A 71,914-nucleotide genomic window follows, 5' to 3' on the forward strand; every position below is an offset into this window, starting at 1 on the left:
CCCTGTGCATGGGTATCACTTCCCCCAACACCCCCAACATGTTTCCCAACTCATTCCTGAGACACAAGGACATGTATTTTCCCTTTCTCTGCATGGGTGATCAGTACCTCTGAGGATGTTTGCCCTGGAGGGTGAAAACCAGCACGCAGCACACAAGCCTCTGCTATACACAGAAATTTTCCCCTCTGGGAATTTTCTCCCAGCAGAGAACCAGATTTAATAATCTGCTGGTGTAGCCCTGGACAGTGTGGCCCAGCTTGTTGAAGCATTGTAATCAAAAGATTGTGGGCTCTATTCCCAGTCATGGCACATACCTAGGTGTGGGTTTGATTCTTGGTGGGGTGCAGGTGCGTGTGACACCCAGTCCGGCCACATACGATGGCCATCCCAATGCCGATCCCCATTCTGGTTCCATACAGAGGCAACCAATCAATTCTTCTCTCTTGCATCCACGTTTCTCTCTCTCCCTTCCTCTGTTTCTAAAAGAACAATGGAAAAAAGGTGTCCTCAGGTGAGGATTTTTAAAGAAGATTTTACTTATATATCTTTCGAGGGGAAGGGAAGGAGAGAGGGAGAGAAATATCAATGTATGGTTGCCTCTCACACGTCCCCTGCTGGGAACTGGCCTGCAACCCAGGCATGTGCCCTGACTGGGAATCAAACTGTGATCCTTTGGTTCGCAGGCCCGTGCTCAATCCACTGAGCTACACCAGCCAGGGCTCAGGTGAGGATTTTTTAAAAATCCACTGGTGTATATGTCTTAAGCGCAACAGAACAGCATAGAAAGACAGAATTAAGAGGGGGAAAAGGGAATGTGTACTTTATCATACAAAAAACACTTCACAGTGAACTCATTTACTGAGGACCCTGTATGAGGCACTTTAAAATCATCATGACATTTTATCTTGACAACAACCTTATGAAGGAGCTATTTTTCCTCTTTTACTGATAGGGGAAATGGTAGGCTCTGATGGCTTGTGCTTGGAAATGCTGGGCTGGGATATAAACCCAGGCCTGCCTGACTCCAAAGTCTATACTCTTTCCATTACCAATGTACTGCTTCCTGAATAGGGTGGGGACGATAGACTAGAGCCCACAAGGACAGCTGAAAAGAGGCAACTTCTAGATCATGGTACCATGTCCCAAACTTTAGGAGAGGAACCAGACTGTCCAGGAGACAGGACAGCTAAATGCCAAAGTACAGGGTATGCACATGTCAGGGTATGCCTCCTCCCCACACACACCATCCAGAAACAATGCAGGAGCAGGTTATGGGAGGGACTGAGGGAGAAGCTCAAGTATAGGTGACCCTGGCCTTCCTTGGGTTAAAGTCCCAGGTCATGCATGGATCATCATCCATGGTGACTCAGACTCTAGTGCTCAGTCCAATTCTGCTCCTTTAAGATGTCTACTCGGTTCCCTTTTCTATCTGTAGAGGAGGAGGCAGAGAATGATTTGATATCGAGTGGTGGAGATGGAGGCCATTCCTTACCCCCTGGGCCTACCTTTCATCACTTTGCCACCTTCACTAGGCAGCTCCCTATGGCACAATGAGGTAGGAAGCTTTCTGGGGATGAGAGGTGCTTTCTGGCCTTCACAAGCAATCTGCACCAGGTCCCAGACCAGGAGTCTTTTGACCAAGGTCTTGCCCAGCCTACAGGGCTGGCTTCAGAGAGGATCTGAAGAGCCATGCTGGAGGTGCCTCATCTGCCCATTGCCAGCTGGAAAATCTACCTCTGTCTCTATAGGTAGGTCTCTTTTTAAAAAAGATTTTATTTCTTAATTTTTTAGAGAGAGGGAGAAGGAAGGAGAAACATCAATGTGTGGTTGCCTCTTGTGCTCCCACTACTGCAGACCTGGCTGGCAACCCAGACATGTGCCCTGACTGAGAATCGAACTGGTGACCCTTTGGTTCACAGGCTAGTGCTTGATCCTTGAGCCATACCACCCAGGTCAGCAGGTATCTTCTTGACCCATGAGAAAGTAGTGAATAAAGAAACTGCTTCCCTTCTTAGGAGAAACTCATTACACTGAAAAGAGAATCTCCATGGGGGAAGAGGCTGTAGTGATCTCCCACCTCTGGCCCACTGAATCTCCCCTCTCCCCTTAGGGCCCTGGCTCTTAATCTGACATTGCCACTAGCACCCCCTTGGTAAAACAGAACACAGAGTCTCCCAGACTGGAGCAAAGAAGACTTTGGGAAGGAGGCATGCAAAAGGTAAGCTCTCAGCCCCAGGACCCCCTTAGAGGGCCCTGTGGCAGAGCTCTGCTGCTTACCTATTGCTACCTCTACCACACACTCAGCTTCAGACATGTGCCACTATCTTTTTAAAACCCTGGCCCAAGAGGGCCACAGAGCTCATCTTTGCTTTTCCCTGGGTCTAGGGGAGACAGCAGGAAGCATTTGCACAAAGAACTTACTGAAACACTCAGGAAAGCACAAGGCAATGGCAGAAATCCAAACAGCCCAGTCCCATAGCACACGTTTCTGAGCCAGCCACTAGTAGCTGTCCTCTGGGATGCACAGGCTTTGTCTAGACTTCATCCAGGCTCTAGAGTGGCAAGGGCTTTGCCCCTTCCTTCTCTGCCCCTGGCTTGTGTCCATGGGGCAGGCACCTCTTGACCTCAAACCTCAGTGAGCCGGTATTTGAGGACTGGGTTTCCTCCACAGCCAATACTAAAAGAAAATTAAAAAAACAAACAAACTTGAGTTCCAGACTTCCTAGAGTCATCCCCCCTGGCCCTGGTTTCCTCTCTGACAAACACATTTCCTTCCCAGGTGATCCTCAGGACTCTGTTGGGGTTGATGCCATTTATTATCCCACAGGATGTCAGGTTGAGAGCCAACTAACAACTTTGAGAGACATGGCTTTGACCTGTACAGTCCTCACATTCGGACAACACTTCAGCCTTACAAGACCCTGAATATCCAAATAGCAAGAATAACCCATAGAGCCCTGACTGATGTGGATCAGTGGGTTGGGTGTCATTCTGCAAATGGAAGGGTTGCCCATTCAATTCCTGGTCAGGGCACATGCCTGGTTCCAGGCCAGGTGTGTGAGAGGCAACCAATTGATGTTTGTCTCTCACATCGATGTTTCTCTCCCTCTCTTTATCCCTCCCTCCCCCTCTCTAAAAATAAGTGAATAAAATCCTTTAAAAGAGTAATCCATAGATAGTATAACAAATGGCACCCCAATTTCCTGTTCTGTAAAATGTGGGGACTTGCACTCAGCCCAAAACAATACCCTTTATTTTAAAAACTGTTTACATACAGCTGGGGCAGTGTACTTTCAACCTTCCTATGGGAAGCATTTAGAAATAGCTTTAAATGTACATGGGAAAGCCCTGGCTAGTGTGGCTCAGTGGATTGAGCACTGGCCTGCAAACCAAAGGGACACTAGTTCAATTCCCAGTCAGGGCACATGCCTGGTTTGCAGGCCAGATCCCCAGTAGGGGGCACATGAGAGGCACCCACACACTGATGTTTCTCTCCCTCTCTTTCTCCCTCCCTTCCCCTCTAAAAATAAATAAATAAAATCTTTTAAAAAATGTACATGAAAAAGATAAAAATCGGAAGCCAGATTGACAGTAAATGTTTGAACCAAGAGATTTAGAAATTGAGGAGCTTCCACCCTACAGCCATCTTCAATGTCAGAAAAATAATGAGCCTCCCAAATATGGACTAGCAGACAGCTCTTTTGGGGATGGAAGGAAATGAATGAGGTGATCTCAGTGAGGCTAGAATACTAGAGTAATTTCTCCCATGTCTTTCCTATTTTCCATCCCAGAGGATGTCTGAATCCTCTTTGCTCAAGCCACCCTCTCATTATGCATCAAACCTGAGATTTGCAGAGCCTTCGGCTGCAAAAACTTTAGATACCATCTATTCCTCTTGTGACTATTTAGCCATGAATCATTCAACTTCTGCTTAGATACCTGTTTGAAGATATCATCACTGCAGGGAATCCACTGCCTCTGGAAGCAACTATGAGAGAAAGCCCCTCTGTTTCTACATGTTGTGGCTCATAGTTTTTTATTAAAATAGTCATGCTAACAGATCTGTTAGAGTAAAGCCACACTTCTGTGATGGGGTGAGGATGGTTCCATTGAAGTTTCTATTCACCCACTCACTCACTCATTCATCCATTTATTCGACAAATACTGAGCATTTATGTGTTAAGTGCTATTCTTACTGCTTAAGGAACAGGGCAAAAAGAGAAACAGACATGAATCCTGCTCTGATGGACTTTGGAGTATAGTGGTTGACACAGTAATAAACCAAAGAATTACACAAATAAGGGTGAAATGCAACTGAGATAATTGCCATGAAGAAGAGAAGAAGTTCTTTGAGAGATATAACAAAGGGAACTGACGTAGCCTGGGGGGACTGGTCTAGAAAATCTTCCCTGAGAAAGTGATACTGGAACTGACATTTGAGTATTAAGTAGGATTAGCCATACAAAGCATATGGAGGTAGGATGTGGAGAAAATGTTACAGAAGAAGGGAACACATGTGCAAAGGCCTTGTGGCCACAAAGGAATGGTGGATTTGGAACTAGAAGAGTCTGAGTGGATGGAGCATACTGCATGGAGGAAGAAAGTAGTGTGAGCTAAAGCTGGAGATGTAAGTTTGGACAAGACCTTACAGAACCTTGTAGGCCTCATTAACAATTCTTTCTGTTATGGGCTATAGGAAATTATTGGAGGGTTTTTATACAAGATAATAACACAATAATATTTAACTTTTGAAAATGTCACTCTGGATGTTGCATAGGAGAGGGGTTGGAGAGAAGCCAGTGCAGATATGTAGAGACCAGTTTGTTGTAATAGACAAAATGAAAGATGATTGTAATGTGGACAAGAGTGGTGTCTGGCTGTATCATTGAAAAAATGTGAATGGACTAATAAGTTTTAAGAAGTAAAATACATAGAACTTGGTGGTGATTGCACATGAGGAAGAGATGTTGCCAGAATGAATCCTAGGTGATCCAATGTAATCCAGTGAATTGCATAACTGGATAGGTAAGGATGTCATGTACTGAAAAGGTGGAAACTGGTAGAGTTTGGTATTTAGTGTACTGAATTTGAGTCTTTTTTCAGTCACATCAGTAGAGATATATGTGGGGGGACCCAAAAAAACCCTGGAATTATTTTCTGGAGGGCGGGCCTCACATACTACTGGCTTCCTCTGCTGGGTGAGTATTCTAGGAACCCATCTGTATCAGTTCACCAGCTGGCCTTGTTCTGAAAGGGTGTGTTTGGCTTCAGTGAATTTTTTTTGAAGAACCTTTCAACAAATTTGCCCATTTCATGATAGGTGATTTGTGAGCTCAACTGCCCACACCATGCTGAGTATTCAGCAGTTTTTGACCAAAAATGGCATGACTGTGTTTGCCACCCTCCCTATTCACCCAATCTTACCAACAGCAACTTTTTTGTTGTTGTTTTCCAATATGGAAAAAGTCCTCAAAGGAAAATATTTTGCCGATGTGGAAGAGGTGAAACAAAAAATGGCAGAAGCCCTAAAAGGCATCAAAATTGACGAGTTCAAAAACTGTTTAAAAAAGTGGGAAAAAACATTTTGTAAGGTGTATCACATCAAATGGAAAGTGCTTTGAAGGTGACTGAAGTTTAAACATGTAAGAATAAATACACAATTTCTTATTAATAGATTCAGGGATTTTTTGGGTCCCCCCTTGTAAAAATGAGATCCATACCATGTGCATGGATGAGATTTCCTAGTGAAAGAGTATAGAGTGAGAATATAAGGAAGCTTTGAGGAACTCCAACATTTACAAGGTAGTTAGAGAAAAATGAGCCCCCAAACAAACCAAGGAATTCTCAGGGAAGTAGGAGAAAAACAACAACAAAAAGGAGGTCAACTGAAGAAAATGTCCCAATACAGAAGAAGTTGTCAATTACAGCAAATATCACTGAGAAGTCAAGTGGATTATGACTTGAAAAAATATTTTGGATTTAATGGCATGAAGGTCATCAGTGACCAGAGTAGAAGCACTTTTAGGGTAGTGACAAGGCAGAAGCCTGATTGAAGTTGGCTGAGGAGTGAGTATAGATATATTCACTGTCTTGAGCATTTTATTGGGAAGGGTAGAAGAATGAATGGAGGGGGTTGTGGAAGTGAGGGGGACATTATTTTAAGATGGAAAATACTCTTTTACCTGCTACTGAAAAGGGCCCAGTTGAGAGGAAGAGGTTGATTACATAGGAGAGAAAAGGGACTGTGAGAAGTGTGAGAAGGTGGGTAGGGATAAACTACAAAACATCAGTGCAGGGAATGGTCCTCTGAGAAGAAAAGACACATCCTGCTCTGTGACAGAAGTCCTACAGAGGGATGAGGTAATGTGGGAAGCCAAGGCCTTGCCTGATTCAGTGAAGTCAACGATGAGGTTATCTGTTATGAGACAGAGTGAGAGTATAGATGTGGAGGCTTGAGATTTAAGAAAAGAGCAAAGAAGATTTGAAATAGTCATCCTGGAAAGTGAAAAGTCTTAAAACAATTTAATACCTAGTGGGATTGTGAAACAGCATTGAGGGTTCAATTGCAATTGGTGATTTATAATGGAGTAGGTCCAGTTTGGGACAATGTAGGTATTGGGTTGACCAAGAAGTCTGTTTAGTTTTTGCCATAATATAAAAGAGACATTTTTCATTTTCACCAATAACTTTATTGATTTGACTATTTTGAGTATGTCGGCTATCTCCCATGCAGTATAACATCGATTGTTCTCAATAAATGTCTCAATTTGATCTCTATCAACTTCAACTGGTCTGCCCGACCATGGAGCATCATACAGCAAGAAACCTCCAGCACAAAACTTTGCAAACCACTTTTGACACAGCACCTTCTCCATACACTGCACAAATCTGTTTTTGTGTCTCAGTTGTGCTTTTACCTTTTTTGGAAAAATAAAGTATAATACACCAAAAATATTGTGTATTTTCTTCCATCTTCAGTATTAAAATGGCTACACAAATATTCACCAATTTTGGTAAGTTTTCTAAAATGCATGCTGATGTGATAGCTGTCACAGCATAATCTAACAAAATTGTTTTGAATGAAGTTAAAGACAACAAAGCACTACTAGAGCCAACTTACAGAAACAATCGCATGGACTTTTCAGCCAACCCAATAGTTAGTTGGCTGAGGTGAAGTGGAAGAGATGAGAATGTTTAGGAACCACAAGATCCAGGTGATGGCTGAATCATAAACATGGACACTGAAATCCCCTAGAATGATGGCAGGCCTTGCAGTAGGCAGGTGAGGGGGGTGCACCAGCGAGACAGAAACTGAAATCTTCATTGAAAAAGAGAGTGTGTTCATTTCCTAGAACTGCTGAAACAAATCACTGCAAACTGGGCTGCTTAAAGCAATAGAAGTGTATTCTCTAACAGTTATGGAGTTCAGAAGTCCTAAATCAAGGTGTTGGAAAGGGTGGTTCATTCCAGGGGTTCTGAGGGAGGTCTATTTCATATATTTCCACAAGCTTCTAGTGGTTGCCTACAATCCTTGACATTCCTTGGATTGGCTTGTGGACCCATTTCTCCAGTCTCCGCTGCTGTCATCACATGGCCATCTTCCCTCTGTGTGTGTCTCTGTGTCCAAATTTCTCTCTTTTTGTAAGGACCCCAGTCAGGAGTCCACCCTAATCCAACATTATCTCATCTTCACTTGATTACATCTATGAAGACTCTACTTTCAAATAAGGTCACCTTCAAAGGTACTGGGTGCTGGGACTTAATCATACATTTTTGGGAGATACAATTCAACCCACTACAGAGGATATGACTAGGATATCTGTACTTGACAACAATGTGAAGGGGTGAGTGCTGTATCAAAATGATGTGAGCCTCAAAAGAGCTGTAGTTTCTGCAAGAGGGAGAAAAACAAATGGTCTGAAAGTAACGAGGAGGAAAGAAAACACCTATCCCACCTCCTGAATCTACAGTACTAGAAAAGAGTAATATCCTCACATAAGAAGGCATCAGAAGCTTTTTATTTTGATGAAATCCCACTTGTATATTCTTTATGTCCCTTGCTTTAGGGGACATATCAGTAAAAATGTTGCTATGTGAAATATCTGAGATTTTCCTGCCTATGTTCTCCTCTAGGACTTTAATGGTGTCGTGACTTATATTTAATTTTTTTATCCACCTTGAATTTACTTTTGTGTATGGTGTAAGTTTGTGCTTGAGTTTCATTTTTTTGCACGTAGCTGTCCCGTTCTCCCAACACCATTTGTTGAAGAGACTATTTTTACTCCATTTTATGTTACTGCTCCCTTTGTTAAATAGTAATTGACCATAGAAACTTGGATTTATTTCTGGGCTCTCTGTTCTGTTCCATTGGTCTATGTGCCTGTTTTTGTGCCAGTACCAGGCTGTTTTGATTACAGTGGCCTTGTAATACAGTTTGACATCAGGTATTGTGATCCCTCCTACTTTGCTCTTTCTCAAAATTGCAGCAGCTATTCAGGGGCATTTATGGTTCCATATAAATTTTTTAAGTGTTTGTTCTATGTCTGTGAAGTATGCCATTGGTACTTTGGTAGATATTGCATTGAATCTGTAAATTGCTTTGGGTAGTATGGACATTTTGATGATGTTAATTCTTCCAATCCATGAACACGGTATATGTTTCCATTTGTCTGTGTCTTCCTTGATTTCTTTCTTCAGTGTTGTGTAGTTTTCTGCATACAGGTGTTTTACCTCCTTGCTTAGGTTTATTCCTAGGTATTCTATTTTTCTTTTTGCTATATTGAATGGGATTTTTTTCTTGATTTCTGCTTCTGCTGTTTCATTGTTGGTATACAAAAATGTCATTGATTTCTGGATATTGACTTTGTATCCGGCTGTTTTTCCAAATTCATTTATTAGGTTGAGGAGTTTTTTTGCCAAGTCTATAGGATTTTCCATGTACACTATCATGTCATCTGCAAACAGTGACAGTTTTGTTTCCTCCTTTCTAATTTGAATGCCTTTTATTTCCTTTTCTTGTCTAATTGGTGTGGCTAAAACTTCCAATACTATGTTGAATAGAAGTGGTGAAAGTGGACAACCTTGTCTTGATCCTGATCTTAGTGGAAAAGATTTTAGTTTTTGCTCATTGACTATGATGTTGGCTGTAGGTCTCTCATATATGGCCTTTATTATATATATTATATGAATGCTCCCTCTATTTCCACTTTGCTGAGTGATTTTATCATAAATGGGCGCTGTACCTTACCAAATGCTTTTTCCACATCTATGCTAAGCAAAATAAGCCAGGTGGTGAAAGAAAAATACCATATGATCTCACCTTTAACAGGAAGCTAAACAACAAAACAAACAAGCAAGCAAAATATAACCAAAGACACTGAAATAGAGAACAGGCTGACAGAGTCCAGAGGGGAGTGGGGAGGGAATTTCAGGGGAAAAGGGGAAGGGTTTGCAGGAACAAGTATAAAGGACACATGGACAAAAAGTAGGGGAGGTGGAAATGAGAGGGAGGTGGGGGGGGCTGGGGGGTGGGCTGGGATGGGAGTAAAAGACAGAAAACTGTACATGAACAACAACTAAAATAAAATTAAGGGGAAAAACGCAGCAGAGGGCGCCCTGATCAGTGTGGCTCAGTTGGCTGGATGCTGTCCCACAAAGAGAAAGATCTGACATTTGATTCCAGGTCAGGGCACATGCCTGAGTTGCAGGTTCAGTCCCAGTTGGGATGTGTATGAGAGGCAACTATTCGGTGCGTACACATACATGCATGAGAAGCAACCAGTCAATTTTTCTCTCCCTCTCTTTCTCTCTCCCCTCCCCTCTCTCTAAAAATAAATAAACAAAATATTCTTTTTAAAAAACTGGAGGGATTGATTGGGTCAAGAAAAAAGCAGAGCAGTATGAGAATCAATGTGAAGGTAGATGTGAGGCTTCCAGCTGTGGGGTGGAATAATGACTTTGGGAAGTGTGGGGCAGGGTGAATTCGATCCTAGTATCTTTGAGAAGTTAGTCTCTGAGCCTTGTGGTCCGAAAACTGCTCTGTCAGCCTGGGTTTGTGGCAGCTGCCAGAAATGAAGACTGCATACCACAAGCTCTAGAGTAATGGTGTCCCCAGAGGGCTCACCGCTATATCTTTGTAACCTAGAGTGGGATGGAGTCTAGGGCAAGGTCACTGTGTCAGTTACCCAGGAATGAGGCTGAATTCCTCATACTAGAAATTGGAAGTAATAGGGAAAGCCCAAGACAGACTGTACTATGAACATTAACTTCTCTTGATTTTGACTAACACATGTATTAAAATATCTAACATGAATCCCCTAGGTTGTAGGTCTTAAAATGAGGTCCTCTATCTCTTTGCCCTATCTGTGCCAACTCACCCACCACAGCCAAACAATTGCCTGCTATAAATCCAGGCAATTATCCAGAATTGGATAATTCTGTGCGGGATCTTCCCTGGGTCTACTCACATCTAGACCAAATCAGCCCAGGTCTTTCAACTGTTCCTGATATGATGTGGCTGCTTGTGTACCAATCTAGTGACTCATGTCTGGACACTGTGCACTCAGTCATTGTATCCCTGTTTACATGGGGTGTCCAGGATGGAGCACAGTGCTCTCTGGGTGGGATGCTACAAGTGTAGAGAAGAGCAGAACCATCTTTTCTGTTGTTCTGGTTCTATACTCCTACTAATACAGCCTAAAATCTAATTACCCCTTTTGGAAGCATCATTACTCTGTTGCCTTGTACTGACTTTCCAATCAAATCAAGGTCTTTTTCACATGTGCTATTGTTAAACCAGGCAGGTCTCTCTATCCTGTGCTACAAGAACAAATCAGCTAGTTGCTAGGAGAAAGTCAGTCCAGCAGTCACAGCACAGTATCTTAGGGGTTTAGTAATAAAGGAAAGGTGGTCTAGGCAAGCAGTTCATGGTTGGAGTTCATGGAAGATGCTACCAGTTGCTTGCTCAATAAGGATTTCCCTCTTCTTCCTTCCTTACAGAATCCCAGTTTTTAAAAAATTTTTATTTATTTATCTTTAGAGGGGAGCGGAAGGAGAGAGGGAGAGAAATATCAATGTGTGGTTGCCTCTCCTGTGTCCCCTACTGGGAACTGGCCTGCAATCCAGGCATGTGCCCTGACTGGGAATCGAACCGCGATCCTCTGGTTCACTGAGCTACACCACCTGGGGCTAGAATCCCACTTTTGTTCAAAGCAAAAATGTGCCCAGCTAAAAGCACTAGATTTCCCAGCTTTCTTTGCACCTAGGAATATCCACATGACACAATTCTCATCAGAGGGGTGTAAGTGAATGACAATGGGGAAAGTGTTCCATTATGAATAAAAGACCAAAGCCTCTCTAGAAGGTCTTTTGTCCTTAGCCTTCTTGCCCTGTCTGTAGCTGTTTCCCCTTCTTATCTATAATACAGATGTGAGGTCTGAAGTAGCAGCAGCTGTTTACAACCATGAGACAAAAAGCAAATAGATAAAAGTCTGCCCTAAGCATGGTGGAGATGAAAAACCAGGGTCTCATAGCATTGTTGAATAGCCTTATCAGGTCTGGACAATCCCAGGAAATTTTTGGTACAAAAGACAAATAAACCTTTATTTAAGTAAACTATTTTAGAGTTGTCTATTATTTGTGGCCAAAAGTATACATAACTGAAGTAGGGTTACAACATAGGAAAACTGGGGCTCCAATTGGAGGGTAAACATGACTATAGGGATTTAGGCATTAAGAGATAAAAGTTGGGGGAGCAAAGCCAACACCTGGCTGGGTATAGTAGCTGCCATGCCATCTCCAAAGATTTCTCCAGCCAGTTTCCCTCCTGGCTACAGTGGAGGGAATATCTTTGTGAGCCTCTTCAAGAGCCTTTTGTGGCAAAAAAGAAATGCATGTTCTCATGTCCTCACAGTGGGCCTGGATGCTGTGGGGAAGAAGATCACCATCCTGTAAAAACTGAAGTTGGGTGAGATCTTGACCACCATCTGCACCATAGGTTTCAACATGGAGATTCAGGAGTATAAGAACATCAGCCTCAGTGTGTGGCACGTGGGTGGCCAAGACAAGATCCAGCCTCTGTGGTGCCTCTACTTCCAGAACACACAAGGTCTCATCTTTATGGTTGACGGCAATGACCCAGAGTGCATGAACAAGGCCTGAGGGGAGCTTATGTGGTTGCTGGCAGAGGCCAAGCTCAGGGATGCTGTCCTCTGACTCCTCCTGTTCCCAAACAAGCAAGACCTCCCCAATTCCAAGAATGCGGCAGAGATCACAGACAAGCCAGTTCTGCACTACTGTGCCACAGGAATGGGTACATTCAGGTCACCTGTCCCACCAGTGGGCACAGGCTCTATAAAAAACTGGACTGGCTGTCCAACTAGCTCTGGAACCTGAAGTGAGCCATGCTCCTCTCTTCCCCCTCATTCCCTCCTTCACCATCGCTTTCCTCTCATGTGGCAGCCATGCCCCTGTGGTGTGGGTGCCAGAAGCTATCCTCATGGCTGTTCCCAGTGTGCTTCACCATGCTGTACATGTGCAGACACAGCATGCAACTGGGTTTTTATTTAATGTAAATACAGGGTCCAGCAGAAGTAACACCTGCTTGAGTGTGGTTGGTAGGGTAATAATATGGGTGTAAAAATTTAAAGTTTTAATTTTCAACATTTCATCTAAGATGTTCAATGGTATGCTTGAGTGTGATATTGTTATGTTTCAGAATTCCATGCTTATGATTTTGTACTATAAAGGGGGGTTTATTTGTGCTGGGCCCTGTAGTTCTTGTTTCCAATGAGGCAATTTCTGGTACTCCTATGCAATATTACTTAGGGGGGGTTATTGTAAAATGAGAATCAACTCATAATTTAGCACTGAGAAATTCCCTCAGATCTTTAGTACAGAGAGTTCTCTGGATGTTAGGAACCCAGGGCCTCTAGAAGTTGTTGTTAGATTAGCCCAACACTCTTCCCTCTGGGCTTTAGATCTGTGTTTAGATCCATTGTGATGGTTGGTTTTTGACCCAAACTCAGTACATTTTTTAAAAGAATACATTTATTTATTTTCAGAGAGGGGGAAGAGAGGGAGAAAGAGAGAGAGAAACATTGATAGGTTGTCTCTCATTTGCACCCTGACCAGGGACCTAAACCATAACTCAGGCATGTGCCCTGACTGGGAATCAAACCAGTGACTTTTTGTTTTGCAGAACAATGGCCAACCAACTGAGCCACACCAGTCATGGCCAAACTCAGTGCATTTTTAAAACAGTTACAAACACAAGATAAGGAGACATACGAACACAGAAGGGAGAAATATGCCTGGTGTAGGTTCTGCCATAACAACTTGAGTCCAGTATACTTGTGGTCTGTCTCCCATCTGAAGTATGCAGTGGGAAGACCCAACCACAGTTAATTCTGCAGGGTCATTCAGTCCCTGATTGGCTCTCTCACTGGGTCATCTGCATCCCATAGCATTTGTTCTTGTACCTGTGCTTACACCACTGCCCAGGGGACAGGCTGTGGCCACCACTCAGGGATCCATAGGAGGGACCTCAGCTTTCCTTTGGGCACTCTGATGGAACCACTCTGGCCAGAGTGGAAGCTCTCCCATGATTCCCATGCACACTCACTGGCTCCAGGTTGTCTGGGTGTCACCAGTAGGAATGTGAACAGGTGGCTGTTCATCTTACAGCTCCCATGTAAGTGTGCTTTCACCCCCTCAGCCTGAAAGGGCCAGATTTTATGTCAAAACAACCACCTCTACTTTTTTCTTTTGTATTTTGACAAACACTGAAGAAGCTGGAGCAATTAAACTTTACTGTGGAACCTCTTATTGCTTTCGATACACAATGTTTTATATACTTGTTTTCAGTTTTCATTTTGACAAATGAGCACTGTAATTATAACTATTAGAATTTTTTTAAAAAGAAATACAAATAGGCAGTTGAGATCAGTGGGATCCATCATTAGGCCATCAGGCCTCAGGCACTGGGTGGAACTCAGGGTCAGGACTGTCTCCTTAGAAGGTAAACCAAAAGACCATGGCTGGGCCTAAGCCTTGACAGGGGACTGGTGGTCAGGCAGGGCCTCTGACTGTGGGACTGAGACATAGGACATGACACAGACGGTTAGAGATCAGAACTGAGCAATATGGTAGAGGCTAAGTGGAAACTTGAGGTCAGACAGACTGGTGGCAAAAGAACTACTTGATGCTGAGTTCCAACATGTAGGGAGGGCCTATTTCAAACCTTCCTATCTTAGGACAGGTGTAGTAGCCTGCAGGTGAAGGAGAATTACCACAACTATGCAGGGAGGAGGGAACCAGAAGGTGGGATCCAGGCAGAATCCAAGCAGCTTCAGATGAAGCTGTGCATTAGGCATCCTGACACTATTCTCACAAGTTCTTAGATTCACCCTTAACTTCTTGCTTCCATCTTTTGCCCATGACCCTTTAAATCTGAGCTTAACAGAAGTTAACAACTGTGTAACCACATTGATCTCTTTAAACACCTCCCACTTTTTCTTCTCCCTAATTGTCAGAATTTCACCACTGGAAAACCTTCCCCTCATCCCTCTACTCCAAGGGGTCTGTGCCCTCCCCAGTTTGAGAGCACCCTATCACTCTTCCTGGACACTCTGGGGGCCCTCAGAGGTAACCTACCTTTATCCTGTCTTTGGCCTCTGTGGACCTGCAAGTAGGTGGAGAGAAAGGGCTGGGAAGAAGGCTGGCAGGGACACACCAGTTCTGGGAAGCAACAACACCCTTCCCACAGGAGTATTTTGCTCCAGGAGCTTGATTAGATGGCAATGTCTTCCCTCCCCCGATACCAATTCCTTGTGTCATCTACAGTAAGAGAACGAGAGCTTCTTCTGAACACTGCTATGCTACCGTTTCTCTTTTGTGTTCAGTGGGTACTATGTGGGTAAGTTACTGTTATATTGTGCTCCTGGGATAAATGGACCTTTGTGAGAAACTTTCCACCCTGTGCACACTGGGGGAGAGAGAGGGGTCTTGCCTGAGTGACTTCTCACAGAAAGCTTCAGAGGTGCTTAGCCTGGATAGCCCTAGGCATGGCAGGCTGCTCTTTCATTGGCACTTGGGAGTGTCAATCACGGCAGCCATGCCAATGAGCTCTGAACTAGGTGTCCGTAAGCAATTAGCCTTCTTTGTTAAACAGAACAGTGAACCCTCAAAGGACTAAACAAAGAATGGCTCTGGAAAGAAAACAGTTGCTAGGTGGACAGGAGCAATCATGCCAGTGCCACTAAGTCAAACCCTTTGGTTTCATCCTCTTTCTTCAGGCCCCGTCCCTAGTTTATTCCTTCCATTTAGGCTTGTCCTAGATCCTTTGTTTTACCTCTGTTATGTCCCTCCCTCCTCCCTACCAGAATGCTGCATTCTTTATTCAGGCCTTAACACCTTTCACCTGGACTACTAACCCGTCTCCCAACCAGTTTCCCTGCCTCAAGTCTCCTCCCAACCACCACTCCAATCCAGCCTCCATCCTGTAGCCAAATGAGTCTTCTAAAAATATAAATCTGCTGAAAATCTTTCAACCTCTTCTGTGGCTCTTAGTACCCTTGGGATAAAGTCCAAACTACTTAGTATGGCACCCAAGGCCTTTCGTGATTTGGTTCCTGCCAAATCCTCAGCCTCATTTCTGGAAGTGCTCCCATTTTACACCTAGTCACAATGAACTACTTTGCGGGTTTCTGAACATGCCATTTTTGGCTTTGCTTCTGGGCCTTAACACATGACATTCCGTCTGCCTGGGACATCCTTCACACACCACCTTCTCTCCTGTCTGTCCAATTCTTACTCATCCCTTAGGATTTCAGCTAAATTCCTTCAGCATGAGACATGTATTTTACTCATTTCTTTATCTTGGACGCCTAGTACAGGGTCTATAACATAACGGATCCTCAATACACATTTGCTGAATGAATAAATGAACAAATGGCCCCCAGCTCAAATGGCTCTGTGAAAAATCATCTCTGAGGGAAGCTGACAGAGTCATCAGTGCCCCCATCTATAAGAAGGAGCCCTCTCCTCCCTCCCATTTATATTATTCTTATTCCATCAGGATGCAATGCCTTCTTTAAAGTGCCTGCCTCCCTAATTCACCTGTGAGCACGTTGAGCGAGGCAGGGCTATGTCTGATCCATCTGAGCCTCCTACCTAGTCCCCAGGATAGTGCTTGAAGCATAATGAATGAACAGGACTCCCAAATGCCTGACATTTTTGTTCCTTGTCTCATATCCATCTACTCCCTTTCCCACAAATTCTCACCACCTATACAGCCAAACTGTCACACTCATGGCTTCACCACTATGCAAGGCTCCTTCTCATCCCTGAAATTTTTCACTTGCATTCCTCTCACCTGCATTGCCCTTCCAAGCCACCCACCCAAATTCTGATACTTCTTTAGGAAGCAGTTTAAACTCTCCTTCCAGAAACTCTCCCCTGCTACCATCCCAGCACACCCTGGCCAACCTCTTAGTAGTGCCAATGATTCCCATCTATCTTATTTAGCCCCTGGCATCCCCTCATGTTACTCAGGGGAAAACCAAGACTCAGAGAGAGAAAGGACTCTCTCAAGGACACAAGACATGTTCAGTGGTAGAACTATTATTACCTGAACCCAAGTCTCCAGTCCATAAATCCTCCTGCTAGCCAACGTATACACCCTGTTTCCTCATGTACACTATAATTTCCTATAAGGAAGGAAGGACTGTGTCTTCCATGCATTCACTTTCCAGGGCTTTACTGGAGAGTGTTAAGAGAGCTCAGGACCCTGACTGCTGTGGCTCAGTGGGTTGAGCGCTGGCTTGAGAAGCTGGCTTGGGGACTGAAAGGTTGCTGGTTCAATTCTTCTTCAGGCATGGACTGTCGGCCAGGTCCGCAGTGGGGGCAGGATGGGGGCTAGCTAGAGGCCTAACATGCAGCTCCATATTTCACTCACTCTTTTTCTCCCTGCCTTTTCCTCTATTTAAAATAAATAAATAAATAAATAACAAAAATCTTGGCTTCATTGGTTACTAGCTGTGTGACCTTAGGCATCTTAACCACTCTAAACCGCAGCTTCCTCATTTGTAAATAAAGACAACAGTAGTGCCTGCTTAATAAGGCTGTTGTGAAGATTAAATGAAGTCGTGCTTGTAAAGTGCCTAAAGTAGTAACTGAACACCTAGAATACATTCAATGGAGAGGTTTTTTAAATTGTTATTCTTAATATTAACAAATCCTTAAGGTAATGGTTGATTAAAAATTACAATCTGGAAGTGGGACGGGGTGAGTAAAGGAAGTGGACAACCGGGACACTCAGAAATTTGGTGGAATCCAAACAAGGTTAGTGGCATGGCCAGACTTTCGTTCGTTTGAGTTCCTAGTGCCATGTGATTGTGTGAGGGCCCCAAGCACATGGCTCCATCCGGGCGGCGCAGCTTCCCTAACTCTTGCTCATCTATTCTCATCAGCCCTATAGGGGGAGCCAGGAAGCTAGAACCGGGAAGAGGCTGCTGGAAATCTTACTAAGGGCAGAAACGACACCCCATCACTACTAAACATCTTAACCCACTGTCTTAACCCCTCCAGCACGCTCTCCAAACTGTGTCCTGCACAGCTGCTAAACTAGGAGCTGTCCTTCAGCACCAGGGGCCGCCTTGGCCTCGGGCAGGATGGTGAAGGCGAAAGCGGAGTTAGGGACACAGGACTGGTCCGATCCGCAGCCGGCTCTAGTGTCGCCTAGTCATGGGGATGGAGAGGCGACCCAGGGAGGCAGCGAGACACTATGAAGATGCCTTCTGCTTCCAAGAATTACCCTCAGAAAAACCCTAGCCCTCGTGGGGAGTGAGCGGCTGCCCTGGACCAGCAGGCGGGCTTCTGGGTTGGCGGGGGAGGGGGAGCGCCAAGGCCTGGGACTCAGCGTGTGGCGTGTGCACTCGGGGAGCAGGCGGACGAACGGAGGCGCTGAAGTGAATGGAGTTGGGGGTGGCCTGGAAACATCCCCAAACAGCACAGTCTGCGGCCGGCGGGGGCTGGGGTGGGGGGGTGTGTGGGGGGGTGCAAAGAGTCCTAAGGCGCAGGCGCAGTCGGGGCCCCAGTCCCGCTCCCTCCTCCTCTTCGTGCCTCTTTCTCCGCCCCACTCCCCCCCAAACACACTCGCACACGGGCTCTCAAGGTGTTCTCCGCACAGCGGAAGATGGCGACAGACTGAGGGGGCATGGCCAGCGGGAACCATGGGGCTGTGCCTCTCGGCAGCCGCCACAGCGGTGCAGATGAGAGGCGGAAGCGAGAAGCGCACTAAGTAAAGCCCTGCGTCCGCGTCCGACGCCTGTGGCGCTGCCGGGAGCCAGGTGGCCCGCGCGAGCCGGAACTCCGTGAGCAGCAGGCGAGCAGCAGGCAAGCAGCCGGAGCGCAGCCGGCCCGGGACCGGCCCCGAGGAACAGCGAGAGCTCCAGCAAAGCCCGAAGGGCTGGGCAGCTGGTCGGCCGGCAGGCCTAGGAGGGCGCGAGTGAGGCAGGGAGCGGCACGGAGCGGGCAGCTGGCGGACGGGCGGGAGCGGCGCGGGGCGAGCAAGCAGAGTGGAGCGCGGTGGCCGGGGCCCGCACGGCGGCGCTGAGGGGCGCAGAGCTGCGCCGAGCCGAGACGGTCGGAAAGGAGTGTGAGGAGGGCAGCCGCCGGTGCAGAGTGGAGTGTCTCGAAGCAGAGGGCAGCTGAGGGGCCCGACACTATGAGGAGCGTGGCGCTGCTGCCGCAGCCGCCACCGCCCCAGTGCCCCGCACCGCCCCCCGCCGGGACGCCGGGCAGCGCCTAGCGGGCCGGGCGGCCGCGCCCGGACTGCAAGCCAAGGAACGCGGGAGGGGCGCGAGGACGGCACGAGAGCGCCCCACGACTCTATCCTGAGTGGGGCCCCGGGCCGTCTGGCCTGCCTCACCATGCAGCCCCCGAGGTAGAGCCTGGACGGCGCCGAGGAGCGCGGAGCGGCGCGCAGCCCGCTCGTCCACCGGAGACTGCCGTCCGGCCTCGCGCCTGCCTGCTCCCGCCAGCCCGGACCCCCCTGAAATATGTTCAGGGGCGCTTGGATGTGGCCCGGGAAAGACGCCGCTGCGCTGACTATCTGCTGCTGCTGCTGCTGCTGGGCTCCCAGGCCGAGCGACAAACCTTGCGCTGACTCCGAGCGGGCGCAGCGATGGCGACTGTCCCTGGCGTCCCTGCTCTTCTTCACCGTGCTGCTCGCTGACCATCTGTGGCTGTGCGCGGGGGCCCGGCCCAGGGCCAGGGAGCTGAGCAGCGCCATGCGGCCACCCTGGGGGACCGACCGTGAGCGGCAACCGGTGCCTCCTCGTGCGGTGCTGCCACTGCCGCTGCCTCCGCCCGGTGATCCCAGCGCGTCCCCGGGCACCTGCGGTCCCCGGTACAGCAACCTGACCAAAGCCGCCCCCGCCGCTGGTCCCAGGCGGGACTGTGGTGGCGTCCCAGAGCCCACGGGGCTGGACGCAGCTTGCACCAAATTGCAATCTTTGCAGAGACTTTTCGAACCGACTACCCCAGCGCCCCCTCTGCGCCCCCCTGACTCTCCTTCTCGTGCCCCGGCTGAGTTCTCCTCCGCCAAAAAACACTTGCTCAAAGGCCACTTTCGGAACTTCACTCTCTCCTTTTGCGACACCTACACGGTCTGGGACTTGCTGCTGGGCATGGACCGCCCGGACAGCCTGGACTGCAGCCTGGACACCCTGCTGGGGGACCTGCTGGCCGTGGTGGCCAGTCCGGGCTCTGGGGCCTGGGAGGTGTGTAGCAACTGTATCGAGGCGTACCAGCGGCTTGACCGACATGCTCAGGAAAAATATGACGAGTTCGACCTCGTGCTGCATAAATACTTACAGGCGGAAGAGTATTCAATTCGGTCCTGCACGAAAGGCTGTAAGGTAGGTTCTGGCATCCGCAGCCACGCGGTGGGAGCGGTGACAGTGGGACCGGGACAAAAGGAGGTCTCGCTCTCTGGCCACCATACCTCCTCCTATCTCCCCCACCATTCATGGTGCTGCACTAGGAGTGCTACTTTGGTACCTGCCCCAGAGAAGGGGCCTCAGGGATTCAGGTCAGGTCACTGCCTGGCCAACTTCCATTAATTCCGGGGTTGGGAATGGTCTGACTGGGGCCTCCTGGCGCCCCACCCCGCCTGAGCAGGGAGGGGTCATGGGTCCCGGGCTGGCAAAGGGGTGAAAAGAGGGATCTGGCCCTCCCAGCCTCCATCTTCAGCCAGCAGTGCCCTCTTCCTTTCCTGGGCTGGAACTGAAAGTCTTGGAACTGGCTGGCGCAGGGGGAAGGCCAAAGGTGGAAGGAAGAATATTGGCAGCCTAGCCCTCACCCTTTGGTCCTTGCGAATGAATGGGCTGGAGGAGGGGCACCCTGCTGGTGGGAAACACCACGGTGTTGACCTTATATGACCTGGGGTGGCTGGTCAGAGCCTAGGCAGGTGGAGCCCAGTGGTGCCTGCCTGTCTTCCCCCAAGGAGAAGCTGCTTACCAGCTCCTCTTCCCATGACAAAAGGAGCTGGGAACAGACCACAGCGACTTGTGGGAGGGCCACTGAAGGTTGGTGCATTACCCAACTCCCAGTGCCTTTCCAGCACCCAGGGGTGGCAGTGGGCGGACAGCTGGCTTTCTGGCCACTGGAAACAGGAATCCACAAGAGAGACAAGGCCGCTGCAGAATGGGCCTGCCTATGGCAGGGCTCAGATAAGAAACTTCTTGACTCTCAGGAGGGTCGCTGTGGACAGTAGGTGTATAGGGGCTGTAAACATTTGGGACAAGGTGCTTCTGCCCTGTTGGCTCAGCCTGGCCAGGTGGCCTGGCTTTGGGAGGAAAGAGAACAGCAAGGTCAAAGGGTCAAGTGACAAGGAGACGGGGTGGGGTGGTAGCCTCACCTGTCCTGAGGGGCTGAGAGCTGGAGAGGGAGACAATTGTCCCCTAGTCTAGCTTGTCTCCCACCAAGGTTTCAGGTAGGGGCAGAAAGTGCCTCTTTCAGTCTGACACGGCTCCTATGGACTTCTGCAGGATTCCATGTTCTTGGTGGGCTCCTTAGGGATTTAGGTGGGGGATTGGGGAGGAAAGGGGTAGCTCCTTGCTCCTGACTTCACTTTCTCTTTCTCCTTTTTCCTGTTCTCGTAACCTAGCTGTCTCCCTCCCGCCTCTCTCAGCCTCAGCTGACTCACTGCCTCACTCACACTACCAAATGAGATATTCCATTTCTTAAAGGTGTACAGACAGATACACACAGAGACACACTGCCATACACCAGCACCACTACCCGGGGCAAAGTCACACAGAGATACAGAGGGGTTGTTACACCAAGCAGTGCCATAGAAGCAGACACCCCATCACACATATACATATTCCCACAATGTTAGAGACACAAAGACAGAAGTCCTGTCACATGAAGAAGGACACATTTTTGTCATATAGATAGAGACACACAGCCTTGATGTCAGCCACAGATCCACATATTCAGTAGGAACAGACAGACGTGGTCCACTAGCAGAAGGAATAAAGAATATGGGTCTTTTATGGCCCTCAATTTGACCCCGCGGTCACAACTTTCCTTTTCTTCAGTAATTACCAGAATGAATGAGAGACTACACCACAACTTTCCCATGAGGTTTTCCCCATGTTATAGCTGGCTTCAAGCTGTGCCTGATCCCACACTAAATAATAATCACTTGTGTTGATGATTTTTACGAAGAAGTTTGGTGTAGGAGAAAGACCACTGATCTCCAGGATTTAGGCCTTATCAGCCTCTGCCACTTTGTTAACAGTGTGACCTTGGGCGTGTCACTTCACTTCTCTAAGCTTTCACTTGGTTGATTGTAAAACAGGAATAATAATCCTTGCTCTGTCCACATCCTGAGTCTTTCATATGAGAGATTCAAATGCAAAGAGGTAGCTGACAGTATTTTGAAATAATAATATATAACACCTGACATTGGTGTCATGGCTAGGGTTTTAACCTCTCTCCCATATATTATGCGATCACATCAGTCCAAGGAGACTGGTCATACTGGAATCATTATCCCCATTTTACGGATAAGGAAACTGAGGTGCAAGGGGATCAGGCAGTTTGCTCTAAGATCACTCAGCAAATGAGCAGGAGTCCCAGGCCTCCAACTCACAGGTTCTGGTGCTAAGTCCATGTTTTGTTTTGTTTTTTGCCAGGGCCTCCCATCAAGTTCCCAGTGGCCAGGCCCTCCCTCCTCTCCTTTGTCTCCCTGTCGCTGTTGCTCTCCCTCTCTCACTCTCCCTCGCAAATGAACTCTGCCTGCTCTCTTGCTGCCTGCTGTGCCAGAAGACAGGCAGTGCCAGCTCCATAGCTTTCCTCTTGTCTTTCCTACCCCTCTCCAATGCTCTGCCCCTCAAAGAAGGCCTAGACCTAAGGGGCTCTCGATTCCAGCGGTACTATGGGCACTAAGGGAAGACATCCCTGCCCTCCTCTTTCCAGCAGCCCCCTCTCTTCACCCCATCATCCCACTTACATCCCAGGCCTTCTCTGCCAGTCCCTGATCCTACCCCCATACGCTGAGCCTGCCTGTTCAGCTCCAACCCCAAATGGGATCCCTTGGAGTGGATGAGCATCCTCAAAGCTTTTCCTGGATGGAGAGCCCACAGCCCCATTCCAGGATGAGGGGACTTCCTCTACTTCTGGAAACCACGGCTGGATCGGTTTCAGGGTCAGGTGACCCCCATCCTTGGGACCCTGTCCTGAGTGTCTCAGTCAAATCCTTCCTGGGCAGCCCCAGAAACCCTGTTTTCTCCCTCTGTGATGTCTGCCCCTGTTTTGGGCCACACAGGGCCCCACGAAGCATACCTGTCCTCACCGCCGCCTGTGACACCTCCCAATTTAGTACCAATTGCGACATTTGCTTAATGTGCGACTGACTTCCTCTCGCACAGCTGGGCGCTGTTAACTTAGGCCATGCCCATCCCCATCCTGGCCTCTCCCAACCCCAAGGCCACACTCCACTCCCTGTTATCCCCCTGTGCATACACCCCAAAACACTTTCCACCCCCTCCCCCCAGCCCTCACGGCCCTGTCTAGGATTACTGGACAACCACCTGATTCCCCATAGCTCTCCATCCTCCCAGCCCCACCATGTGCCTCCCTGGTTCAGATTGCCTCTTCCCTTACCTCTACCCTTCCCCCTTCTAACTCAGGGCATTGCAATTGAGGGAAGTGGTGGAGATGGGAACAGATTCCTGGCCTCTTCTCTCATAGCTCTGATCGAAGAGGAGCTAGAAGCCCAAGAGAAGGATAGGTTTCATCTCTCTTACCAGCCATTTGGTAACAACAGTAAAGATTAGTGACAAGAAAGGATGTGATAGTTCTGCCCTTTTCTGAACTCACCCAAACCCACATGGAAGGTGGTGTGTTTGGTTCTGGGTCTCACACTGAGCAGGTCAGGAGGAGGCTGGTACCCGGGTTCTCCTGGACAGAGTTGAAGGAGCTGTTTCATCTGGGGAAGAGGCTTTGGTGTCTACTTTCTGACCTTGGAGGAGTTGTCATGGTGCAAAAGAAGAGACATGTCCTGCTTAGCCCTGGGGCACTTTGTAGTTACAAATTCCTGGGTTCGAACCCAACTCTTTCATTTATTATCTATATGACGTTGAGCTACAGACTTTTTTCCCTCAAAGCCTCACTTTTCTCATCTGTAACATGAACCTCAGCCTTGTGAGGTCATTATTAATGAGAAGTCTGCAAAGTACCTAGTACTGGCCCAGCAGAGTTAGTTACTCAGTTAACAGTTGGGTTTTTGTTTTCTTCCAAAGAGGGACTAGACTGCCTTAGGAGGAGGGAAGCTCCTATTCCCGGCAACTGTCTGGCCTGATTCAGGCAGACCCCTGGAGGAAATGCTGTGGAGAAAACTCTAATTCCAGATGGGAAGAGTTGGACCAGGTGACCTCTGAGGTCTGTTTCAGCCCAGAGTTTAGGCCCCTGAGCAGAACCTGCTCCCCAAACAGCAGCGCTGAATGGCAAGGGCTGGGAAAGGAGGCCTAACACCCACACAAGGGCAGGGGGGTGGCGGCTGCCAGAGCCAGTGCCTTGCCTTCTACCCATACCCATTGGGGCCCTGCTCTTCCTCCACGCTGGCTGGCAGCTGTTTCTGCCTTACTGCCTTCCTCTCTCCTCCCACCTGCCACAGCTTTCCTGCCAAATAGGACTCCTGGGCTAACACTGGGGCTGAGAGGAAGGAGCTCAGGGCACTGGGCAAAAGGCAGGAGCCACAAGTTGGCCAGTGTTGTCATCCAAGCTGGCAGGCCCACAGTTAGCCTCCCTGACGCAGGGTTGGTGTGGGCAGAGAAGGTGCTCTGGTCTCTGTTTTGAGGTGGAGGGAGTGGCAATCAAGAAGCCACCTCCCGGGAATCAGGGCAAAGTCTCCTCTGGGGAGAGGCCACAGAAGCTCACTGCCCAGTAATTTGAGCATGGAGTTTCCTAGAAGGGGCAGAGACAGAGAAGAGGCCACATTTCTAGATCAGATGAGGTTATAATGGGTTAAACGTGGGCCAGAGAAGTGTCCTTACCTGGCCCACGCCTCTCCAGACCCCTGACCCATCCCCACTATTACCCCTCATATTCCTGCCAAATTGTTGCCCACATTCAACACCCTCCATCCACATACCAATGATGGCACAGCCTCCCCAGTCTTCTATTCAAAGATCACCCTAGACCCTTTCCAAACCACAGTCCACACCTCACTATCTAGTCCATTACCTACAGCTCCACTCCATCCCATCCTCCCCCTCACTCCCTGCCCTGCTCCTCTCTCAACAATTGACCCGTCTGGTCTCCCATCCCTCTCCACTCCTTTCATCTCCTCTCTTCCTCACACAGTTCCCAACCTTTACCCTGAGTCCTTACCCCCAACTCTCCTGGCACTGCATCTCAGGTGCCCTTGACACCTCCACACCTCCTCACCCCTCATACCCCTCCCACCCCACTCACACTTCACCTCACTTTTCTCCATGCCTCCTCTGCTCCCCTCTTTTCCTGTCCTCTTTATCCCCCCCTTCCCTCTCTGCTCTTTTCTCCTCCCTCTCTTCTCTCCTCCACACTCAGGGTAGACATGTGCATATGTACCTGTGCACACACTTAAACACCTTAGACACACAGACTCACACAAACACACAACCTTCTTCATGGCTGGTTCCTGACTACTATTGCCACCATAGCAACAGGAACCTCCAAGAGGTATACAAAGGTATCTCCTGAAGGTGAAGGGTAAGGGGAGTTAAATGGAGGAAAGGAACCTAGCAGTCTCCCACCCAATCTCATGGACTGGCTAAAAGAGTCTGCTGAACACAGTGGAGGTGTAGGGGGTGAGGAAAGAGAAAAAACCAGTGGTGGATCTGAGATTAAAGGAGGTTCACAGGTCTCCAAACACATCACAAGCATGAGAGGGTGCTTCTGAGCCATGTAGGTACATGGTGGTCTCCTCCCCAGGCATCAGGACCTCAGGGAAAGGACACCTGCAGCCTTTCCGAGTATGTAGTTGGGTGTGGAGGACAGCACGGCAGGCTCAAGGGTGAGAGTCTGTACCAGAAAATATTTTCCCTTGGGGCAGTTCCTTTGTGTTTCCACCATCTGAGGCTGTTTACCTGCTGTGCACCCATGCACACTGGGCATCAGACCTGCCTGTCCTCAACTCATGCCTGAGGCACATGCGGATTGCAGTTGCGGGTGTTTGCTAGACAGCCAGGGACAGCATGTGAGGGGTCTAGACAAATACAGGCTTTCAAAAGCACCATGCTCTGATGCCACTGACCTGGGAGATCTCTGGGAGACACGAGTTGTGTTCCTGTGGTCATGCAGAGTAGAGACGCTGCACTAGACTTTTTTCAATGAGCATAAGAGGAGCTTCAGAAAAGCCTGAATCTTGACACCTTGAGCCAGGCAGGTGCTTAGAAAAGAAAACAAGGGCACCAGGTGAGTTGCAGCTGGCCCTAAAAAGGGAAGAAGTTAGTATGGAGTAATGGGCTGCCAGGGCCAAAGCACTCACTCGAATGGATTCTGGAGAGAGGAGCTGGAATCTAAACCACAAATCCTGGGGTCAGAAGGCTGGGCAGGGTGGCGCCAAACACAAAAGGGCTAAGAAAGGGAAAGAGGAAAAGGAAACGGTGAGCTTTGGAGTGTCTGGGAGATGCCAGGGTCTTTGTATGTGTCCATGAACTCATTTTATTCTGACAATCGTCCTAGCAGACAGGTACTATAGTCATCCCCATTTTACAAGTGAGAAAACTGAGGCTCAATGAGGAAAAGTGCCCTACCCAGACCACATAGCTAAAATGTGGGAGGATTGTAATATAAACTTAGGAATGTCTGTTCTTTCCCTAGTGCATGCATTTATAAAAATGTTAATCTCCTCCAGCTGTCCGAGGCAATCCATGCCCAGCTGGCCCCTGAGAGACTGGTGTGGGAAGCTGTACTGGTGGCAGGTGAAGTCCAGCAGAGCCTTTGGTAGCTTGTAGGGGCTCCCTGGAGCATTTCAGATCCAGAGTGAAGATCTACCAACATCCTCTTTGTTCAATACCCTAGTCTCATGTCCTTGAGACCCAGTGCCAATCACCAGTATCATCTTGGGACAGTGATGGAAGAAGGCATGAGGAAGGGAGATATGTACTCCCTCCTTTTTTCTGCAGGCTCTGCAAATGAGATGGGAGGATCCAGGCTCCTCTTGTCTGGAGAGAAAGTATCTGTTATAGTCTCAGCTTCCATCTGCTGGAAGGATCAGCTGGAGCAGGAGAGAAGGTCCCCTAGGCAAGCCTAGTGCAGGCCCAAGCCTGGTCCAGCACCTGCTGGGAGAGCTGAAAGGGGAAACAGTGACACCTTGTAACCCCAGAGCTTGCTTAGGCCTGGCCTGGGCTTTGCTGTTTTTTGCCCAAATTTTTGAGGGAAAAATAAAGATGTGCATTATACAAGGGTGTAATGATAGGCACAATAATCCCATGTATAATGAGCACAAAGACGTGGGTGCACATTATCCATGGCAAAATACGGTAGTTCCCATGCCAGGGGGGTTTAGATGAGTTCTGGCCTGGGATGGCTAGGTTTCTCTTGGGGATAGAAGGAAGTGCCAACTCACCAAGTTTTGCCTAGAGAGAAATGCTTGGTAGTAGTGGGGATAGCATTTCCTGTCTTTTTGTTTGATTTTCAGTAGATAGTATGGCTACCTGGATGATTGTGAAAGGTGAGCCTATCTGCTTAGTATTGAACTCAACTAAAGCTTCCAAACATCTTAATCCTTCAGAATTATTATAGACTCAGAATCTTTTAAAAATATCTTTTTTTCCAATTACAAAAAAGGGGTCTTTGAGAAATTTTGCAACATAAAAGTATAACGGGAAGATCTCAAAAACACTGTTAATGTTGTAGTGTATTTTCTCTTGATATGGCTTTTTGTGGTAGGTCGATAGATGGATGGATGGATGGATGGATGGGTGGATGGATAGATAAATAGATATAGAAATAGATATATAATCTTTTAGTTTTTTACTGTGGTAAAATACACATATAAAATTTACTATTTTATCTACTTCTAAGTGCGCAAATCCAGTGACATTAAGTGCATTTGCAGTGTTGTACAACCATCACCATTATCCATTTCTAAAGCATTTTTATTCTCCTAAACAGAAACTCTGTACCTATTAAGCAGTAACTCCACACCCCCACCCCCAGCCACTGGTAACCTCTATGCTACTTTCCATCTCTATAAAGTTGACTATTCTAGGTACCCCATATAAGTGGAATCGCACACTATTTGTCCTTTTGTGTCTGGCTTCTTTCACTTAACATAATGTTTTCAAGGTGCATCCGTGCTATAGCGTGGATCAATATTTGATCAGGACTTCATTCCTTTTTATGGTTGATTAACATTACATTATCTGGATATACCACATTTTCCTTATCCATTCATTTGTATGAGTTGGAAACAACTTGGGTTGTTTCCACTTTGGGGCAATTATGAATAAGCTACTATGAACATTCACGAACAAGTTTTTATGTGGATATATGTTTTCATTTCCTTCCACCTTTTGTTTCTTGTGAAGGATGTTGTTATGAACATTGGTATATAAGTATTTGTTTGAATCCCTGCTTTCAAATTCTTCAAGGTATATATCTAAATGTGGACTTGCTGGATCACATGGTAATTCTGTATTTCACTCTTTGAGAACCCACCATACTGTTTTCCAGAGTGGCTACACCATTATACCGGTATATTCTTACCAGCAATGCACAAGGGTTCCAATGTGTCCACATCCTCAGCAGCACTTGTTATTTTTCAGTGTTTATAATAGCTATCCTAATAGGTATGACTATATAGTTTTACATAGTTGAAAACAAATAGTTTTTTAACCTGCTCTTTTTAACATTTTATTAAAAGTTACACTGAGCATATATCTCCATGTGATTAAATATTTGTAATCATCATTCTTAATGAGTGTGCAATATTTCATCACATGAGTGTAGTGCAATTTTTATATAGTGCAATATAGTCTTCTGTTGTTAAGATATTTTACTGCCAATTTGTACTATTATAAATAATGCTGTGATGAATATCTTTGTCAGACCCATGTTTCCTTTCTTTTAAATAAGTACTATCTCAATTATTTTTTTCTTATTTCTCTACTTGTCTGAGTTTCTTAAGTCACAAAATAATGCATACTCATTGTACCAAATCTAACAATACAAACGCTTGTAAAGAAAACATTAGTAACCTTCCCAGTCTCACTGTCCTGAGGTCACTAATGTTAACCATTTGTAGAGCCCCTCTCTAAGGAGCTACAGAAACATCTGCGTTCATTTTTCTTCCCTTGGTTTTGCATACAAATAGGAGTGTAAACATGAATTCTGCAGTCTGAATGTTTGAGACTAGTCTTACAGGATCAGAGCATTAACCTTTTTAGGGCTTTTGGCATGCAGATTTCTTTCTTACCAAATTTCTTTCCAGAAGAATTATTCTAATTTATACACTCGCCAGAAATGTGGGATTAATTTACCACTCTATTTCAGTATTATCATATTTCTGAAGCTTTACTGATTTGGAGTTGAAAATGGTATAGTGTTGTTTTTTAATCCACATTCCTTAGGTCAAACATTCATTTTTCTTGTTTATAGTCCATTTGTATAGTGTGTTTTGTGAATTGTCTGTTCATGCCTTGTGTTTTTCTTATTGATTTGTATGTACTCTATAATATGTATTAATGGGTTTAACCTTTTCTGATCACATTTGTGACAGATTATTTTCATTTGTTATTTGAATCTGAGAGATGAAAGAGGAAATGGGGAAAGGGAATATGTCAGCCACTTTTTATATACTTTATCGCACTTAATTCTTATGTCTGCCTTGTGAGGTGACTATGTATTTATCTCCACCTGGCATAGGAGAAGACAGGCTCAGAGAGGAAAGTAACTAACTCAAGGTCATTCTGCTAGTAAGACTTGGAGCTGGAATTTGAATCCAGGTCAAATCCAGGGATTTGACTGCCAGAAGGCAATGAATGGTACTGCCCAATCTGTGTCAGTATAATTATACTATAGGCAAAACCTTTTGCTAGTTGCTTTACTGACATCACTTACAGAAAGATATGAATAGGTAGGTGCTTTTGTTATCTCCATTTTGGCAGCTGAGGAAAGCATAGATCAGGGAGTTTAAGTAACTTGCTCGAGGTTTTGTTACTGGTAAGAGCAGATCTGAGATTTGCCTGCAGGACTGTTTGAGTTTTAAAATATTTGGCATTGTCTTCTCCCCCATACATGCTGTCGCCCTAGGGACCTTCATTTAGGATACAAATTGAGGCCCAGAGAGGGAAAGTACTTTGCTCACAGTCACACAGCAAATTAGTGGCTGATTTGCTTCCTCTTTATAGGTGATTTGTCCAAAACTACACAGCCAGTTAGTGGCAGGCCCACAATCTGAGCCAACCTCTGGCTAATTCTCCATCTTAACTGGAGCAAAGGATTTACAATGAAGAACATTTATGGGGCAAGTTGAGCAGAAGGAACTATTAGGTAGAGTGTGCAACTGCCCCGAGATCTTTCTGAAAAAAACAGATTCTGGCATTGGAGTCTTCCAGAAAAAGGTAGTTCCAAAGGTCCCTAATTGATGGGACAGAACTCATGTCCGAAGGCAAGGACACCTTTCCCCAAGGAGACAGCTGCTATCCTTTCACCAATTGCCAAAGATTATAGCAGAAATAGTGAGCCTGGGGCTCTGAGTAGGAAGCTGGTGGGTTTGAAAGAAACAAAACAGCAGTTACCTCTTTTCAACACCTCTGTCTCCCAGGTGTGTATTTTGTGTGTGTATTTTGTGTGTGTGTGTGTGTGTGTGTGTGTGTGTGTGTGTGTGTGTGTTTGGAGAATGGAAGGAAGGGAGTGCTTTGATGAGGGAAATGATCCTCTGTAGCCCCTAATACCCAAATGTTCTCCCTCGCACACACACTCCCTTATGAAGGAAACTTTACTCATACAGTGAATGGGCTGCATACACTGATTTTAGAAAAGTACCCTCCCATCCAGTCCTAGAAATTTCTCCCCAACTTGACCTGAAATTCCATCAAAAATATTTGGTGAAGTAACAAGGTCATTATTTCCACAGTGATAGTGAAATTGGAGGAACCATCCAAGGACCAATGTGGCCCCTAAGAGTTAGGGCACTGAAGTTTGGGTAAACCTGGATTTCAATTTCAGTTTAAAACCTGCCTTCTCCAGGCCCTGGCTGGTGTAGCTCAGTGGATTGAGCGCAGGCCTGCGAACCACACGACCAAGGTTCGATTCCCAGTCAGGGCACATGCCTAGGTTGCAGGCCAGTTCCCGGTTCCTGGCGGGGGACACACGAGAGGCAACCATACATTGATATTTCTCTCTCTCTCTCTCTCCTTCCCTTCCCCTCTAAGATAAATAAATAAAAATATTTTTAAAAAAACCTGCCTTCTCCATAAAATAGTGGTTGATACCTGGAATATATTCTTTCATCTCTCTTGAAACCTCCATTTCTTTGTGTTTGAATCTAAGAAATAGGGTCTTTAGGAGACTTAAATGACATACAACATGCCAATCTCTTAAGATTACAGTATCTGAAATCAAAGTGTTCAAGAAATGATAGCCACCATTGTTATTGGTTGTGTGGCATTTGGCAAGTTTATTTAAACTCTCTTGTCCTTCCTGTCCTCACTTGTAAATATGTCTCCACCTCAGGGAGTGGTTGTGAGGACTCAATGAGTTAATAAATGTCAGTTGCTTTGAACAAAGTCTAGCATATAGTAGGCACTTAATAAATTGCACCTATTCTCACCTTAATTAGATCTGTTTAATCCTAAATGACAGCTTAATACCCAGTTGAGATTCACAACACTAGTGGAGTGCTTTGGAAAAAGGAAAGGTAATTTGGGAGCAAGAGGTGAAGTATCTGATGTGGGGGTCAGAGGTCAGGAGCCAGAAGGCAACTGACAAGATTTACATGCTGAGGTGGGCCAATGCCTTGACTTATATAACCCCCCATCAACCAAGCACAGCTGACAGGTCCTTTTATCAGGTCTATGTTTTCCCCAGCTTCTCATCTGACTAGTAAGGCACTGCATTTGAGGAAAGAGGTAAGGCAGGGGCAGAAAGCTGGTTTCACAATGATCTCTGCAAAAGACTAGAGATTGCTTCCAGGAATTTGGCTCGGGACTAGCAACACCAGGCAGATGGGCTTGCCTGGGGGGGGCAGTGGGATTCTATGCCACACACATATATGTGCAGCTCAAAGGAAGTGATGGTTGTCACTGTCACACTGGCACCATTCCTGTGGTGACCTGCACAGCCATTGGGCACAAAAGCCCTCAAAGCTCACCTCCTATCACATTAATTTCTCTCTTTGGCTGTGGAACCACTCATTCATTCTCTTGGTGTGTTAAGCTGACCACCTGACCCATGCCTGTGGCCAGGACAGTGGTGACTGAGTAGTGATCCAGGACCAGGCAGTGCAGGGATTTGGCACTTCAGGACTTTGGAGCTGAGTCTGGTGAGGTTGGTCAGGTCCAGTCTCAGCAATTTTGCTTTATTGTTTTTGAAGTTCATGGCTGTAAATCAGTTTATATATATTTTATTTTATCAGAGTAATATACTTCCCTATATAATATATACATACCTACTCTTTTTTTAAATTTTTTTTAATTTAACTCTTGTTCAAGTACAGTTTTCTTTCTTGTATTCCCAGCCTACCTACTCTTCAGAGTTAGCTATTTCTTTTGATATTGACCTCTACATTTCTTTATTTTAAAAGATGTTTATTGATTTTAGAGAGAGAGGAAGTGGAGGAGAGAGGAAGAGGGGAGAGAGAGAAACACTGATTGTTTGCCTCCCGTATGGGCCCCATCCAGGGATTGAACCCACAGCCTAGGTATGCACCCTGACTGGCATCAAACCCCCAACCTTTTTGTGCATGGGACGATGCTCCCACCAACTGAGCCACCTGGCCAGGGCTATCTCCACATTTCTAATGGTATGCCAATACTGCTGTTTCTTGGCTTTTCTGTTTTAAATAGCGGTGTATGTTGTGTGGGTGTTTACACACATATACATGTGTATATTTTATATATATTCTCGTTAGCATATGTATGTGTAATACATGGGACATATATGCTATAGCTAGTACTTGTCTTTTATGTAATAAATACAGATCTCAATGCTTATAATTAAAACAAAAGCCCTCTGCTCCAACCCCTGAGCCTCACTCTTCAGAGTTAAATATTTGCAAATATCTTAGCTGTTTCTTCTGATATTTACCTCTGCATTTCTAAATGGCATGTCAGTACTGCTATTTTTATTTTTTTTCTGCTTTAAATATCTATTGGCTTTTTATTTTATTGAAGTTTTTAGCTGTCTTACTATAAGCAGCACCATGCGTGCACACATACTTGCCCTCCCCTCAGACATCCAATATGGACATATCATAAGTTAGAGTATTAATAGTAGTCCATGTTTACATTATTAAGGTTATGACTACTGTTCATTCACAGCCAAGTCATGTAGAGTACTGTGATTACATATTCTTCCTTGGTCAACTTGTTTTCCTAGAGTTAATACTTGCTTTTCTGTTTGTTTCCTATGACTTTTTACTAGTGCATCCCCAATTTCTCCATCAGAGCTATAAAAACCCAGCAAACACATTAAACAACCCATTATTTCCACCATTCTCTGAAGCTCTTCATCTTGCTCCAATGTGGGCTAGATGCTGGAGGCTTGGTTTTCAAGTACTTAGCAAACACCTTTTCATTATATCCAGCTCCATGTGAAACCCTGAAGACAATGCACAGATAAATAAGGTACAATCTCTATCTTCATGGAGGCTACAGTCTCAAGGATGTTTAATTTATACAGATATCTCACCAGAATGGGCATGCTCCTTGCAGGGACTTTTACCTAAGTTGTCCTTGTTCCCACACTCTAGGGAGGTCTTCTCTTCTCCATCTCCAAAGAATCCAAGAAACATACAGTACTGTCCCCCAGAGATCAAATGTGGTCTTGGGCTTCATTAACAGAAACAGAGCTTCTAAGACAGGAGGGTTGATGCTTCTACTCAACCCTATGTTGATCAAGTCTCTCTGGTGATTGTGTCTGGTTGCAAGGGACCCAGAGAAGTAGGAACTCATCTGACTGTGAACAACCAGGAGAAAAGGCAGAACTGGTAACTACATTCCATGAAATTGTTGAGAAAACTGGGAATCTTTGGCTTCCTGAAAGAGTAGTCTATACATAGGTATCTCCATGTTTCTTTCCTCATGCTCCCTTTTAAATTGGCCACAGTCTGGTTTCTTCCCCCACTGCTCCACTAAAACTGCTCTCACCATGGTGAGAGTCCTTATCTGCAGAACACTCCCTATTCTTTGAAAGTCTCTCCTTCCCTAATTTATAGAATGCCACCCTCTTCTGTTTCTCTTCCAGTCTCTTAAACCACTCCTCCATCTTCATCAGACTCCCTTCCTCCATCTGCCCCTTAAATGTTAAGTGTTTCCCAGGGATCCACTGTTGATCCTTTTTCTCTCTGTGCTCACTCTCCTTAGGCAATATCACCTACTTCCTTGGCTTCCACTATTGCTTTATCAATCAGGGGGAGCTAGTTTATGCTCTCGTGACAAACAACTCCCAAATAGCAGAGGCTTAACACACAACAAATGGTTATTGCTTGCTCACAATACATGTCCAAAAAAAAGTCAACAGGGATAAGGTGCTCATGATAGACACCCAGAGACCCAGGCTAGTAAAGGATTCATTTCAACTCAAGACTGCTTCCTTCCACAGTCAGCAGCAGAGGGAGGAGAAGGTGGCAAATCACATACCAACTCTTAAAGCTTCTCCCAAGAGAGATACATTACACTTCAATTCACATTTCATTGCCCATGCTTAACTTCAAAGAGTGTGGGAAAGTGTAGTCCTGTTGTGTTCCTGATGCTTAACCCCTTAACTCCTTTTTTACAGATTTTATTTATTTTTAGAGGGAGGAGGGGAGAGAGAGAGAAACTTCAATGTGTGAGAGATACATCAATTGGTTGCCTCTTGCACACCCCTAGTCTGGGACCTGGCCCACAACTCAGGCATATGCCCCAACTGGGATTCAAATTGGCAAACCAGTGACCCTTTGGCTCACAGGCCAGTGCTCAGTCCACTGAGCCACACCAGCCAGAGCTAACCCCTTAACTCTTGATGACTCCCAAACCTTGATAAGAATTTTCCCAGACCCTTCCTCTGAACTCACATCATTGTGTCAAACCGCCCCTTTGACATTTCTACCTCACTGACCCACATTACTTCAAAGTCAACATGACCAAGACTGAATTCATCTTCTTCACTATCAATATCTGTTCCTCTCCTGGCTTCCTTTCCTTAACCCTGCAGAGGTTGCAGCTGATCTGAGAGATACAAACAAATTCTTTTCTTTTTTATTAAATACTGTTACATATATTGGGTGCATAGGTTCAAGGTCACGACTAGCTGCATGGTTGTATGTGACTAATGTTAAGCCATAAAAACATAGATATGACTCCCTTGACAAACAGAAAAATAAAAAGATGTGTTAGGTGCTGTGCATCCAAAATGCACATCACTTATCAAAATATTTTTACAAGTATTGTGAAAAGTGTTTATGCCTTGAGCATAGTAATATTGTTTGTGATGACTGTTACAAATGTTTTACAAAGCCAACTATTGACAATTCTGATTAATTAAGTTAAAGACATTTCTCGGTTGTATTTTTTAGCAATATCCATCTTTCTGTTATTTGAAAAGAAAAACTTGTATTCTTTATATTTTTATTTTTATTTGTTTAGTAATTTCTAGATTGTAACTGAAAATAAAAATCATGCATTTTATTACATAAATATAATAAGTGCAAATTTGTATTGTTTTTATTTTTTCGCATTTCAGCACACACTAGTAATGAATGTATCTCTTGGATACACACCACCTACACTGTAATTTTTCTTGACTGCAACCTCTGCAGGGTTAACAGATAAAACTACTATTCATCCTGTCACTCAAGCCAGAAGCCTGGTAGTCGTCCTGGACCCCTCCTCCTCCCTCCTTTCTCCACATCCATAAGTTATCCTGTTGATTCTGCCTCCTTTTTTTAACATTTTATTTATTTATCTTTAGAGGGGAATGGAAGGAGAGAAGGAGAGAAATATCAATGTATGGTTGCCTTTCATGAGTCCCCTGCTGGGAACTGGCCTGCAACCCAGGCATGTGCCCTGACTGGGAATCGAACCGCGATCATGTGGTTCACAGGCCTGTGCTCAATCCACTGAGCTACACCAGCCAGGTGATTCTGCCTCCTTGAATCTCTTCTCCCATTCATCCACTTCTCTCCATTTCTTAATTCTGCTGCACTACCTTTGTTGAGGTCCCCATCATCTTCCCCTCAGATTGTCACAGTAGTCTCCTAACTAGTCTCTCTACCTTCAGTCTTGATGCCTACACTCCCCACATAGTCTGAAAAGTTAGTCACAGAAATGATAAGCAGTCTTAAAAAAGACACAATTATTTAAAACTTGTTAAAGGCTCCCCCTTGCCTATAGGGGAGAATCCTAGATCCTTCTTAGTATCCAGAGCATATCATCATATCGGCATGGACTTCCTCTGCTTATTACTGTGACTTACAATGATTGCTTCACAGGGTTAAATCTCCTCTCTGAAGATGTGGCAGTCTTTTCTTATGCATCTCTGTGATCAGTAGCTCCCCAGCACAGTGCCAAGTATTTGGAAGGTGTTCAGGAAGTGATTGTTGTACGGACAAATGGGTGGGAAAACCTGATTCAGGGAAATTTACAAATACCTGCAGGGCTGTTACAGGGAACAGGAAGATGACTGTTCTACATGGTCCCAGAAGAACTAGTAGGAACCATGAGTAAAGCCACAGAGGCATTCTGACAGCCCAGAAGAAGAAAGGATTTCTTTAACTGCCACAGTTGTCTGAAGGTATGAGCTGCCCGAGGAGATAGTGAGTGTCCTGTGACAAGAGGGTCACAATTATTAGTAGCTGCATACAAGTTGGCAGTGATGTTGGACATGGAAATTCCTAGCAGATAGGAAAGTGCCTCTCACAGCCCCTTCCATTCTGAAATGGTCATCAAACTGCCTTCTCTGCTCACCTGATTGCTATGGATCACCTAGGGCCCATAAGAGCTGCCCCTGCATTCAGGATACTGCTTCTCCACTCACCAGGCTAACCCTGGCCAGGCCAGGCCCATCCATCTCCTGCCCTATGAGCAGATATCCTACGAGGTTTGGAGGCACCAAGACCCTCTAGAATTGCATGTGCTCTAGGTTCTCACTCACCTGTTCAGCCATCTCCCCTACCTTTCCTCCAAGCCAGGCCAGGCCACATTTGACTCATGACTGCTCATTCTCAGAAGCAGGAAAGCTGTTGCTGATTTTTATAGCCACTTAAGTAAAGCCATGCCATCCATTTGGATTTGCCCCATAAGGCCTGTAATCCCAGAATGACTCTACCCATCCCAGTGAACTACTGCTGTCACCAGATTTATGTCCATGGTCTCCTTCCCCCAGGCTAGAGAGACTGACTTGGACCTTACCCTGTTCTGATCCAGCTTTTTGAAAGCCCAGAATCAGGAATTGGAGCCTAATTCTGTGTCTGCTGACAGATGCAGTGCAAAGAGGCATCAGACTATTCATCAGAGCACCTCCCTTCTCATTCTGGCTTTTCTGGGCCTCAGTTTCCCCCTAGGTAAAATCTGAGGGTGAGGTGGTTATTTCTGTGCTGTGGATAGTCGCTTTTGTTCCCAAGCTCAGCCCAGATTGCCTCTCTGCCTCTACAGGCTCTGCAGCTGCAGCTCCTGGCCAAGTGTCCCAGGGGTACATTAAGAAAACAAGCAGCCGTGAAGAGAAGGTCTGTAGGGAGGATTTGGATGGGAAAGCACATCCTAAGGAGGGGAGCCCCGTTGGAATTCAAGAAGGAAACTGCCGACTTCCTGCTGGCAAGAACGGAAGCTCTCCTCACTGGAGGGTTCTCCAGTCCCCAAACCAAGGAGTCCAGAGAAGCCTCCTCTTCCTAAACCCTCTAGCCCAGAGTCTTGGCTTGGGCTGTGTGTGTGTGTGTATGCACTTGTGTGGCACTTGAGTGCATTCAGGCAGCAGCCCGGGGGTCAGAAGTCAGGTCCTTCTTTCCAGAGGAGCATAGGGATGAGGACGCCCTGGCCAGAGCTTCCAGCCAGGGAACAGGAAGGTGAGGCTCTTCATGTCCTCTCTCTCTGGCCTGAACTGGCAGCTGCAGAGCACTCAGGACCGTTGGGGATCCCCTTCATCTTGCCTGCTGGCATTTCAAGAGTGGCTTAGCAGCCTAGCTGGGAGGAGGGGTGGGACAGCCTTTCCAGCTTCCTTTTTGGGTTAATTGGTGTTCCCTCTAGTTACTCCCTGCTTTCTTCCCCTCCCAGTTCCCATAGCAACTTGGCTGTAGCAGCTAGAACTTGATTGAGCCCAGCGGTGGCCTGACTGAAGTGGGAAAGGGGGTTCTATGGGAAAAGGATGGCACTGCCAGGCTAAGGCTCCCCACCCCACCCGTCCTCTACTACTACCTCAGGGGCCCAGGACAGGTAAGCTCAGAGGATAGGGCATGATGAAGAAGCCTTTTCTGTCATAGCTGGAGTTGGAAGAGCCTGAAAGCCCAGAACAGGCCTGGTTCTTCGCTCTCCTCCCCCTACTGACACCTTTGTGCCCTGCCTGCCCCCTAAATTTGGACTTCAAAGTTACTGGTAGGATTACCCAGTTAGAAGAAGGCCAGAGTTGGAGTCAAGAAACAAGGTTTTAACTTCCTGCCTCTGCCACTATTTTATGTTACTGCAGACAAGTCCACTCCCTTTCCTAGGCTTCAGTTTTCTCACCTGTAAAATGATGTGGTACAGCTAAGCTCATAGTTCTCTGCATATTAAAATTACCTGAGCTGTTTTGAGAAACTACAGATGTATGGGCTCCACCCACAAAGATTCTGACTTCGTTGGTCTGGAGTGTGGTGTGAACCAGGCAGGAGCTTTTTAAAAAAAAATGTTATTTATTTATTTTTAGAGAGAGAGGAAGGGAGGGAGAAAGGGAGAAAAACCTCAGTGTGAGAGAGAAACATCAATTGGTTGCCTCCCATATGTGCCCTGGCTGGGAATCCAAATGGCAACTCTCACTTTGTGGGACAATGCCCTACCAACTGAGCCACACTGCTCAGGACAAGTAGGAGCATTTTTAAAAGACTCTCTGCCCTGGCTTGGTGGCTCAGTTGGTTGGAGCATCATCCCATACACCAAAAGTTTGTGGGTTTGATTTCTGGTCAGGGAATACACGAAAGTTGTAGGTTCGATCCCCAGTCAGGGTGTGTATGGGAGAGAAGCATCAATGGCTTGAGAAACATCCATGTTTCTCTCTTTACCCCCCTTCCTCTCTCTCTAAAATCAATAAACATATCCTCAGCTGAGGATTAAAAAATAATAATAAAAGACTTTCTGAGTGATTCTAATATGCAGCCAGACTTAAGAACCAGAGCAAAAGATCTCCAGTTCTCTGGCCTTATCTGAGTCTTGAGTCTTGGAAGGTCTTGGCTCAGTGGGTCTCTGAACTGTTGTCTAGTTTGAAGACATTGCCTTTTTCCTGCATTCCCCAGCTCCAGAGAGCACTACTGCTTTCCTAACCTGGCTCTTGCTGTCCTTGTGGACAAGTGTCCAGGGCCCCCGTGCCTACACAAACAAGCCAGCCCCCTCTGGCTCACTCCTAACATTGATGAGATAGGGCAAGCTGCTTAGGCAGGGCTAGAGAAGAGGGCCTCAGACTGAAGCAGGCTCACTGCCCAGGTTACCACCTGAGAGCCAGACTTTTCACCTGAGAAGGACCCCAGGCCACACCTGAAGCAGGTGGGCCAGCAATGGCCTAAGTTGGCGGTCTGTGGGACCTAGGAATTGGATTACCTCTTGACCCCCGGTTGCTCTTCTTCCTCCATTTCCCCTCATTAGCTCCTTGCCTGTTCTGCCTCACCACCCACAAGCCTGGTGTCCTCCTCAGGCAATCTGCTCACCCACTTGTTGCCATGGTGACTCTGGCTGAGGGGGCTTGAGAGAGGGTCGCAGCTCTCCCACTGTCAAGCCACTCCTCTCACCCTCTGCTACCCTCTCTCCCTCCTTGGATCTCCTCCCTCTTTTTCCTCGAGCAGACTTTTCTTGAGCAGACAAGGGGAGTGTGCAACCACCACAGCTTGTCATTAGTCTAATTGCAGTTGCCTGAAGGGAGGGCTGGAACTCCAGTGGAGCCTCCTCACCTAGGCGCAAAAACATTGACCTGAAAGCACTCAGGAAGAATCCCTTAGGGACCTCTGAACCCCTGTGGTGGAAGAGGGGGTGATTCCACACAGTTTGGGGTGAAGCCTGAGGTGGACTCTGGGTCTGGGGTACAGAGACTGCAATGAGGCTCGAGACAATCTCATCCTGTCACTCCAGGGTCTCTGAGGTACCGGGGCCCTCCGCTGTAGGGATTTCCTTTTCTTTCCTGCCTTACTTTTATTTCTTTCTCCTACCTTCCTTCTGCCCTCATATCTCTTTCTCACCCCTACTTTCTTATACTACTCCCATCTTCCTCACCCCCCTTTCTCTCTCTGCTCACTCTTACCCTCATCTTTCTTACTCCCTCTTTCTTGGCCCTCATCTTCACAACTCCCTCTTACCCCCCACCCCTCACACCCTGCTCTTTCTTACATTCATCTCCTTTTACCTGCACCCCACCTCTTCACTTCCCTTACACCTTCCCTCTCTTATTCCCCCTCTTTCTCCTTAACCCTCTTTTTTACCCCTGTTATCAACACCATTTCCTGCCCCCCAGCCCCCTACTTTTTCTTATGCACCTCCTGCCTTGTACCCCCTTACCCCACTGCCACTTTCTTCTACCTTTGGCTCCATCTCTGACCCCTCCATCTGTCTCTTACCCTGCCTGTTACCTTCATGTGTCCTTTTCCACTCTTGTTTCACTCACTTCTCATTCTTTTGCACATGCCTTTTATCCCAGTAATTTCACTTTTAGTTCACATAAATAAAATGTAATGCAGGCATCCAAGAGACATGTGTACAAAAGATATTTCCCGAAGCATTGTTTGTAATAGTGAAAACTTGGCAATAACTTAAATGTCTATCCACAGGAGATCGGTACCATTTCCAGTCCATTCACACAAAATCGTTCTCTGTTCTCTTAGCACACCATGAGTTCACTCACCTCCATAGCTTTGTTGAAGCTATTGCCTCAGCCTGGAATGCTGTTTTGTCTCATCTCTACCCAACCATCTAAAATCCTACTGTGAGGCCTTGCTCAGCTATTATTCCCTCACTGAAATCTCCCCCAACTTTTGTATTTGCTCCCTTCCAATGGCCAATGGTTTAACCTGTCCTCTGGTATGGATCATATGGCACATATGGGAGAGATTCAAGTTCAATGTGTCTACCCATGAACCTGGAATTTCTCTAACAGTAGGGACCTGTTCTCATTTATTCATCCTATTCATTCAATCAGCAGACAGTTTTCATGTATATTGTGCTGAGTACACAGCGGTCCATTAGACAAGCCCATGTCTGTTTTCATGCAGAGAAACATAAAGCAAAGATACAGCCAAAGTCATCCTTGTAGTGAACAGTTAAAAAAGAATAATGAGGGGGAGCCTCTGGCTAGAGCGGTCAGGGGAGATCCTCTCTGAGGAGGTGATATTTAAACTGAGGCATGAGAACCGAGAAGGTCAAAAGCAGCCGGAAGAGCATTCCTGGCCAAGAGAACACTATGCACCAAGTCCCCAAGGTGGGAAGAAGTAGGTCATCCTCAAGGAAAAGAAAGAAAACCTCTACATGTGGACAGAATATGATGAGCTTGAAGGGAGAGGTAGAAAATGAGGCTGGAGAGACAGAGGGACCCAGTTATGTAGGGGCTTGAAGTCTGTGGTCAAAAGTTGGGGTTTTATCTTAAATGCTTGGAAGAGTTTGAAGCAAGGGAGTAACATGACACAAGGCATGTTTTGAGGTTGCTCTTACTCCTGTGTGAACATTGAGTTGGAAAGATCAAGGAGTAGAGGTAGGAAGGCCAGTTAGGAAAGTGTCATCCAGGTGACAAATGCCAGTGGCCTGCACAGAGCTGTGGCAGTGGAACAAGAATTGGTATGCCTTGTGGATGGACTGTGGTGGGGGGATACAGGGAAAATGAATACTGAAGGCTTACACCTAGGATTCCAGCTTGGACACCTGAGTGGGTGGGCATGGCCTGAAATGGTCAAGACTTGGAGATGAAAGCAATGATTTAGAGTAAAGAAAAACAATCAAGAACTTCATTTTAAGATTTAGAGCATGTTAAATTTCAGACACAAGTGAGATATCAAAGTCCCAAGGGTTGATTTGCACCACAACCCATTAGCACCCATCACTGATGGCTCTGCAAAAGGCCAATATGGAATTACATTGCCAGACTTAGAGTGTTCACAATGGAGTTACTTGTATTTTAGTGTAAATGTTTGAAGTTGGTGTGAGATGCTCTGACCATGTTGCTCAGAGCATGGTCGAAAGGCCTTCGGCAGCAGAATGACCTGGACCCTTGTTCAAAATGCAGGTTTCTGAGCCCACCTCAGTCCTCTTGAAGCTGAACTGGGGACCTGCTGCATATTTAACAAGTGCCCCAGGGGACTCTGAGGCTCATGGAAGTCTGAGAACCATTGCTGTGAGGAGCAACTATGAGAAGCTGCCCCTGAAGAGATGGTGGCTGGGTGTCAGCAGGGCTCTAACTCCAACTGTGAGTTGCCTGGGCATCCTGTTAAAATGCAGGTGCTGCCCTGACTGGTGTGGCTCGGTAGACTGAGTGCTGGCCTGCAAACCAAAAGGTCACCGGTTCCATTCCCAGTCAGGGCACATGCCTGGGTTTTGGGCTAGGTCCCAGGTTGGGGGCATGCTAGAGGCAACCCGATCAATGTTTCTCTTGCACAATGATGTTTTTCTCCCTCTCTTTCTCCCTTCCTGCCCCTCTCTCTAAAAATAAATGAACGAAATATTTTTTTTAAATGCAGGCACCAGCTCAAACCACTGTGGCTCAGTGGGTTGTTCAACCCACTGTAGGTTGTTCAATCATCCTACAAACTGAAAGGTCACGGTTTGATTCCCAGTCAGGGGCACATGCCTGGGTTGTGGGTTTGGTCCCCCATCAGGGCTCTACAAGAGGCAACCAATCGATGTTTCTCTCATACATCGATGTTTATCTCCCTCTCCTCCCTCCCTTCCCCTCTCTCTAAATATAAATACAAAAAATCTTTTTTAAAATGCAGGTGCTGACTTGGGTCTGGGGCAGGGCCTAGGATTAATTCTGCCCTCTCACGAGTTTCTAGGTAGGTGGTTATTGCTGCTGGCCCAGGTCCACACTTTCAGTAGCAAGGAGCTAGGTCAGTGATTCTCAGTAGGAGATGACTTTTTCCCCCCAGGGGACATTCAACAATGGCTGGAGACATTTTTGAGACAATCGGGGTGTGGGGTTGCAACTGGCAGCTACTAGATACAGGCAAGGGATGCTGCTCAATATCCTACAGAGCACAAGGCAGTCCCTACTACAAAGAGTTATCCAGTCTAAAATATCAGTAGTGTCGCTGTTGAGAAACTCAAGGCTTGATGATAACCAAAGAGTATAGAGCAGAGAACCTTTCTTAACTAGGACCCAGCACCTGACAGTAGTAGGCTAGATAAGGGACAGGAAGTATACCTATGAGGTACAGCAAGGGTTCCAAATGGAACATGGTATGTGCCCTGCCCTGCCAGGGATGAGCATGGATTAAGTAGAGCTTAAATGTACATGTGGTGCCCAGTAAGGCAGATTCCTGTTTTTATTAAAAATAACCTCTCACGTTTGTATTGCACTTTGGAGTTTACCAAACATTTACCTATGCATCATAGTATTTATTGGATCCACACAACACCCTAATGATGTAGAACAAGGATTATTTGATCTCTTTCTTGAATTACCATCACCAGCCAAAGAAATGTTTGTTGGATTAAATAGAACTAAAATTGGCCACATTATAGGTGACCTCGGACGAGTCAGGATATCTCTTTGGGCCAACTGTAAAATGGTAGGGTTGCATGGGATAATTGGTAAGGCGCCTTCCAGTTCAGACATAGGAGTAATTTTGTGATTTTTGCCAGTGAACACATTCTAAGTCTTGGATGAGTGCAGCCTCAGGGACTTGGAAGTCCTGGCTATGAGTTGGGGGATCTTAAGGTAGGATGGAGTGGTTGTGACCCAAACTCTTCTTCTCCTCTCCTCCTGGATCCGGGGGTCAGGTTGGTGAGCCCATCCCCACCCCCAGAGACTACAAGTCCACCCCTCCTCATCCCTTCCCTCTGAGGTGGGAAGGGGCTGACGCCTGGGCTGACGCTCTTTCCTTTTCCCACAGGCTGTCTACAAGGCCTGGCTGTGCTCAGAATACTTCAGCGTGACCCAGCAGGAATGTGAGCGCTGGGTGCCCTGCAAGCAGTACTGCCTGGAGGTGCAGACCCGGTGTCCCTTTATACTCCCCGACAATGAGGAAATGGTGTATGGAGGGCTCCCAGGTTTTATCTGTACAGGTAAAGGCAGGGCCCCGGGGAAGGAGGGAGGAGGCCGGGGCCCAGGGCAGGTGGCAGATCTGGGGTGTGGTAGCAGGGAGGACAACAGGGAATTCAGGTTTGAAGAAGGTTAATGTCTGGAGGAGGAGTGGGCAGTAAGGTCCCCAGGTTGAGATATCAGAAGTGGAATAAGGGCAGTGAGCAGAATGGCCCTCTCCATCTAAAACATGGCTGTCTGGGGAGTCATCCCAGAACAACCATCTATGGCCCTGGTAGAGAAGAGTCTAGTGAGGAACAGGGGGAAGGGAGTCTGGACATGGCTCCCACAGCAGTCGGTGCCAGTGTTGAAAAGCTAGAAGAGGCACAGGCCTCAGTCCCCTGAGCTCCCCACCACACCTTCCTTATCCCTTGGCAGGGTTGCTGGATACTTCGCCCAAGCGGCCGGAAAGCAAGTGCTGTGACGTGCAGTGGGTCTCCTGTGAGTCGGAGAAGAAGAAGTTCAAGGAGTCTGAGGCCCCCAAAACCCACCACCAGCAGTTCCACCACTCCTATTTCCACCACTACCACCAACAGTACCGCCACTACCACCCCCGCCATGACCCCCCAGGCCACATTGGCCACAAGCCCTCCCTGCTGCCGGTCTCTGGGGGCTCCCGCCTCAGCCCCAGCAGGATCCGGTTCTATGTCCTTGTTCTCATGCTCCTCCATACCATGGTGTCCTTCTCCAGCAGCCAGAGTGGTGGAGGACTGGGGCTGGAGGCACTGCCTGCCCTAGATGAGGGCCTGACTCGGGAAGAGTGATGGCAGAGAGGGAGGACAGACCTCCACCACACACCGACATCAGCTCCAGCTCCCCCAGCAGGATGGGGAGGGGGTACCTCCCATGGGAGATACAAGATGAGATGGGGGGCTGGGGAAATGGGGAACTACACATTGTCCCCAACCTATCCCCACCCCAAAAGCAGCTCCAACAGAAGGGCCAGAGGGCCCAAGGGAGCTGCAAAACTCATCCAGGAGAAAAAGGCCAGAGCAGCAGGCACCCCCTCCTAGGCCCCCATCTATGGGGCTTAGTAAACAAAAAGGGGGAGAGTGGGGGCTGGACATGCCTACCCCTGCTAAGGGCCCTGACCCCAGGGAAGGAGGCTGCTCACCCAGCCTTGGCCCTGCAGGAAATGTTGGGGGGCCCAGAGGGGAGAAGCTCTTTCCCTCCCTCCACATTCCTTTTGTTGCCAAGATCCTTAATTCCCTTCTGCCCACACCCCTACAGGCTACGGCAGACGGTGCAGTGGCCCTCCTCCAGTGGGAAGTGCCAGACTGGGAGGTGAGGTATGCACAGGCACAGCTGGGTCAGGACCCCAGTTCAACTGTGCACCACCAGCCCAGGCAGTGAAGGGTAGGAATGGGAGACAGATTGAGTACTGAGAGTGGGATAGGGAAGGGGGGAGAACAGAGCTATGGACAGAGGGCTCAGAGAGATAGCTAAACAGGTTATTGCTACCTGGCTTTCGGAAGGTGGCTGATCAGCATTGAGGCAGGCTCAAGGACTGCTCCCCAAATCCACAAGAGTGGGATAAGGAGCCCTCTAGGGAAAGAGTGCAGCCTCAACACAGAGGGCTAAGGACACATGTCAGACTGCCACTGTCCGAAGGGCCATATCTTACAGAAGGTGCACACACTCCCAAGGGCCACTCTTGCCCTGGAGATCTTGGCCTTGGGGCCAAAGACATTTCCATTTCTGATCTCCATGGGGAGGGGGGACTTAAGCCCAAGCGGGTCAGGCCTGGCCTGGGTCCCCGTTTTCCCCTGTCTCGTCCTAGCCCAGGCCTCCATGAAGGAGAACCTGGTGGCACTGCACCAGGGCTTTCCAGAGATGAGCCTCCCCTATCCCCACCCTTTCCCCATCCCCAGCCTACCAAAGAGTATTCGTTCCTTCCCACCCCTGACCCTATGGGTTACTATCCCAATTGTGGAACAGCCAGACCCCCTTTTCACCCTGTAATGGGTCCCCTAATCCAGTCACCCCTGCTCCTTGCTGGAGAACATCAGAAACTGGCAAAAGGACCCACTGAATACAGAGAATGTGCTGTCGTCATCACTGCCTGACAGACTTTAACTCCTTAGCTAGGTTAGAGGGTTGAGCAAGAAAAGAGACATCAAGAGCCCTCTGGGGGCCATTAGCCTTGTGCTGATCTCTTGAGAGTGGGAGGACACATTGCCTGGGACGTCTCAAAGGCAACAGGGAGCCGGAATGGTGTTCCTGGCACAGACCAAGGGGCTTCGGTGCCAGAAGAGCCTATGCTCTAGCATGTGAAGGGGAAGGGTGGGCCCAGAGCCACATTAGTAAAACCAAGAAGGGCATCAGGAAAAGACAGCTGGAATTGATTGGCTTGGGGGACAAAGGGGAGATTTCCCTTATAGAGAGCAAATCATTCAAGGGCCTCAGCTGGGTCCTAAGCAGACTTCATGAGACTGCGGAGTCCTCCCCTGCCAGTTTCCTCATTTCTCACAGCGTGCCCCTTCCCCTGACCCACGTGCCCTGTGCACACACTCCTGTTTGGCCCTCAGCACTTCGGGCCTGGCCACATACCCAATCCCTAGAGTGCTCTTTTCAGCCAGGGAAGGAAAGAGGTGCTGGCTCCTTTCCAGAGATGCTTATGTAGACATGAAAGACCCTAGGTACTGCCTTCTAACTCCTGCATCCTCAGGAGGGGAAAGAGGGACTGGGAAGGAGAGGGGGACCTTAGGGCCCTATAGGGAACAGACCCTTGGAGACTCCCATCCCCTCTTCCCCCTCACCAAGTGCCCAGGAGACCCCTGGCTCAGACCAGCCCAGGCCCTTGCCCAGTGGCAGGGGAAAAGGGGCACCTCACTCCACCTCGAAGTCATTTGACTATCCCTATCCACCCCACCACCCAGATCTTACACCACCCCTCAAGCTGCTCTGCCCTCCACCATAGGTAGCAGAGCCGGGCAGCTTTCTTATGCCATTTTCTACACTGTGCTTCATGCGTAGGACTTTCTTGCACTAGTTTCTATGACTGAGTCTCCAAGCTGGATTCCTAGTAGTCCCCTGTTCCTTCCTCCCTCACCCAGCTATGATTCAGTTGTCCCCCTTCCCCTGCCTCTGTGTTTCAGTGAGAGTCTTTGTATGTGTACTGCTTTCTGTTTTGTTGCATTGTGGGGCAGAGGCCTCTCTGCTCTTGTTTAACCCCATAAAGAAATAAATGGTAAGACTTGATGATAACCCTCCCTTTGTGGTTGTGTTCTGTAGCGTCAAGCACTGCTGCCGAGGAAATAGTCTATGGCTGATGGCAGGGGGTGGGGGGTGCCGTGGGAAGAGGGACCAGAGGATGCTGACCCTTGATGGCTGAAGTGTTGGAAAAATAAATGGGGGTGGGGACTCTGTAGTAGGTTATTCTAGACAGGGAATCACAAACTCATTCTCCTGAAGGGATCAGGTGGGAGTGAAGTCTTCCAGGTAGGGGTCAAGTGCAGACGCTGGTGTTGCATGTGGTGAGGAGTACATGGTATGTGCAGGCTACAGGGGGGTGCTCAAGCCCCAGGTTGTCTTTGGGAATGTGGGCTCAGCGTTGCCCAATCTTCTCATTTTTCAAGGAACATAGGGACACAGGGTTTTTACAGAAAGCTCTCTGATTTCTAAATGTTGGCTCAAGTCAAAACTAAAAAAACACATAAACAAACCTCTGTGTGGACTAAATACATCAGCAGGCCCCATGTAGCCTGGGGATGAGCAGTTTTGCATATTTGTCACAGCTTTTGGTTCTAGTGTACCAGCCTCACCTCCTACCCCAGGCCTCCTTTCCCGCTGTGGGGGGGAAGGGCATTCAGGAAGAACTTCTGGGTGTGGGGTAGCAGGCAGAGCCCTCCATATAAATGAAAGGGAGAGCAGGAGTTAGAAGGGGACCTGTCCTCACTGAACTGCTGAGTTCCTTTGCCAAGAAAACACAACTCCCCAAACTCCTCAGAAGTCAGCATAGTATGGAGGTTAGGGAGTGGTGTCCAGAACTAGAGTGTATGAGTTCAAAGCCTAGTACCACCACCTGCCACTTGTCTGACTTTGCACAAGTTCTTTGACTTCTTGGAGCCTTTGTATCCTCATCTATCAAAAGGGTTATTGTGAGAATTAGATGATGTGCACAAAGCACTTTGCACAACAGTGGCACAAAGGAGCTGTTCAAATGTTGATGGTTATTATTGCTGTAATAATGTGTCTTCTTTTTTCTTCACTCCCACCTAAAATGGTCACCAAGTTCTGTTAATTCCATCTCTGTAATATATGTCAAGTTTTTCCCCTTTCTACCCCCACTGCCACTCGGCCAGTTCGGGCCCTCAGTAGCTCTTGCCTGGACTATTGAGATGGCTTACCAAGTAACCTCTTACTCATTACCCCCAGTTCCAATCCAACTTCCCCTAGCACAGTGTGCTCGGGCTTTTAGGAGACCCTCCAGAAATACTTTGTCGAAAGAACTGCTGACATAATGTGTACATTTCATCCTCCTAAAGTAAACGTATTACACCCATGATCAAGAACATCAGATGGTTCCATGTGGCCTGTAAAATCAAGTCTCAACTTCTTAGCATGACTTTCAAGGCTCTTTCTATTCTGACCCTATCCTTCCGGTCTGCTCTTCCACCACGGCTGTCACATCACATGTGTGTCCCAGCCCTATCTCACTGCTGCTCAGTCACGAAATGAGCTCTGCACCTTTTCATCTGCCCTTCACTTACATTATTTCTTCTGCCTGAAATGCCCTCTCTGCATTGCTGCCAATCACTGGCTTACCCAGCTGTCAAAGTCCAATTCAGATGCCCCCTCTTCTATGAAGACTTCCACGTTCCCCGTCTCCCAAGCTGAAAACAATCTCGTCATCTTCTGTATTCCTATGGCACTTTGTACCTTGATTGTAGTACTTATTACATGCTATCTGTATTGAACTTATTCATTTAAAACATACCTATTGAGCCCTGGCCAGTGTGCTTCAGTTGGTTGGATTGTTGTCTCATAAATGAAAAGGTCACTGGCTTGATTCCCAGTCAGGGCACATGCCTAGGTTGTGGGTTCAATCAGTAGTCAGAGCACCTATGCATGTAAGGGAGGAAAGCAATCCATGTTTCTCACATTGATGTCTCTCTCTCATACGGATGTTTCTCTCTCTCCCTGTCACTCTCTCACTCTTTCTCCCCTTAACCCTCTTGCTAAAAAAATTATAATAATAAATAAAACTGTACCTATTGAGTAGTTACTATATGTGAAGCACTGTGCTGGGGGGTCAGAATACAGCAGGGATCCATACATTATGGATCCACAAGATGATATGATGTCACACATTTGACAACCATAATATGCTTAATATAACATTCAAGTTTTTATTTCACCATGTGCCTATGAGGAGAGTTGGGCACTCTTGGTCTTGGGCATAGAAAAGAATTGTAGGGGACTGGAGGAGGCTACACACTCATAGTGCTATAGCAATAAAGGGCCCAATGACCATGCCAAGGAAGTAGTCCCACCTGCCACACATTGTCCTTTGACCATTGCAGTCATCCCTCTGAACAATCCGTTTGAACCGGGCCCAGGCTCTGGTATTCTCCCTTCAGTTCAGTCCAACGGCAGACAGCCTCAGTCTGTTCCAGCCTCGGCATTGCAAAGTGGGGGAGGGGGGAGGGGAGGGGTGGTAGTGGTGGTGGCAGCAATGGCTCACAACCCTGGAAGTGCAACAGAGTCACCTGGAGAGTTTTCACTCTGGTTCCACCAGCAGAGATTTGTGTTTAATTAATCTGGGTTGGAGTCCCAGCTTCAGCATTGTTTAACAAACTCCATAGTGATTCTAATGTGCACCCAGGCTTGACAATCATGCCATGAAGAGAAGGCTGGAACTACATGAAGTTCTTGTTATTTGAGGATAAGTGGTGCTAGAAAAAGGCCACTTACCCTGAATCCACTTGAAGCAGAGACCAATGTTTCACAGCAGAGTAGGGAAAAAAGGAGGAAAAGGTTTGACTGAGATTTTGCCTTGAGAAATAAAATCGAAAATGTGGAAAATATTTTTGTTTTAATTTAAAATGTATAAATAGCCTTAGCCTTGCAGCTCAGTCGGTTAAAACATCATCCTGATACACCAAAGTTGTGGGTTCAATCCTTGGTCAGGGCACATAAAAGAATCAACCAATGGATGCATAAATAAGTGGAACAATAAATCAATGTCTCTCTCTCTCTTCCTCTCTAAAATCGATAAATAAAATATTTTTAAAATCTTTAAAAAATAAAATTTGCAAATAATTGCAACTATGCACTAATTCTTAGAATGAACCAAAAATTAACCAAGCACTGTGGAAATAACATAATTTTCCTGACCAAAGTGCATGAGAGCACAACATCGACTTTTGCCACACAATCATAATCACATAATCAGTATTTTTGATTACTGCTTCAATATCATTGCTAGTAATCCATCTCTTTAGATTTTTATGTTTCTTCCTAGTTCCTTGGAAGGTTTTATGCTTCTAAAAGTTTGTCCATTTCTTTTAGATAGTCAAATTTGTTGGCATATAATTATTCATAGTATTCTTTAATGATTCCTTGTATTTCTATGCTGTCGGTTATAACTCAATAATAAACAGTCTTGTTTTGTGTTTCCAAAATTGGAGCGTTTCTTCCATTATTGCAAGGGCCTCTTGTTATTCTTTAAAAGTTGAATTATGCACTTTGAAGCCTTGATCCTGCCATTACGCGGGTCAATTTTCTCTCCTGCCAGTGGTAACTGGTCTATCTCTGCCAAATCCCCATTCATCAAGGACATTACATGACATTAGAGCTTGTCTTCAACATCACTTCCATTGACTTCATGAAACTCTTAAGTCTTTCTCAAGACCTGTGGTTTCATTCTGAAATTTGTTGCATTGTGCATTGCTAACAATTAACAAGAGTCTGAAAAAGACCTTAGTAGTGGACATAGATAAACAGTATCGGGGTGTGAAGTGAAGGGAGAGACTCGTGTAAGACTTCAAATAGTGAATATTTTGTGCTATGACCACTTTGCCTTTCATAAAGTCCCCTTTCCTTTTTGGGCTTTTAATCTGCTTATCTCTACAATGAAGAGATGGGATTAAATATTGTTATAAAGGTTAAATGAACTTCAATGAAATAATGTATGTGAAAGTGTTATGCACAGTTCCTAACACAGAATGGGAACTCATAATTTCTGCTCTTCTCTCCCAAAACATTTTTAGATTCTTTTAGAAGACACTAAGGACAAAGAAGGAAACGGAGGGAAATACATCAGAGTAACTAGAAAGAAGACCCAGAACTTCTGCCCCAGGCTAAAGTTTCAGTCTCATTGCCATTTCCTCTTGTCATAGTCTCTGTGGAGGGGCACTAAGCACTGAGAATCTATTAGACTAACTGCATAGGGGTGTAGAATCCAAAGATCAGACAGGCCATCTGCCCTCACAAAGGCCCTTGGTTGGTTGGGGGGAAAAAAACAGATGAACAGAAATTGTTCAAAATACCTCTAGCATCTGACAATTTTTCCAACTCCATTGTCCATAGACCAGGCCACCACCAACTCGCTCCTGGCCCACTGCAATGGCCTCTTGATTGGTCTCTCTGCTTCCAATATTGCCAGCAGCACTCCCTGCTACTCCTGCTACATTCCACCCAGACTGATCTTCTAAAAATGTAAATCAGATTATGTCTCTCCCCTGCTAACATTCTCCAATAGCTCCCCATCTCAACTGGAATAAAATTTGTGGCCCACATATCCCTGCACAACCTGTCACTTGCCTACCTCTCCTATCTCAGTCAGTATACTCTTTTTACTATCCTCCAGCCACCGTGCCTTATTACTCTTCCTCTGATGTAGGAGGTTTATTGCTGTCTTAAGACCTGTGTATGTGACCTTCCTCAGCCTGAAATGTTCCCCCAGGTTTTTACAAGCATGGCTTCTTCTCATGATCAGATCTCAGCTCACATGTCATTTTCTCAGAAAGGCCTTTCCTGACTACTCTAGTTATGGTAGTGCCCTTCTTGCCCCAGCCACTCTATCATATTGCTCAGCTTTTGATACAATCTAGTGCTGGTAACTATTTGAAATGATTTGGTTTATACATGGGCTTTCCTGGCCATTGCCTTTCTCTTTATTTGAATGGAACCTCTGAGTGGAAAAGGATCTGTGTGTCCCCTGTCTCCCCAGCGCCTTAGTAAATGTTCACCCAGTAAATGGATGAGGATGCAGGGCAGTAGTGGTTTATACAGGCAGAGTTATCGGTGGCAGGATGTGCAGAGTGGATGGCGAGAGATGAAGTTTGAAAGATGGCTTTGGGAAACTCTTTAAAGTCAAACTAGGGAATTTGAGCTTTATGCAGAGACCCATTGGGAGCCATGGAAGATTGTTGAGCTTAAGAGGAATATTTTCAGTTGACCTGGGGTAAAATTCATCTAATGTCATGTGCCGGGTGGATTGGTGGGTGAAATGAATGGCCGGTCTGGTTTAAGAGTTCAACCACTAAGAGCCCCACCTGCGCATTCGCTTGCCTCCAGGGCTTCCCCTGAGGCTCCCTGCCATTAGTTCCCCCACTCTTCTGGGGCCACACAAGCCCCCTGACTGCCTTACCCCGCCACCGGACGCTGGGTGGCGCTGTGGCTCCTCTTACCCGAGCTGGAGGCGCCGGCCAGGCGGAGGCGCGGCCGCCGAACTGGGCCTGGCGCGGAGGTCCGGCGCCGCCAGCTGAGTGGGCTCTTTTTTTGTCCGCCTCTTTCTCCCACTTCTTCACTGCCCGGCGTGCAGACCGGTTCCCGCCCCCACCCGCATCCTAGACCTCCTTTGCCTGTTTTCCTCTCTCTGGCGTTCTTTGGCTTTCTGACCCTGCAGGCCAAAGTGGGTCCAGAGGAGCGGGGACCTGGCGGGATGCTGGAGCAGCTGAGGCCGCGTGGCTCCCTCTCTTTGCAGCCTATCCAGGCCTCAGCCCTTCCCAGGTTCCTAAGGACGATACAGAGCTCCCTCAGCCGCCACCCTGAGCAACCAGCCGGCGGGTCCAGCCAGGCCTGAACTGAAGGAAGGTCAGGGCTACAGGGGCAGCCTTTTGAGGAAAAGGGACCAGAGCCATTAAGGGCCAACTCACTGTTTATGCTAATAGCCCTGCCTTTCTTCTTGGCCTCTGGAACAAGAAGCCAGTCATCTGGGACTGCTTTGGTCTCTTCCACTCTCCTACGCTATGACCTAAATATCCTATGTCTCTCTCTTTGTATATTCTATATCCTAAACGCATCCCCCCAGCCTCACTGCTGTTGTCTGCCCAGAGCCTCATTTCGCCCCAACTGGTCTCCCCGCCTCCAGCCTCCAGCCCCCAGTCCCAGACTTCAGCTTGCAGTGCCAGTGCCAGGAGCCTCCAGGAGCACTGGCCTGGCATCCTACCCCAGTAATGGCTCCAACTGCTTGGAAAAATCAAAAGCTAGTCTTCAGAACCATCCACACCCTGACCTCCCCATTTTGGCTTCACCTCTATCCCCTTGTAAGTTGCCCTGAATAAAAGAGGACCTAGAATAGGAACTGAACACAGTGAGAGGCTCACTGGGGCATCTACTGGGACAGCTCTCACTCATGATGGCACTGTCACAAGACTGCAGAGATGCAGAGAACACACAGCACACCTCTCCGGGTGTTCGGGAACTCAGCCATACTTATGCCTTTGCCCCCTCCCTTTGTCTCCTGTCCCTCCAGATCTGGATCTGTTCTGCTCTCCTGTGATTTCTCTGTTCCCTTTCCCATCTGTGTTGCCCACTCACCTCTGACCCTCCTGCTGGTACAGGAGGCTTTTTTTCCCTCAACACCAGTATCACACTAAGTGGTTGATGACATGCATGAGCAGGTTTATCCATAATTCTGAGTCTTCGTTTCAGCAGTTTTGTTTTGTTTTGTTTTTTTCTTGAGGAGCCTAATATTCACTGATGCTAAGACTACAGATCTAAGACTCTTCATGAGGAAAGGTTGGAGACACTTGTATTGAATTTTTCCCTGTTGAAACCCAGCAAACAACTATGTCAATGAACATGGAAAAGCACACAAGTGAACAGGAAAATTGGTAAAGACAGATTTATCAGCAAACAAAGCACTGGTGGTTGATTTCTGGCTGCCCTGTGCCCTTGAACTCCAGGAATTCATGCCCAGAGTTAGATATGGCTCATTCATGGTAATAGAAGCTGCCTGATGTAGGAAAGAGCTTGGGATAAAAAACATAACCATAAAAAAGGTGGGCTAAGATGAGACAGCCCACCTTCCCTGGCTCCCTCTCAGGGAAGCTTCTTCTGGGAAATGACAGCTTCTTGTCCCCCAAACAACCTCTATTGCTAATACTGTCCTCTTCTACGTGTACTACACATGGGACACAGTGTCACCCTGCTCCTCACAATAACCCTGTGCAGTATGGATAATGAGTTTGGGTTGCCAGATGAAGAAACTGAGGCTTGGTGAGGCCAAAAGACCCACCCTCCTTCCCCCGACCATCCCCTGCCAAAAAAAGAAAACCATTAAAAAAACCTCAGAACGCAAGGCCAGGGCTAGAAGCCAAGAATTCCAGCTGCAAGACCACTGCCAGCATCTTCTCTCCCACAGTTTCATGACCTGTTGAGGACTCAAAGCGAGGCCAACTGGCCCCAGCACTATGCCCTCACTCTGTGCTCAAGAGCAGATATAAACACAAGCAATGTGGCTAAAGCAGCGGAAAAGGCTTTCTCCTGGCTGCCACCTGGCCTGGGGCAGTAGGAGAGCAGGGCGACTCAGAGGAGGTTTGTAGGCCCAGTAGAGCAATAGCCAGCCTCAAGCCAGACTCCTGCTAGAGCTGAGGTCTCCAGTGAGAGGCCTTTGGAAGTCTGTTGTTTGGCTTGGCAGTGTTGGTCAGTGCAGTGCTTAAATTTGACTGATGTTTCCTCAATGAGGCAGTTAGGAGTTTTTTTAAATTTATTGATTTGAGAGAAAGAGAAAAACATCAATTTGCTGTTCCACTAATTGATGCATGCATTGTTTGCTTCTTGTGTGTGCCCTGACTGGGGATTGAACCTAAACGTTAGTGTATCAGGATGACACTGTAACCAAGTGAGCTACCCAGACAGGGCCAAGACATTTAAATTTAATAAAAGTTCAATAAGAATATAGTTATTAATACATGGCCTGGATTTGCATTCTGACTCAGCTACTTGTTCGATGTGATTCTGGGAAGGTTACTTAAACTCTCTCTGCCTCACTTTACTCATCTGTAAAATGGAGATAAACAATAATATTCTACCTCATAGAGTACAATGAATATTAAGTTATGGGATCTAAACCACTTAGAATGGTGCCTGGCACACAGTAAGTGCTATATGGGTATTTGCTATTATTATTATTATTATTATTATTATTATTATATAAATTGAGGAACGTTCACATATAATCCATATTTCTAGCTTCTTAACAATTCAGAAGACCTGACAGTACTGGGCCCCCATGGCCAGCTGGAACCGAATCTGCCCTCTGAGGATGGAGTGTGCTCTCTCGTGGTCAGCCCCAGCCCCATGACTCCCCATTTGCTCCCTGACACTGAAGGTAGGTGTCAGGTGACTTTTATCGTATTACATGCAGCTTGCTTTATGTGTTTCCATTGTTTATCTGGTTTTTAAAACCAGTCTGTCAGCTGGCTGCTGCCTAAATGGTTCAAGGGACAAAAAATGTGACTGAGTAGAAATTGATAGCCAGTGGGGATATTGTTAGCCAATGTGGGTTAAACCCCTACCAGGCCTTTGCTCTGCTTCTTCTAATGTCCCAGAATGGCACTTAGTTGCACCAACTTGAAGATCAAAGAAAAAAGCAAAGTGGTAAAGAGAGGCAAAATTAACCTGTGATGTTCCAGAGCATTCCCTCCTACAGCCTCACAGTTGGTTTTAAAATCTGGTTCAAGGGTAGTAAGATATACTCACACACACGCCAAATTATGCATGCTTGAGAATAGTTTTTGCAACATTGTGAATAATAGAGCTGATTAGAAGGAACCCAAATGTCATCAATAAAAGACTAAATAAAATTTGATGCATTCATACAATGGAATACTGTGCCACTATTAAAAAGAACAGGAGCAGTGTGTACAGAGTACTTCCATTACTCTGAAAGGGGAAATGGGAAATAGAAATATACAGGGTCCAGCAGAAGAAGGCCTGCTTGAGTGTGGTTGCTATAGTAATAATATGGGTATCATAAATTATAGTTTTAATTTGAACATTTCACCTAAAATGTCATATGGTGTGCTTGAGTATGATATTGTTACATTACAGAATTCCATGCTTATATTTTGTAATAAAAGATTTTATAATAAAAAGGGGGTGTTGCTTGTGCCAGACCCTGTGTATGTACATATTTTTTGTATTTGAATAGAATATCTCTGGAAGGATATGTCATATACTATAGGTGTAAAATATTTGTGGAAGGTTATATCAGGAAAGTGGTGACCATGGTTGTTTCTGGGGAAAGGAATTGTGTGACTTAGAAAGGAAGGAAACATACTTTTTTCTTTTTCATTTTTAAGATTTTATTTATTTTTAGAGACAGGAGGAGAGAGGAAGAGAAACATCAATGTGCAAGAGAAACGTTGATTGGTTGCCTCTTGGAAGAGACCCCAACTAGCCAACTGGTCCTCAACCCAGGCATGTGCCCTCACTGGGAATCGAAGTGGTGACTTTGCAAGACAATGCCCAACTCATTGAGCCATACCAGTCAGGCCAAGACATACTTGATTTCAAGATACATCTCTTTCTTATTTTTAAATTTTTTACAAGGAGAGCCCAGAAATAAATCTAAGTCTCCACGGCAAAAATATTCGACAAAGGGGGCAGTAACATAAAATGGAGTAAAAATAGCCCCTTCAACAAATGGTGTTGGGAGAACTGGACAGCTATGTGCAAAAATGTGAAACTTGAGCACCAACTTACACCATACACCAAAATAATTTCAAGGTGGATAAAAGACTTAAATATAAGCTGTGACACCATTAAAATCCTAGAGAACATTGGCAAGAAAATCTCAGATATTCCACGCAGCAACATTTTTACTGATATGTCCCCTAGAGCAAGGGACGACATAAAGGAAAGAATAAACAAATGGGATCTCATCAAAATTAAAAGCTTCTGCATGGCTAAGGAAAACAGTATCAGATTAAAAGAGAAGCAACTGTATGGGAAAACATATTTGCCAATGATACCTCAGATAAAAGTTTAATCTCCAAAATATATAAAGAACTCACTCGACTTCACTCAAAGAAGATGAGCAACCCAATTAAAAAATGGGCAAAGGACTTGAACAGACACTTCTCCAAGGAGGACATACAGAGGAGCCAGAGACACATGAAAAGATGCTCGATATCGCTAGCTATCAGAGAGATGCAAATTAAAAACACAACAAGATACCACTTTACACCAGTCAGAATGGCCCTCACAAACAAAGCAACGAACAACAAATGTTGGAGAGGTTGTGGGGAAAAGGGGACCCTAGTTCACTGTTAGTGGGATTGCAGACTGGTACAACCACTGTGGAAAACAGTATGGAATTTTCTGAGAAAACTAAAAATGAACATGCCTTTTGACCCAGCAATTCCACTGTGAGGAGTATATCCTAAGAACCCTGAAACACCAATCCAAAAGAACCTATGCACACCAATGTTCATAGCAGCACAATTTACAATAGCCAAGAGTTGGAAGCAACCTAAATGCTTATCAGTAAATGAATGGATCCAAAAACTATGGTATATTTACACAATGGAACTCTATGCAGCAGAAAGAAAGAAGGAGCTACTACCCTTTGCAACAGCATGGATGGAACTGGAAAGCATTATGCTGAGTGAAATAAGCCAAGTGGTGAAAGACAAATACCATATGATCTCACCTTTAACAGGAAGCTAAACAACAAAACAAACAAGCAAGCAAAATATAACCAAAGACACTGAAATAGAGAACAGGCTGACAGTGACCAGAGGGGAGAGGGGAGGGAATTTCAGGGGAAAAGGGGAAGGATTCACAGGAACAAGTATAAAGGACACATGGACAAAACTAAAGGGTGCAGAAATGGGAGGGAGGTGGGGAGCACTGCGGGGGTGGGCTGGGATGAGAGTAAAAGACAAAAAACTGTACTTGAACAATAATTAAATTTAAAAAATTTAAAAAGTTTGTACAAGGAAGCTAATTAAAAATCTCAGGTTTTAATATTGCTTTATATAGTTTATTATTTTATTAATTTTTTATTGCTGTTCAAGTACAGTTGTCTGTTTTCACCCACCACACTCCCCACCCCAGCTATTCCCATTCCACACCCTTGATTTAAAAAAATCTCATTTTAAGAAATTCTGCAGGAGGCTTGGCTGGTGTGCCTCAGTGGACTGAGTGCCGGCCTAAAAATCAAAGGCTCACCAGTTCAATTCTCAGTCAGGGCACATGCCTGAGTTGCGGGCCAGGTCCCCAGTGGGAGGTGTGCAAAAGGCAACTGCACGTTGATGTTTCTCTCCCTCTCTGTCCCCCTCCTTTATTTATTCATTTAAAATGAATAAATAAAAATTTTTAAAAAGAAATTCTGCAGTAGATACAAAAGGAAAACTACAATGAACAAACAAAACTGACTCCAAAGTCTCTCAAGAAACAACCTGAAATCACCTGCCAGCCGAGGATTGGCTGCATAGGAGACAGCCTGGCACCTGTAGCATCCAAACCCTTGCTTGGTAAGCTGTGTTGCCAAGTCATTTCCAAAGTCATCATTTCACATCCAAGTGTACATAAAGCAGTGTCATTTTGGTCCTTTTTGCCCAGGCAACCTCCTCTGCTCTGATCAGCTTGGCTTTACTCAACCTCTGAAAAATCCTGGTTTGGACTGCCTCCTGGGCACTGGGAAGTGAAGCCTTCTGGGAATGACGGCTGAAGTGGAAAGAGGTTGGGCAAGAGTGATACACCCAGCTCTGGCTGGGTAGGCCAGTTGATTCAAGTGTCATCCCCAAACGCTAAGGTCATGGGTTCTATTTCAGTCAGGGCACATACAAGAATCAATCAATGAATGACTAAATAAGTGGAACAACAAATCTATGTGTGTGTGTGTGTGTGTGTGTGTGTGTGTGTGTCTATCTCTCTCTCTCTCATCAATGAATAAAAAATGTTTTTAAGAGATACTGGCTTAAAAAATAAGAGGGACACACCCAAAGACTGGGACTTAAATTCTGCTTCTCTGAAAGTACTGCTCCCAGGCATCTGGAAGGGAGCTCCAAAGTGGGCAGAGGTCTTGTGTCTGGGTAGGGCACCCTCCCAAACAAGGCCCACCTCCTTTACCTGACCAACGCTCCCCAATTCATTCCATCAGACTTCATAACTCTTTAAAAAAAAATACTGCAAAGCGCCCTGACCAGTGTGGCTCATTTGGTTTGGAAATGTCCCACAAAGCAAAAAGTCTCTGGTTCGATTCCCAATCAGGGCACACACCTGGGTTGTGGGTTCAGTTCCCTGTAAGGGTGCTTATGAGAGGCAACTGATTGATGTTTGTCTGGCATATTGATTTTCTTTCTCTCTCTTTCTCCATCCCTTCCCCTCTCTAAAAACAAATAAGTAAAATCTTAAAAACAAACAAAACTCTGCAAAGCAATGGGCCAGGTATAAAAGTCCCAAGATGCTGGGGATGCAAGGTAGAGGACACAGAACGCCTGTTTTCTAGGGAGGCAGAGTCTAGATTCTGAAAAAAGTCTGAGTTGGAAGGGATCTTCAGAGATAACTGAGGTGATGGTTTTCACCCAGAATTCTCTGGGCACCCTTAGGCTATGTGGAGGAATTTCGGGAGGTCTGCAAACATCAGATGTGTAGGCAGATTTCAGCAACCAAAAGCTGTAACCCTTCATTTCAAACCATTGATTTGATCAAAACTGCCTCATAATTCTGATTGATTCACTTGACAGTAAAGTAAGGGACATACATTTGAACTTAATAAACACATTTCCATTAACAAAGAACTATTTTCATCTGTTCTATATAGTAGGGTTCTATGTAAGATTCATTAAAGCGGGGGAGGATTCCACTGCTTTAAAAGGTTCTTCTTGTCTGACAGAGGAAGAAACAGACTCAGAGAAAAGAAAGGACTTACCCAAGGCCACACAGCTTACTACAAGTTGAACCTGGACCAGTAGGGCCCCTGCCAACTAGTACGAGGCTATGTCCTAGTGTTGATCAAAAATCTGACTTGAGTATTCAATACAAAATCTGAATTAACAATTGAGTTCACTCAGGGGCATCCTAGCTTGTGGGATCTTAGCAGGGCTGGAACAGATGTCCCAGGATACTTTGGAGCTCAGGCAGCCCTGCAAACCACCATTTCTTGCATCACATGAATTTCTTACAGGGCCTAAGCTTTCAACAGGCCCCAGGTCTAGGCTTCTTTCTGTCAAAGTCACCCCCTCCTGATCACTGCGCTCTCTGGAGCTTCCAGTGATTCCCTCAAGCCAGGGCCTGGGTTACGACAACCAGAATTTATTACTTGCTCAACATGGCTTGACTCCCAGAGGCTGGGTCTGAGCTCTGAGTTCTTGCCTGCCCTTCCTGGGGGCTCACCTCTCTCACCTTGTTCTAGCTCATCCTGCCCCCTTCCTCCCAGGTGTTTGCCCCCTTCCACACCCGCTTGCTGGCAGACATTCCTGTGCCCCGCCTTAGCCACCACTCCCCCTGAAACCACTACTGCGGCCTTTTATCTTTGCCCCAGAAGCTGAGCCCTCCAGTCCCTTAATTGTTCAGGTTGCTCTTTTCTGAACTCACTCCAATTGAGCTCCATAAATTGAAGATAATTGGACTGTCTCACTCAAGTTACGAGGCCCTGGGGCAGTGTCTTCTTGGTGTGGTACAGCCCTGCCCAGGAAGGAGGTGGTGAGGGGAGGGGTACAGAGCAGGCCAGCCTAGGGGTCTGGCTTGGGGTCACAGTCTAGACATTCCACTACCAGCTAAGCTTTATAGCCTGACCCCCACCATCTGAGCTAGTCCTCACAGGTCAGTGACCCCAGGGAGGGAGGATCCAACTCTTCCCTACCTACATGGAAAGCAATGGTCTGGTATATAAGGTGGTTTTTCAAATAGTGTCTGAGAAGTGCCAGGACTCTGGATGAAAGGCCTTCTTTGAGGGATCACCTGAGTGGGTCACCAGGGAAGAGCTAGAGGCTCATGAAGGGAAACTCAGACTTAGGAAAATCCAGGGCAACTTGTCCTGAACATGTGCCACTCCACACAATAACATCACCCCAGAGAAGTTTATGTTGCTAGTCATCCTGGGTACTGCTAGGAAGGTTGACTTGGCCACATCCAAGGTATCCAGGGAGACGGGGATAACTGTTGCTCTTAGGGGCAGCTGGAGCAAGGAGTGAGGGGCTAAAGAAATAAAGTTGTGCTCCAGACTTAGACCTCCCTATCTGCCTGCCATTTCGTGACATCCCATTGCCCAGGTATTGCAGTGGGCCAGGACATGCATGTCCTAGAGCTACTTTTTGGCCATTCTCCCTGGAGATGCTTTCTCTGCACCACAACCAAGGTCATGCTCCACGGGCTTATCCCTTTCTACTTCCCATTTTGTCAGAAGCTCCCATCACTGTCCATCAATACCCCTGAAGGCAGTGGAGCCCACCATCATACCCTCAAGGTCTGTCCCAGATTCTGGCACAAAGTAAATGTCTGTTGGGGAAGATAAGTGAATTAGCAAATGCAGTAAATATGATTCTTAATTCTTCCATGCCTCAGACCTTTACAAAATCTACCTCCTTCCTCCCCTTGCGGGTCTAACATCATACCATCCCCTCATGGGAAGTGAGAAGGGGAGGTCATAATGTCCATCCTCTTGCCTCCAGTTGGGACTGCATCCAAATGTCCCCAGTCAGAAGGTTTCTAAGACTTTCATAAAAGCAGGTGGAAAGGAAGCAGCTGGGCTATTGTTGAAAGAGCACTCAAACTTAGAATCAGAAGACCTGTTATGAGATCTGCTCTTGTACTCACTAACCAGAACCTAAAGTACAAGAGAGGAAATGAGGCTGGAAAATAGGAACAGGCTTTGTATGCCACCCCAGAGAGTGTTTGGACATCCATTCATTCAAGAACACTTGACTAAATACCTACTATGTCCTGGGTACTGTTCTAAAGGCTTTCTATCACTCTGACTGCTGGGTGAAGCAATCTTCGAGGAGCAAGAGTGCAGACAGGGAGACAAGTTAGAAGATTGCATCACCAGTCATATTGAGAGATAAAAACCTGAATGAAGGCAGTAGCACTAGAGCAAAGCAGACACACTGGAGAACTATTTAGGAAGTAGAATTGCTAGGACTCGATGATTAATCAGATGTGGGGGTTGAGGGAGAGAGAGGACACACCAGATAACTACACCCAGGTTTCTGTTGTGAGAGACTTGAGTGAATAATGGTGTCACCAATAAAGATGAAAAACACCTGGCTCTGGTTTCATAGTTTGATGAAAGGATTTAGGAAGATAATGAGCTTGGTTTGGAACACATAAAATTGGACGAGGAGGAGGAGGCGGTGGCGGCGGCGGCTAGATAGCCTCCTTAGCATGAGGCTATCTAGGGAGAAACAATGAGGGCTAATGACAGAACCTTGAAATCTGCCAACTTTAAAAATACATAGAAAAGATTGTGTGTGATGCAGTAATGAAGACTGAGAAGAAGCAGCCAGTCAGAGGGGAGCCATGCAGGGGAACATTACGAGGGCCAAAGTTGGTTTTGAAAAGGCAGACATGGTTAGCACAGATGGTGTGGAGAACAGGTCCAATAAAAGGAACGTGGGCAAATATCCTTATGGATTCTGCTCTGACCATTGCCCATGCAGTTAGTCAAGCAGTGGGAGCCTGGTGGCTGTGGATTGAGGAATACCTAAGAGGTAAAGAATGGAAATACTGAACTAGGCTGCTCTTTCTAGAAGCTTGGCTGATGAAAAACAAATAAAGATGGTAACTGATGGAAAAGACAAACAAAAGAGAGGTTTATAAGGTGAGCTGTGTGCACGCGCACACACGGAGTCTCAGGGGAACAAGCCAGCGGAGTTTGAAGATTCAATAAAGAAGGAGTCATGATGATAGTATCCAGAACATAATTAGCCTTGTGAAAACAGCAGAGCAGTCCTCTCAGAGCAAAAAGAAAAAGGAAAGAACACTAGGAGATGGAAATAGGCTTATACTTGTGAAAGAGGAGCTCACACCATGGCCTATATTCAAAAAGGGGCAGTGCTGGCTGGCGTGGCTCACTTGGTTGGAGCGTCATCCTGTGACCAAAAGGTTGCAGTTCAATTTCAGGTCAGAGCACATACCTAGGTTGTGGGTTTGAACCCCCATCTGTGAACATGTGGGAGACAACCACTTGATGTTTTTCTCTCAGATTGATGTTTCTCCCTCTGCCTTTCTCTCTCTCTAAAAAGCAATAAAAAATGTCCTCAGGTGAGGGAAAAAGGGGGGACATGCAAAGTTTTACAATAGTGGTTAAGAGAAATGGGAGAGAGCATTGAGTAGAAATGAAAGGATCAACAGTGTTCAGAAAAGCAATAAAATTAGAAATCATACACTCGTAGTGGTACCCATCTGACTGATGTTCAAGTTTTCCTCCAGAAGTTCCAGCAGAACAGAAGACGCAGATTTGCCAGTCAATTTAGGGTACAGGATTTGTGAGGTAAGTATGATAGATAAGCAATAGGTCTTGCATGGTGAAGCTATACTAGTGACAATGATCCACCACAGGAGCCAGGATGTATGGGGGAACAAGCAAAAATAGGGGACTGCTAATAAATTAGGAGAAGATGGTGGTGTCAAGGTCTGAAGTGGTAATTTAGATGGAAACTGTAACAGAGAAGGGAACTGTAAGATTATAGTGGGACTGTTGGAATGACAGAATTCAGAGGTAGGAAGATTCTAGGTGATGTCAAGGTCAGAACAGTACCATGAAGGTGATATTCTTAAGTGTAGTGGAAGTGAAAGTCATTCAAATTAAGGGTGTCAAGAACCTTCAAGGCCAGAGCAGTGGTCCTTAATCCTAGCTTGCAAAGGACATATAAAAAAACAGTCATTGCAATACTGGTACACTAGAATCACCTGTAAGATTTTTTAAAGACTTTATTTATTTTTAGAGAGAGGGGAAGGGAGGGTGGAAAAGAGGGAGAGAAACATCAATGTGTGGTTGCCTCTCATGCACCCTCTACTGGGGACCTGGCCCACAACCCAGGCATGTGCCCTGATTGGGAATCTAACAGGCAACCCCTTGGCTTGCAGGCTGGTGCTCAGTCTACTGAGCTATACCAGTCAGGGCTCACCTGTAAGATTTTTTAAATATCTATGCTAAAGCCACATCCCTACATGTTCAGATTCAATTGGTTTGAGTTGGTTCCAGGCATCAAGAATTTTTAAGTCTTCCAAGTTGTTACCTGACAGGGGACCTGGCTCTGAGCGGGTCTGCCTTGGGCCAGCTGGTAGTGTGTGGGTTTCTTGACTTCATGCAGGAAAGATTTGACAACACGAGTCCAGGTGATTTTTAGAGGACATTTATTAAAGCTGGGGACAGCGAAACAGGGAAGGACCTAGAATACTAGGTGGAAAAATGAGCCTATGCTGGGCAGCTTTGGCTCACTACATCACAGAAAAGGGGGCCTTTGGGACAGGTTCAAGGGTTAGCCTGAGATGAGCTGTTGCTGCCCATTGGTCCCCTGGTTGCAAGTCTCATGGGGACCCTGACAGTTTAGGAGGAGATGTATGCCTGTAGGGGAAGATGAGGAGGCAGGGAAAGGCATGGGCGTGCTCCTGGGAGAGAGAGCACATGAAGGAACCTTCATTTTCAGGGGTTTTAAAGGCTGGACATTTAGGAGAGGTCTTAGGGGAGGATCTCAATAGAATATTCACCAATTTATGTTGATATACCAAAATGAGATTTATTCCCTTAAATTCATTTGTCCTTGAGTGTGGTTGGCAAATGGCACTAATTGGATTTCTGATATCTCCCTGAGTAGGGTGGTTTAAGCTATTTATCCATTGCTAGGGGAGAAGTGTAAACCATTTACTTTCTCTTTTAATATTTCGCTTCTTTAGTTTTAGAGAGAGGGGAAGGGAGTGAGAAAGGGAAACATCAAAGTGTGGATGCCTCTCATGTGTCCCCTACTGGGGACCTGGCCCACAACCCAGGTATGTGCCCTGACTGGGAATCAAACCCACAACCCTTTGGCTCACAGGCTGGCGCTCAATCCACTGAGCCACAGCAGCCAGGGCGCAAATCATTTACTCTTAATTGTCCTTGGTTTAGGGAAGATAGAATTTACTAGATGGCTGCAAACTGCTTGTTTAACTATCTGTCTCCCTTTCCCCACTCCACTTGTCCCAGCTTACTGGCCTGTCTCAAAGTGATTGCAGGTCGAGAACCACTGAGATAGAGAAATAGGTGGAATTATTCACATGGGTGTTGAAATCAACCAGTGTGATGATGACAGGAGTTGAAATGGAGAAGGAATATATAAACCAGAGGGATCAAAATCCTCTAAGAATATGCCTCTGACTGGTGTGGCACAGTGGGTTGGGCATCATCCTACAAAACGAAAGAAAGGTCACTGATTCTATTCCCAGTCAGGGCACATACCTGGGCTGTGGGGCTGGTCCCCAGACAGCGGACTTATGAGAGGCAAATGATCGATATTTCTCTGTTACATCAGTGTTTCTCTCCCCTTCTTTCTGCCTCCATTCTCCTCTATCTCTAAAAAAATCTCCTAAGGATGTGGGAGAATGGATGAAAGTAATTGGTGGTAGGGGGAGGCTAGAGGGTGATAATGTCAAATGGAGAGTGTTGTAAGAGGAAAGGGTTTCACCTGATAATGAGCAGTGGTCTGGAAGCATCTGCAGGGATTCAGGTGATGCTGAGCCTGCTTTGAGGCAATGTGCAGGGGGGATGTAGGAGGGGGCGGTGGGTTGTAGATGAAGTACTGTGCCCAAGAAGAGCCTGAGTTAGTGCAGGCACAGGATGCACTCAGAGAAAAGGTTGAGAGTGTAGAGGAGTTTGCTTGCCTTAGAGTGGCATTTCCAGAACACACGTTGGAATCAGGGCTCGCGTACTGCTCAGCTCCAGATGTGCCATTTACATTGGGATTGATGGTGCTGGTGATGAGGCAATGCCAGAACAGCATGGGAGGGAGAGTAAGAGAATGTGACCATGTGAGAATTCAGTGCTTCTCCCCACACTTCCTGCTTCAGGGTTTTCTTTGGCTTCGTGAAGGACTGATTCACAAACAGATTTGGGATCCCATTCAATTTGGGTGGGTCTCTTCTAATGGCCTCCCCCTTATACTTCTCAATTCACTTTTTCTCTGAAATTGTCTCAATCTTTTCAGCCACTTCTTACGATGTTCCTAGTGGGCCCCAGGTTGAAAGTATACTATTGCAGCTTGGTTTCACTGTGTCATCTTCCATTCAAGTCAGAGTCAAGCCAGGTTATCTAAGGGAGTGGCTGGTCTGTGGTTTCAGAGAGGCTGTGGGCTGTGGGGGTCTTTTGGGGTCTTTTGCCATGAGACTCCCCTCAAGCATCGTCTTGTGCAAACCTGATTTTTTAAAAAATATATTTTATTGATTATACCATTACAGTTGTCCCATTTCCCCCACTTCATTCCCCTCCAGTCTGCACATCCCTTCCCCACCACATTCCCCTACTTTAGGTCTTGTTCATGTGTCATAAGCTCTTTAGCTTCTACGTTTCCCATACTATTCTTGCCCTCCCCCCTGTCTATTTTCTGCTTACTGTCTATGCTACTTATGCTCTGTACCTTCTCCCCACTTCCCCTCCCCTTACTCCCCTGTTGCTAACCCTCCATGTGATCTACATTTCTATGGTTCCACTCCTGATCTAGCTGTCCTCTTGGTTTGCTTTTGTTTTAGGTGTGGTTGTTAATAACTGTGAGTTTGCTGTCCTTTCACTGTTCATATGTTTCATTTTCTTTTTCTTAGATAAATCCCTTTAACATTTCTTATAATAAGGGCTTGGTGATGATGAACTCCTTGAATGTGACCTTATCTGAGAAGTACTTTATCTGTCCTTCCATTCTAAATGAAAGTTTTGCTGGATAAAGCAATCTTGGCTGTAGGTCTTTGGATTTCATGACTTGGAATACTTCTTTCCAGCCCCTTCTTGCCTCTAAGATCTCTCTTGAGAAATCCGCTGACAGTCTGATGGGCACTCCTTTGTAGGTGACTGTCCCCTTATCTCTTGCTGCTTCTAGGATTCTCTCCTTCATTTTCATCTTGGCTAATGTAATTATGATGTAGCTTGGTGTGTTCCTCTTTAGGTCTGTCTTCTTTGGGAGTCTCTGAGCTTCCTGGATTTCCTGGAAGTCTATTTCCTTTGCCAGACTGGGGAAGTTCTCCTTTATTATTTGTTAAAATATGTTTTCCACTCGCGGCTGTTTCTTTTCCCCTTCTGGTACCCCTATAATTCTGATGTTGGAACATTTAAAAATGTCCTGGAGGTTCCTAAGCCTCTCCTCATTTTTTTGAATTCTTGTTTCTTCATTCTTTTCTGTTTGGTCATTTTTTTCTTCCTTCTGGTTCACTCCCTTGATTTGAATCCCAGTTTCCTTTCCACCACTATTGGTTCCCTGTGCATTTTGCTTCATTTCACTTAGTGTAGCCTTCCTTTTTTCTTCTAATTTGCAACTAAAATCAATCAGTTCTGTGAGCAGCCCTATCACCAGTGTTTTCAACTGTGCATCTGATAGGTTGACTATCTCTTGGTCACTTAAAAGTATTGGCTCTGGGGCTTTGATTTGTTCTTCCATTTGAGACATAATTTTTTTTTGTCTGATTGTGGCTGTTGTGTATGAGGGGCAGAGCGTTAGGTGTTCACCAGCACAGTGGAACCCACATTGCTGGACTATGATGCTGTATGTGGGGGCGGGGTCAGAGAGGGAGCAATGGCGTTTGTTGGGCTCTCTCTTGGATTTTAGTCCCCTCTTTAGCCGCTTCCCACAAGCAAATTGGGCCCTTCTGGTTTTGGTTCCCATGTGGGTGGGCTTGTGTACTTTCTAGAACCCTGTGTGTCTCTCCAACAAACTCTCCTGTGAGGCTGGGAGTCTCTTCCAGCACCTCAACTCCTGAAAGTTTTCCTAATGGGGGCTTTCAGACTTTATTTCCCATTTCCAGGACCCTGGGTTGCTCAGTCTGTCTCACTGCCCATTTTTTTTGCCTGGTTTATCTGCGCATGAATGTGTGACCACAGTCAGCCAGCTGCCTTGAGCCCTCACTGGGTCTTCCCATTGCCACCCCATGCCGGGGATCTGCCAACCGCTGCCTGTGCACCTGGGTTGGTCTGGCAGCCACTGCTTTTTCCTGCTGTGACCCCTCTCCGCTGGCTGCTGACTCCGCCCCTCTTACCAATCTGGATGAATGGTTTGTTGTTGTTAGACTTTGGTACAGTTCAATTTTCTGTCTGTTTTGGTTGTGTTTTTGTTTCTAAATCTTTGTTGTCCTTAAATTTGGTTGTGTGAGGAGGTATAGTATTTCCACCTATGCCTCCATCTTGGCCAGAACCAAACCTGATTCTTTCAGAGACAAGAGATGTGGTAGAACTCTTTGAGGGAAGTGCAGTGGGACAAAAGGAGTCCCATGGCTAAAAGAAGTCACTGCTAAAAGAAGTTTCACCTTTGTGACTCCCAAACTCCTTATTAGCTGAATATCAGTGACAGAACACTGAGTCTGGTGAAGGTTAGACAGTAGATTGTAAGGGAATTAGCATTTCTTATATTAATTAGGCCTAGGGCAAGCTTCTTCTCTAATTTGGTCAATTCAAGCTCTGTTTTCAATGAAAAAGCTCGTGAAACAGTGCCCCTCCACCACCCCATGCTTCACCTTACCATCAGAGCTGTTTAGTCTAGAGTGAAACCACCCACTCCCAACTCTAGGTAGGAACAGCCAAATCACATTTTGCTTCGGGCTAAGCATGCAAACATGTACCCATACCTACTCTTAGCTCCCTATGGAAGTTTCCAAAACAGCCGATCTTCACTGGGATAAGACTCTAGGGCTAGGAGATCTTTCTCAAACCCTGGGAAGGAAAAGATGGATGTGAATAGATGTTCCCAGCATGTGATAGAATTCTAGGATGACCATCCTACTCAATGATACACTCACCCTTATATATCCTCTCCCCTTCAGTGTGGGTGGGGTGGTTAAATATGATGGGCTATCACCCCCATGATTATGCTGCTATATGGAAAAATGGATGCTTCTGGTATAATTAAGGGCCATAATCAGTTGCCTTTGGGTTCATCAAAAGGGAGATTATCCTGGGTACACCTGACTTAATTGGGTTAGTCCTTAAAAGAGACAAGAACTGTTTTCAACAAATGCTGCTATTGCACTTGGATATTCATAGGCAAAAACAAACAAACAAACAAACAAACTTGACCTGCACTTTGCACCTTGCATAAAAATTAACACAAAGCAGACCATATAAATGTTAAAACTATAAAAATTTTAGAGGAAAACATAGGAGAGAATCTATGTGGCCTAGGAATTGGTGAAGAGTTCTTAGATTTGTTATGGAAACCATGATCCATAAAAGAAAATAATAAATTTAACTTCATCAAAATTGAAAACTTTTTCTCAGTGACATACCTTGTTAAGAAGGAAAGAAAGGGGGGAAATGAGGGACATCTTTAATAGTGTCTAAAATTTTTAAAAACATTTTTACAAACTTGAAAAAAATGAAGGAAACATGAGCTACAGACTGGGAGAAAATATTTGCAATCATACATTGGATAATGGAAAGGTATCTAGAATGCAGAAAGAACTCTCAAACCTCAACAGTTAAAAACAAACAATCCAATTAGAAAGAAAGCAAAAGGTATAAAGAAATATTTCATTGAAGAGAATATGCAGATGGTACATAAGTACTTGAAAAGATGTTCAACATCATTAGCCATCAGGGAATTGCTAATTAAAGCCATCAATCTAAAAGGCTAAAATGGGCCCCAAAGAAAAAACATGAACACCACCAAATTCTGGTGAGGATGTGAGAAACTGGAACACATTGCTGGTGGGCATGTCAGATACTATAGCCACCCTAGGAAAGAGCATGGTAGTGTCTTTAAAAACTATAATTTTTCTTCCCTGGCTGGTGGGGCTCAGTGAATTGGGTGCTGGCCTGCAAACCAGAGCATTGCCAGTTTGATTTCCAGTCAGGGCACATGCCAGTTGGGGGCACATGAGAGGCAACCACACACTGATGTTTCTTTTCCTCTTGTTCTCCCTCTCTTTCCCTCTGTCTAAAATAATTAATATATATTTTTAAATACCACTATTTTTCCATGTAAAATGTGTACTTTTTTGCCAATATTTTTGATGGAAAATAAGGATGCACATTATACATGGGCAGTGCCTGAAATACCTAATATCTGTTCTTGTGTTTTGTAATTATTTGTTACATAAAATGTCTTGTACCATAATATGTTCAAAAGTAAATGCTAAAATTTCTTTTTTTTAAACTTTTTATTTTATTTATTTATTTATTTATCTTTAGAGGGGAAGGAGAGAGGGAGAGAAACATCAATGTATGGTTGCCTTTCATGCGTCCCCTGCTGGGAACTGGCCTGCAGGGAACTGGTCTGCAACCCAGGAGTGTGCCTTGACTGGGAATCGAACCGTGATCCTTTGCTTTGTAGGCCCGCACTCAATCCACTGAGCTACACCAGCCAGGGCTTAAAATTTCTTTATAATATGGAAAAAACAAGTTTTTAAATATAAATAAATACAAGGTTGAATTAAAAAATTAAAACAAAAAATTTTTTTCCTGGAAGTTCGGGCCAAAAATGTGGGTGTGCAGTATACATGGCAAAATACAGGTACATATATATATATATATATATATATATATATATATATATATATATACATACTTGTATAGTTAACTATATAACTTACCAACTGCACTCATACATTTATCCCAGAAAAATGGAAACCTATGTTGACACAAAAATCTGCACACAATTGTTCATAATAACTTTATTTTTAATAGACAAAACTGAAAATAACCAAAATGTCTCTCATAAGTTGAAGGCTTAAACAAACCTGGTACATCTATACCATTGAATACTACTAAGCAACAAAAAAGGAATGAACTATTGATACATGCAAAAGCTTGGATGGATCTTAAGGGCATTATTCTGAGTGAAAAAAGTCAGTTTCAAAAGGTCATATATTGCATGTTATAAAACATTCTCAAAATGACAAAATTATAGAGTTGGGAAGCAGATTATTAGTTGTCAGGGGTTAGAGACAGTGGGTGAAAATGAGGTGGGGATGACTATAAAGGGGAACTTTTTAAAAAATAATTTTTTTATTTAATTCTTATTCAAGTATAGCTTTCTGTCTTATATTCCCAACCCTGCCCACCCCCTGCCCCATGCTCCCCACCTCCCTCCCATTTCCACCCCCCCACCCTTAGTTATTGTCCATGTGTCCTTTATACTTGTTCATGTGAGTCCATCCCTAAAGGGGAATTTTGAAGTGATGAAACAGTTCTAAATCTTGACCACAGCGGTGGTTACATAAATCTTTACATGTGGCCCTGGCTGGTGTGGCTCAGTTGGTTGGACATCATTGCATAAGTGAAAGGGTTCCATTTTGATTCCAGATTAAGGCCCATGCCTAGGTTGTGGGTTCTGTCCCCAGTCAGGGCACATACCAGAGACAACCGATGGATGCTTCTCTCTCACATCAATGTTTCTCTGCC

The 71,914-nt window shown here is 46.0% G+C and overlaps 1 protein-coding gene and 1 pseudogene across 1 annotated transcript; both read left to right on the forward strand.

Annotated features, from left to right (window-relative positions):
• Positions 1-11,787: 11,787 nt before the first annotated feature.
• LOC118992741 (ADP-ribosylation factor 1-like) lies at positions 11,788-12,380 on the forward strand (annotated as a pseudogene).
• A 6,351-nt stretch (positions 12,381-18,731) lies between these two features.
• Positions 18,732-47,343, forward strand: NALF2 (NALCN channel auxiliary factor 2). Its single transcript, XM_037054704.1, has 3 exons — positions 18,732-19,919; positions 43,970-44,141; positions 44,536-47,343. The coding sequence occupies exons 1-3, from the start codon at positions 19,059-19,061 to the stop codon at positions 44,919-44,921; spliced, it is 1,419 nt and encodes a 472-aa protein (XP_036910599.1). The 5' UTR covers positions 18,732-19,058; the 3' UTR covers positions 44,922-47,343.
• The last annotated feature ends 24,571 nt before the right edge of the window (positions 47,344-71,914 follow it).

This window comes from Sturnira hondurensis, unplaced genomic scaffold (genome assembly GCF_014824575.4).
Source record: "Sturnira hondurensis isolate 20B ecotype Veracruz unplaced genomic scaffold, ASM1482457v3 Scaffold0008328, whole genome shotgun sequence".
In the NCBI taxonomy this organism is placed as follows: Eukaryota; Metazoa; Chordata; class Mammalia; order Chiroptera; family Phyllostomidae; genus Sturnira; species Sturnira hondurensis.

Bases quoted from the DNA above. Each gene is read 5' to 3' on its own strand.
- NALF2 (XM_037054704.1), top strand. From the start codon at position 19,059: ATGTTCAGGGGCGCTTGGATGTGGCCCGGGAAAGACGCCGCTGCGCTG. The intron at 19,920-43,969 runs GTAGGTTCTGGC...CTTTTCCCACAG, and splicing joins CCTGCACGAAAGGCTGTAAG to GCTGTCTACAAGGCCTGGCT. The intron at 44,142-44,535 runs GTAAAGGCAGGG...ATCCCTTGGCAG, and splicing joins CCCAGGTTTTATCTGTACAG to GGTTGCTGGATACTTCGCCC.